Below are 72089 nucleotides of genomic sequence, written 5' to 3'. Positions count from 1 at the left end.
TACCGCAAGGAAGATTTAGGTTAGATATTAGGAAAACCTTTCTAACTATAGGCACTGGAAGAGGCTTCCCAGGGAGGTTGTGAATCCCCATTATTGGAGGGTTTTAAGAACAGGTTAGACCAACACCTATCAGGGATGATTTAGGTATACTTGGACTAGATGACCTCTCAAAGTCTCTTCCATCTCTACATTTCTCTGATTCTATGAAATCAGGAGACATTTCACTGAAATCAATAGAGTTATAGGGTTGTAGCCTAAGGTTAATGGTATAACAGAAATAAAAATCAAAAGGATCAAATCAATCAAATGTGTTTTCAGATTAACCACTACATGCAGAGTTCCTCCAGCTGAGAAAAGAACTGGGCCCAGGGTGTCTGAATCAAGACTTCAGGTTCTGTTCCTGTCACTTCCTAGTTATGTGACCTGAGGCAAGTCACTTCACTGCTCCCCGTCTCAGTTTATCTAACTGGGAAATGCATGTAGTACTTTTCATATAATTCTTCCATATTTCTGTCTATACCAGAATTCATAAAGCATCAATCACCGAACAATCTAGGTGCTGAGTGCTATATGGGTATCTGTTTCACATGAGGTGTTTGCAAAATGTTTTGAAATCTTCAGTGCTCATCTGCTGAACTTTGGTTAAATGAAGGTTGATTATACCAGGCTCTTCACCATGCTCTGGATCTCCTACCCCACAGTGTGCTGCGAAGATGTGACATTTTGTTTGGATGGATGGCTTTAAAGTCTGGAGTTGGTTTCCCCAAGCCTGGAGCACTGTTAAATAAATACCAGCTGGCTTTAAAGAAGCAACACTCCAATTAGTGGCTGTTGGCATTCTCCTTCCTGTGATCTACTCTTTGGGAATGTGGAGCGCAGCCTTTCTGTATATAAGCTAACTGGACAGCTCACATTTTCACTGCTTGGAGAACCTGGAGTTAAGTACTTTCAAAGGTTTCCAGCAGATCCTCCAATCAATCAAACTCCTTTGTCCAAAGAATGACCCCTAAGATCTCTGGAATTATACTGCTTATACATGCATATTATCAAGAACTCTATTTGTGGGTATTTCAAAGATATTGCATAAGTTCCAGAACACTCAGGCAATGATGAGCAACTGGTCAACTGGCAAACCAATTACTGACCAGCAACAGAGTGCTGCTATCAATACAGAAATCGTATTTAGAAGCAGATGCTAGCTGTTCTCTTGAGAAAGCTGAGAGGGCCGAAGTGTTGAGGAGCTTGCTTTTCCAAGGATGCATACTTCACTTGAAGATGCTAAAATTAAACCCTGTGTGTTTATCTCCAGTGCACTGAGCTGCTCTTCAATAGTGCACAGTGCTGCTGGGTTTTTGGTGTTATATATAAAATCATTTCCCCTTCTCTATTTAAAGTAACTCTTTGGAAGATTGATACTCAAATGAGGTGACCAGATGTCCTGTTTTTAAAGGGACAGTCCCATATTTAAGCCCTCCTGCAGGTGTCCTGACTTTTTCTTAAAAATGGGCAAATTGTCCTAAATTTTCTGTCTCTCCCCTCCCCCCCCCCCCCATCAGTACTGGCAGGGCCTGCTGCTGGGTGGATCCCTGCTAGCCAGCCGCCCACCAGCAGTGACTGGGGGGGTCCAGTGGCTCACAATGGGGCTCAGTAGGCTAGTGGCGGGGCAAAGCTGTAGCATGCAGGGCCGGCCACTCCCCCTGCTGGTCCATCAGTGCAGCCCCCACTGCGTGCCGGCTCTCGGCCAGCAGGGCCCATCCCATTTCTGGCCGGCACTGGCTGCGCACTGCATGCTGTGGTGGCTGGTGACTGCAAGGCAGGTGCCAGGCGGTGGCCAGTTACGTGTCACCTCTGCTGCACATTCATCAGCCCTTTACGTGCTCCTCTTTTCTCTGTCCTCTCCCTGCTTTGCCCCTTCACCCCCTGCAGCTCCTCCATATCCCCCCGGAGGGGCCACATCCCGCTCCCAGTGCTGTGCAGAGAACCAGTCCCTGGTCGGAGTGCTCAGCTCACCAACAGGCTGGCAGGCTCCTTCCTTCCCCCACTGCCTCTCGCTGGGCTGGCGCCCAAGGAAAGCCCAAGATCCTCTGGCCTGGGGCACTGGCCAGTAGCCGAGTCCTGCATGTGCGAAAACCTTGGACAGCGCTGGCATGGGGAAGCCTCTCTGCCCCTCAGCTAAGCTCTGGGGTAGCGGGGGGAGAGATGAGCTCTGCAAAGACCTGGGCCAGGTCATCCCTTCCCCCCCACCTCCCTTGCAGCTGGAAGCAGCTCCAATCCCTTCCCTCCCTCACAGTGCCAAAATGCTGCTGCTGGCCACATTCTGGTGTGAACCCTCACAGAAATCTGGGGAGGGGGGCATGTGACCCTGCAAGCCTCCCTCCCCCCCCCCACACACACGTGTTGCCTCGGGAAAACACGGCACCAGGTACCAAGAGAGGCAGGTTCATCCCAGGGGCCCAGCCAGGCATAGAGGGCGGAGATCACTGGGAAGGGAGGGTCCAGTTGGTCAGTCATCCTCCATGTGTGAGAGAGGTGTATGGGAGTGTGCGTGTGTCACCTCTCCCCATGTGAACCCTAAAGCCTTAAAGATAAGAAGGTAAATAAAAAGAATCCAACTACGCAGTATTTCTTTTTAACAGGGGCTCAGTCAACTTGACGTTAATTTGAACGTTTGTACTGCATGGTTCTGATTGATTGCCGTTGAACTTGCTTGACTACGAGTAATTTTACCAGGTGTCCCGTATTCAGCATAGGGAAATATGGTCACCCTATACTGAAATCTGTTTCCTAGCTGATTTACCCCCGCCTCCATCAACATATGATACGGGAACCCTTCACCTTTACACTAGAACTTTGCCTCCAGCCCAGATTGTTATTATGGGCTCTCCAGGGCAGGCACCATGTCTTCCTGCTTGTTTGTATCACAATGGGGAGCTCAATCCTGATGAACCAGTGTCCATCAAAAAGTAAAATATCCCCACCACAATTGACACCCTTATTGACAGTCTCAGCTGATAGGCCATGGGGCAAGAAGACAACTACCTTCTCACTGCTAACTATCCTTCCAGGTCCAGAGTCAAGGCTGTGGCTGTTGTGCTGTAGTTTTTACTACCAGGGCCTTTGTTTTTCAGAGAGGACTTCAAGAGCCCAAAGAATCAAACCCATTTCATAAGGGCTAATTCATATATATTAACAAACAGACGGACAACCGACCTCTCCCCCTCTTCCCCCCGATCCCCTCACCGGTGTTCCTTTCAATATACAATGTCAAGCTACATGGAGCTAAGACGAAAAGATTTTATTTCAGTTGATATGGTCTCTGAACATAAGATCTGGTAACAAGAAAGAAGCAGTTAGTCAATTTGATATCTGCTTTTAATTTTCAGATAAATTTGCCCTTTTCACAGATTGCACAATCTGTGTACAGCAAAGGGTAGGGGAAAAACCCTATGAAATTGTATTGAAAAACCAAGGCTGAATAGAGAGTCATTCAACAGGTAAAGCATTTCATATTGTAGCAGAAAGAGTCCTGCCAGTGAAAGAAAATTCATCTAAATTCTTGTCCAGGGTAACTAAATCCTTGAATACAGCTGTTTGTTTTGTTATCCAGGGAAGCCATCAAAGAAAGCAGGACCGGATTTATTTTGATAGCTGCAGCATTCAGAGTACAACCCAGCAAACAAATAACCATATCCGATACTGGGGTTCCGTTTAATACCCAGATGTTAAAAGCTAGAATCCTACTGGCCATTAAAATAATCTTGTGGCTACTCATAATTAAATACTATGGTGGTGACTGGACTAGAAATAAGATAGATGCATACTGTTGTTCTTCCCTGTAGATGTTTTGTTTCTCATGTGCTGTGGATGACAAGCAGTCTATGTCCTGAAGGCAAAATGCATGTTAATACCCTTTAAGCCAATCCTTTATTGGGACTATTTGCTACATTTGCACTGAGAATTCCTAACGTGAGGATTAATCCACAGTCCTACCACGTGAGGTCACTTTACTTATAGTCCTAAATTCAGGGAGACAAAAATAATTTAAATGCTGTTATTTTCTCGACAGCTACAGTAACTTCTAGTAATGAAATTACGCCTTGACTGTCTCAAACTCCGGTGTTGCTATGCACCATTAACACTAAGAAGCAGAGCGGAGCCTAGTTCCAAATACCAGTCACCAGGACCAGAATGCTGTATAATTCAAAATCACGATTAGAATTGTGAAGCGTGAAGCCATCTCTGCTAAAGATGCATATCTTTGCCACTGGGTCAGTGGGTCTTGGAGCAATCTTGTTACCAGGAAGAAAAGGAAAAAGAATATCTAGCCCTATATGTTAGCCAGAGAAGGGAAATGATTTTATATATAACGTCAAAAACCCAGCAGCACTGCACAATATTGAAGAGAAGCTCAGTGCACTCAAGATAAAGACACGAGATTTAATTTTAGCATCTTTCAGTGAAGTATGCATCCTTGGAAGAGCAAGCTCCTCAAAACCTTGACCCTCTGAGCTTTCTCGAGGGAACTGGGTGAAGCAACCCTTTGTAATTACAACCCTTCCTCATCCACCCAAATTTTGTTGTGTTTACCCATAGGAAAAAAAATCTCTTAAATTCAGTGGAATTAACCAACTCAGTACTGGGTGTTGCCGCTAGACGACTTTGCCTTTTCTCTGTTTCTGCCCCAGTTTTCCCTTCTGGGTACCAAGACACTCCAGCCTTTGTGGTTGAGAAAATTAGACACAAACCAAGAAGAAAAGAGGAGTGGGAGGCTCACCTGGATTGGGTCCAAAAGACATCAATGGACATCTTTTATAATTGCAGTATTGCTGCAGAGAGATCAGCAGAAGGCCTCAGTGCAGAGCCCAGTCAGTTTGATATCCAGGGAGCTGCTTGCAGGATGTCCTCTACCAGGGGCCCTCAAGTTTAGAATTAATTTCCTCATGGCTCAAAAGAGCCTGAATCTGTTGACCTTCAGGACAGGATCTCATCTATTTCCTTGGGTGAGGACTCAGAGGTATGTGGTGGTGGTAAGGGCTGGGGTTTTTAGGGTTGACAGAGTATCTCTTCATCCAGGCAACCCAGGAGGCCAACTTTCCCTCACCCCCTCTTCTCCCTTCTCTCAGGGCAACCTGTATAACAGCTATCAACAGCTCTAGTTGGGATGCATCCTGCTTTCTCAGGCCTGTATTATCTCCTTCCTTACTTCTCTGGTGCATGACATTTCTGAACACCATCAGAAACCCTTTTTGGATGTGACAAGCTCTTCTATCATAGCTTCCTTGAGTAGCTTTTCAATCAAGCGATTGCTTTTTCAAATAAGCTTGTGTACTGCCAAATGCTATCAAAATAATAATAGCTGTGTATGTTTATATAGCAATTCTCATCCTAAAAGGAGGCAAACCTACTTTGCAAACTGAGAGGCATAAACACAGCAGCTGTTTGACAATGATCAGCCACGGGACACAATTGTTTTGAACGGGAAGCCAAGAATACCAGGGCAGATCCTCAACTGGTGTAAATGATCATAACTCCAGGACAATTTACAGCAGCTGAGGAGCGGTCCCACCGTATCCAGCTGAAACTGCAGGGATAATTTATTCTGTTCTGTGTACTCTCCCGTGTCAGTTCTTATACCACGCTCATCACTGTCAACAGATATAATTACACCTGTTGGAACTTGTCCAGAGCACTCGTGCTAACACCTCCACTCTTGTAAAAGTGCCAGGGGATTGTTAATGGTCACAAATGATGAAGACCTCAGTTTTATCTGAAAGATGGCACATCCAGCCCCACACTGCCCCCTAGCACCATGCTATGGCATTGGTCAGTGCTGACTCAAAGGAAAGAGTAAAACTCCTCCTCTAGGTGTCCTTGTGCCTCTAGTCTTTAGATTGTAAAGTCCTTTGGGCAGGAACTGTCTGTATTTATGTGTCTTGTACAGTGTGGAGCAGCCTGTCAGCACCTAACATATAATAATAAAAGTGTCACATACCAAATACCCTACACTATATCCTGCAGCATGTAAAAGACTCTCCACCCAAATATCTGTGCTGCCAGTTCCCACGATTTTATCATGACAGCTGGTGTTTTTCTTAAAGCCCCATCTGCTGGAATCAAGAGATTGCATGAGACTCTTGTCTTTCTTGTCTTTTCTTTTTTTTCTTTTTCTTTAAGGGACATTTCTGGTTCTCCTGGTTGTGGAGAAAAGCTTGAAAACAGGAAGTGAGTGCATCTTAAAGGCTCAGAAGGCAGATAAAAAGAACCCACCATTTATTTATCTCATGATTTCTTGTGTCCTGACACATGATGCTAGAACATGTAAGGTTGGCAGTACTAAAGTATTGTCCCATTCCTTCCCTGTCTAGCTGCCAGAACTGACAAGAATCCTTGCATGAGATGACATGACTGCAGATCACTATGGCATCCACCTTCCTTCATATCTTGTACTCATTACATCACAACACTATTTAAACAGGGATGACAGCATTGCTAGAATATAAACTCAGTTACAGAGAGCATCACATACCGTTTGCAGGAAATCACTTTGCTCCACTGGTGATCCTTTGATGTCAAAAGGACAAATTCACAGCTGAAATAAGCAGACATAACTACCTTGACTTGAATGGAGTTGCATCTGCTTACATGATCAGTAAATTTGGTGTTGAGAGTCCCTGATCTCTCCTTCCTATGTTTATGATGCTCTGTACACCGTTGCCGATGATTTGTTTGTGAAAGCTATACTTCTCTTTACACTTGTTTTGGGCATTCCAGCTGTTTGGAGAGAACTGATTTCTCTGATTTAAGCTTGAAACTCCCAGACCGACTTTGTATTATTAGGGCTCTATCTTTCATCTTGTTTTCTATTCCTTCCAGCTGTGAAAATTTATTTTCATCCATTTTAAGTTTTACAGACTTGGTCCAATCTTTTCAGTGCTGTGACCTTTGGGGCACCACTGCGGGCCAGGTACAGAAATATAATTCCAGATTCTAGAATCAGATTTTTTTCCCCCCCGAGTTAGGAGGATTTAGCCAGTAAGGCATTAATGGGGTTAAGAAGTACTGTAATCAAATTGCATTAAATAAGAGAATAGCTCATCTCACAGTGAGAACCCTGAGGAAAAGGATTTTTTCGCACCAGAGTCAACATCAATATTCATAGTGATAAATTGGAGACAGCAGCCAAGGGTTTCACTCTCCAGCTCGTTGCCATATTTTGACTTCACATTTCCTTATTGAGACTGCACTGTTGCAGATGTATGTGCTTCTGAACACAGCTTCAGTGCATAGTCTTAAGTTGGGAAACCAAGCCTTAGGGACATGTTTCCATGCAATTCATTCTTCATGGAGAGAAAATAAGGATCAGTCTGCAGTTCACACAGCTCTAGCTGAAGATCTTGTGGTTGCTGCTCAACTGGTACCTCCATCGGCCATCTATTCCATCAGGAGGAGGATGCTAGACAGGGAGGCGCTCTGCGACTGTGGGGCCCATTACCATTCCTCTCTTGGTTCACATACCTGGGCAGAGTTCCTCTGGGCTGCGTCTGCTGGCTCCCTAGAGGAGGAGCAGTGGGCACTGTCTGGGTCCTCTGCTCGGTGTTCCCTTCTTGATCCCTGATTTTGAACATGTGACCCTCACTCCTGTCCCTGTTTTTCATTTGTTGTCCCCCGTCATTATTTGAGCCCTGGGTTAAGTAGCTCCTCCTCTTAGGCTGTGGGAGGGGCCTTCAGATGTGGGCAGGCAATAGGTGGTGCCTCCATCAGATTGTTCTACTACAGTTGAATGCTGGATCTCAAGCTCGCAAAATCTGCATAACTGATACTGAACTCAACTGAGCTATCTGATATAATTTCCAAGAAGCTGCAAAAGTCAGCGTCATCAATCTCAGCTGAGAATTCCTTGCATGATGGAAAATAAGTGATGTCGTTCTTCTGAAGGGATGCGTTGAAAATTCCACGTTTTCTGTGGAAGGGGTCAACATGGCCCCTAATAGCAGAAATATTCTGATCTCTATATTGTAGCCTGAGACTGAGCATATTGAGATGAGTTGTTATATCTTTTAGGAAGGAGCCAGTGAGCAAAGAAATGCTGGGTCTTTCTAGTGCTCTTAAATGGGATGGTTTTGCTTATTTTCTCTTCTTTCAGAAATGCAAGGATCTGCTTTCTAAGCTGAAAACATGTAGAAGGCACTTTCCTGCACCCAGTCACTGAACTTGAGAACAGAGAAGAAAATCATATTCTGCATTCAACTCCTGAAGGAAATGGATAAATTTTCTGTGCCTCTGTGCTGTTTCCTCGATGAACGATGTTGACAACTTAGTTTGAAATGCCCTATTCTCTGAATCAGTTTTTCTTTTCTTGCCTGCAGTCACTTGTACCCTTGCACAGGGATCAGTGTTGCATCATGTTTTAATGTGTTGTGTTTATAATTCACAGAGCACACACCACTATAAACACAATACACAGATATGCTCACAGCAGAAACTTGAAAACAGCTCCCCTCCCAACTCAGGGAGGAGACTCTGGCAGAGGCCTCACAGCCGCCTTAGGAAGCCGGGCTGCAGGCAGCTGAAAATCATTCGGGGGGCATGAGCGGAATCATCCCATGGGCTGGATCCAGCCCTCAGGTTGCTGGTTGGGCCCCCAGTTTTTGTAGTCTAGGCATGGGGGAAGGGTCCACCCGCTCTGGTAAGCAGTACTGCTGGTTGCAAGCATTCAAAAACCATGAGTCAAGCCTGAAAATATGATGAGCTTAGTTTAAAAATCATGAGATTTTTAAATGATAATTTTGTGGCTCATTTTATTTGCTTTCTAGTGTCTGAGCCTTTAGGGTGCACCTGGGTCACAGTTTCAAGCTTCATAGTGGCAGAGAGTTTTTCTCTCTCTCTCTCTCTCTCCTTTTTTTTTTTTTTTTTTTGGAAGTTGCGCTTCTTCACCAATCTCATGACTCTAGGAGCTAGAGCTTTGACAAAATCCTCAAGATCACGAGACTTGCGATAAAATTGCAAGAGTTGCATTTGCAAAAGAAGCCTTAACTTCCCCCGCTCACACACAGCTAGGAGGGTGCTTTTGTGTGTTAGCTGTTGGAGTATGTACACAGGAGGGTGGGTGGGACTATACTTGAGCTAGTGCGTCTGTCTACCCATGCTGGGAAGCACCCTTCCAGTTGCTGTGTAGACATATCCTAAGTGACTTCAGGATTTTGCTGGTTGCTCAGCAAGATGGTGGTGGTAGCAATGGGGGAATAAAAGGGTTTTAGCGGATGCTCTAAGAGGTGTGCCAGAAGATCAGGGGTATGGACAGTAGCCTTCCAACTGACCAGGGCAGAAAACAATTTCAGTCACCTCTCCACCCTCACCCTAGTGGCCATGCAACAAAACCAAAAAAAAAACCCCACTAGCCAAGCGGGGGGGGGGGAGGGGGAGGGAGGGATGGCCAATCAGCAGAGCAAAAATGGCTGGCCCATCAGAGCTGAGGGGAAAAAAAAGCCAAGTGGCACAGCAGTCCAGTGCCCCCTGGAAGCTGGTGCCCAGGGTGGCTGCCCTGCTCGCTGGCCTCTAGGACCAGCCCTGGTTAAAGGCTGGGCAAGAACCCGGCTCCTTGGGAGGGGAGAATTTAGGCCATACTCTGGGTGCTTGGAAAGGAAATAATTGCAAAACATGTGTCATAGTGTAGCATAAAAATAGACTTTTAACACTACCTTTACCGACGGCCACATAATATGCTTAACGTTATATACAATTATAATACACCTGTACATATAACACCGAATAGAGCACTGGACTCAGGACAAAAGCCATATTCCCAGTTCTGCCACTGTCCTGCTGGCTGACCTTGGGAAGTCAGGCCACCTCTCTGTGCCTCAGTTTCCCCACCTATCAAATGGGGATAATGATACTGACCTCCTTCATAAAGCGCTTTGGAAACATTGATGAGGAGCACTAGATAAAGGCTAGGCATTGTTAGGAACAGCCATAGTACAAGCTGTACTATTAAGTACTAATGTGATGGGTGCTAGAGAAACCCCTAATATAGATAAGGTATTATTTATTGAACCCTAGCAATGTGCTTGACTCTTTACAAATACACAAAACACAGACCCTGCTCCCAGGAGCTTACAGTCTAGTCTAGACACAGACAAGCCAAATCAGATTGAAATAGCACCTGGCATGCCAATATGAGAGGGAGGTAGAGTAAGACTTTGCAGAAGATTTGAGAAGGGATCGGAAGGAGGTTTGCTTGGCATACTCAAGGGAGGCGGTTCCATGCTGGGAGGAAGAAGGTCCAAAGACAAGAGAGGCAGATGAATACAAAAGGAGCAGCCCGGAGAGGGGGTCAGGCCAAGCTAAGAGAGCTAGAGGAGGAGCAGAGATGTTCTTAATAGGACCCTACCAAATTCACAGCCATGAAAAACACATCATGGACCGTGAAATCTGGTCTCCTCTCTCCCCTCCCCCAGTGAAATCTGGTCTTCTGTGTGCTTTTACCGTATACTATAGAGATTTCATGGGGGGAAACCAGCGTTTCTCAAATTGGGGGTCCTGACCCAAAAGGGAGTTGCAGGGGAGTCGGAAAGTTATTTTAGGGGATTCGCAGTATTGCCACCCTTACTTTTGTGCTGCCTTCAGAGTTAGGTGGCTGGAGAGCAGCGGCTGTTGGCCGGGTACCCAGCTCTGAAGAAGGTAACCTGCCAGCAGCAGTGCAGAAGGGTGGCAATACATACCATGCCATCCTTACTTCTGCCCTGCTGCCTTCAGAGCTGGGTGGCTGGAGAGTGGCAGCTGCTGACTGAGGGCCCAGCTCTGCAGGAAAGAGCGCAGAAGTAAGAGTGGCAACACCATACCATCCCATCCTTACTTCTGTGCTGCTGCTGGCAGCGGCTCTGCCTTCAGAGCTGGGCTCCCGGCCAGCAGCCACCTCTCTCCAGCTGCCTATTGCCACCGCAGCAGTGCAGAAATAAGGGTAGCAGTACTGCAACCTCCCCACTATAATAACCTTGCAACCCCCCCACACTCCTTTTTTGGGTCAGGATCCCTACAATTACAACATTGTGAAAAAGAAGGAGCACCCGAATGTCAGCAATCAGCCTCCACTTTCCCCTTTGTAAGCAAAACAATGGTATAGGTGGAGCTAAATTAAGCTATTTCACAGGAGGTATCAGTTTTAGACTTCTAAGGCCTTGCCTGCACTAGGAAAATTGGGAATCCCAATTCTCCAGCAAGGATTTACATATGAGACATAAGTCGATATACTCAAAAATCAAATGGTTCTGATCCACCTATTCTGGTATTTTGACTCCAGCAGTGATGCTCCAGTGAAAGGCAAAACCCCCATAATGCATCTAGCGCTGTGCAGTGCTGTATATGGGGAGACGTTGGGGGGGGGGGAGGGGAAGAAATTCTTCCAGATTCCTGCAGTGATCTTGACCAATAACAGAGACAGTAGATACGTAAGTGTAGTATGTCCCTGCAAGCAAGTTATTCCTGTTCTTCCCTGTATGGTGAAAACAAGGGGCATAAATTAAAGTTGCTTTATTTCACCTTAACCTGTGATTGATTTTTACCACAATCCCAACAACTTCTTCCCAACTTTCTGTTCACGGAGTCTCCCTTGCACATCACACACCCAGTGAGAATGTGTTAAGTAGGGTTAAAAATCCACTTTGCCTTGCTTGCACACCTAGACCTCCCAGTAACACAAGACCAAGAGGCTATTCAGTGACATCAAAATGTGGGAAATACATTGTGACAGGAAGTCGTTGAGGTCAAGAATTTAAGATTAAAAAAAGGGATTAGGCATTTATGTGGCTATCAAGAATAGCCAGAGTTGTTATAATTAATGACAACAAACATTTCAGAAGGGCTATTAAAACTTATTCTTCAGGGATCTCTATTAGAAATCAGGGGGTAGAGGGATGGGAGATTGGCCATATCTGCATACTGTGGGGTTCTTCTTAGAGTTGTGTGAATAATGTTTTTTTTCAGTTTGCTGATAATTCTGAAAAACTGGGGGATGGGGGGGGGAAATCATTTTGAGTCAATTCAGAAACAAAATTTTTCAAAGTATTTAGCTAATTGAAAAGAAAAAAAATTGTTTGGGGTTGAACAAAACATGAGTTTGACCTGGAACAAAATGTTTCATCATAACATTTCATATCAAATTTAGCCTAGATTAATGGACTTGGAATCACTTCTCCATAGACATGCTGTCACTTAACCTCTTAGTTTAGTCGTCTGTAAAATGGGTACTGTAAAACTTCCCTCCCCATCTCATTAAGCCAATCTGTAAAGTTCATTCAGATCCTTACCTGAAAGGTGCTCTGTAAATACAAAGAACAATCACACCAGTGAGCATTTTACGTGAATGACAGAAAAACCTGTGAAAAATCAGCCCTGACTTTAGCCTTGACCATATAAGGTTAAAAACTGGTGTCACAGTGAGCTTGGGGTGGCTGACAGTATGGGGCAGGGCGCTGAGGCTGGTGGGGCAGGTAACACTCACTGGGCTGGGGGGCAGGCAGTGCCGGGATGGGGCAGGGGCAGGTACCTGTCAGTCTCCAGCGCTCGGGCTGCGCCAGGGCCAGCAGCCTCTTCACCTCTGAGTCTCCACCGCTTGCCCAGGGGCCGCTCCTCCTCTCGGGCTCCCCGGCCACTGCCACCGCAGCCACCCAGGAGAATGCGGAGTGGGGGGCGCCGCCGCGGAGAAGACGCAAGGGACTGGGCTTGGCTGGGGCCACGCACCTGCCAGCCGAGAGCAGCAGGAACCGGGCGCCGCTCGGGGGGAGCCGGGTGGCCCGAGCCCAGGGTGGCGGCAGCCTCTGCGGCAGCAGGGGCAAGAGGGGAGCATAGCCCGCCATGGGGCAGGAGAGGCCCTGCTGCTGCTGCTGTTTCCCGGCTCTGTCAGGAGGCACCTACAGCTGCTGCCCCCACCACCCATGGAGCCGGAGCACAGAGCCCGGGGCCCAGCCCCACCTGCCACCCGCTGATAAGGGCCGGGCTGCGGCTTCTGGCTCATCGTCGCAACGCCAGGCCAGGAGTAAACCCAGGCCCCAGCCAGCGCCCCCTGCTGCCCCTGCCCGGCTCACCCCGGCGGCCTCCGCTCAGCCCCGCATCACTTTCATCGTAGGGTTACCATAGGTCCCTATTTTCCTGGACATTTTTACATATTTAAAAATTCCTCCCGGACGGCGATTTAACAACTAAAAAGCTGGACATGTCCGGGAAAATACGGACCTATGGTAACCCTAATGTTGGTCCAATAAAAGATATTACTTCACACACCTTGTCTCTAAAGATTTGGTTGAAAGGGGACCTGCTCTGGGGTATACCTCTCCTTAAACATGGATGCTCTTAAATACAAGCTTTGTCTCCCAAATTGCATATGCATAAAATGTTTTGTTTGGAAGAACATATAAAAGCCCTTTTCTAGCAGAGGAAGTTTCATTTGTTTAAAGGTTGCAGTAATCTGAGTTAGAAGAAAAGATTTGATCTGGCTCACTCCCTTTGACTCCCATCTTTGACACCTGGAAGTTTCACAGAGTGGGCATGTAGTGCATTTCTCTGGGGGGGGATAGAAAGATTTTGTGATCAAGTACCATGCCTTCAGGGTTTCTCTTATGATTGGGTTGCAGGGATGGTGTCCCTAGCTTGTTTGCCAGAAGCTGGGAATGGGCGACAGGGAATGGATCACTTGATGATTACCTATTCTGTTCATTCCCTCTGAAGCATCTGGCATTGGCCACTGTCGGTATCTTGGCTAGATGGACCTTTGGTCCGACCCAGTATGGTCATTCTTTTGCTTTTATGCTCTGTACAGTGCCATGGCAAGGGACTCCCCATTACCACAGATCAAATCTGAAGCACTTCCAGTGCTTACCAGCTTGATATGTTTAGTCTCCAATTCTTCTAAGTAGAGTCAGTCCCAGATAGGGTCACCCAACTGTAAAGTTTCTTGTGTAGAATATTCAGATCTCTCCAGTCCTCAACATTGTGTTATTTACTCAGACTGATTCTGGGGCTTTTGCCTTTCCGCAGGAATGCATCAAACATCCATAAAAAATGTCGTCTTATACCAAACAGGGAGAAGGGCTGACAACAGCTGAATAAAATTCAGGACTCTAAAAAGAATGTCCATCTTAATTAAATTAGCTAGATCCATCAGGTTCACTGGAAGGTCATGCCATCTGGTGAGATACACCCTTAGGTTCTGCAGAAGCAGAAGCAAATGAAGAGAAAAATGCTTAGTGACTTGGGATGACAACTGCATTCTAAAATACTCAAAGCCCCTGGCAAAGCAGTTGGCTTGCCAAACATTTGTTTTAACAATTTCCCTTCTTTTCTTAGGGCCCAAATCTGCTCCCATTAAAGTCAATTGGAGTTTTGCAGGATGAGAACAGGATTGGGCCCTGACTTTTCATTGACATTTGCTTCAGTCAGTCACGGTTGCCTGCTCTTTCACTAATTCCTCCTTCTCTTTTCCACAGCTCAGCGACAGAGTTAGAGCTTCTAGTTTCCTCCAGTTTCTAGTGAAATCTGAAAATCTAGGTTTAAAATAAAGGAGAAAGAACAGTTTTGTGATTACACCACTGGACCAAGATTCAAAAGATCTGGTTCGATGCCTGCTTTTGTCACAGACTCATTGTGTGACCATGGGCAAGTAATGTAATATCTCTGTGCCTCTGTTCCTCGTCTGCAAAATGAGGGTAGTAGTACTTGCAGGAGTGTTGAGAGAATACATTAATCAGTGTTTGTGAGATACTCAGATACTACAGATGAGAACCATATAAGTGCTAAAGGCTTGCATACACATGGAGTTATTCCTGATTAACTCCTATTCTGGAATAAGAATGTCCACACATTGAGTTAATCAGGAATAACTCCATATGTACACAAGCCCTCAAACAGGTAAAATAGGGGAGTCCTGGGCGGGATGGGAGGGAGGAAGCTTCAGTGATTACAATATATCCAGGACATTATTTTTCTTAAAAAGGAATGGGATGGGTTCTTACTACTGATTTTTATGTATCTTGGCTAATTATTAAACAACAATTGCATACTGGTAGTTATGTTTCAGGGAGGTGAAATATCTGACTAGAAGAGATCAAACAAAAATATATGGGCCTCTGATTTCTACATAGCCTAGCTATATGAAAATTAAATATTGTTTAAAATATACTTCTAAGACATAAAGATCTTGCCTGAGGTCTGTAGTTTTCAGGGTCTATATTAGCTATTACCACTCAAGAAAGAGATCTTGGAGTTATCGTGGATCGTTCTCTGAAGATTTCTGCTCAACATGCAGCGGCGGGCAGTCAAAAAAGCTAACAGAACATTAGGAACAGGATACTCTTCAAGAATACCCATGGCAGCAAACGATTGCCATATGTACACAAAGATGCAGATTGACAGGGCACACCATCCTGTGTGCACCTTATTACTGCAGCTTGCATAATGTGTGTTACCTGACGCAGCAAAAAGATGCAGATTAACCTTCCTGTGTGGACAAGCCGTAAGGGGCTGTAAATTAAAAAGAATACTTCAGCTCAGTGTTTGCCTTTAGATTCTAGAACATAAGAATGGTCAGACCAATGGTCCATCTAGCCCAGCATCCTGTCCTCTGACAGTGGCAAGTGCCAGATAATTCAGAGAGAATGAACAGAGCAGGGCAATTATGGAGTGCTCCACCCCATCATACAGTCCCAGTTTCTCACAGTCAGAAGCTTAAGGACACCCAGAACATGGGGTTGTGTCCCTGACCATCCTGGCTAACAGCCATTCATGGACCTATCCTCCATGAACTGATCTAACTCTTTTTTGAACCCAGTAACGATTTTGGCCTTCACAACAATCCCTAGCCATGAGTTCTCCGGGTGGACTAGGCATTGTGTGAAGAAATACTTCCTTATGTTTGTTTTAAACCTGCTTTCATTTTATTTGGTGACCTGTGGTTCTTGTGTTATGGGAAGGGGTAAATAACACTCCCTTACTCACTTTCTCCACACCATTCTTGATTCTACAGACCTCCATCATAGCCCCCCTTAGCCATCTCTTTTCCAACCTGAAAAAATCCCAGTCTTTTTAATCTCTTCTCATCTGGAAGTTGTTCCATCCCCTTAATCATTTTTGCCAATTCTAGTATATCTTTTTTGAGATGGGACAACCAGAACGTCACACAGTATTCAAGGTGTGGGCATACCATGGATTTATATAGTGACTTTACGATATTTTGTTTTATTATCTAGCCAGTTCCTAATGTTCTGCTGGCTTTTTAGACTGCTGCTGCACATTGACCAGAGGTTTTCACAGAGAACTATCCACGATGACTCCAAGATCTTTCTTGAGTGGTAACAGCTAACTTAGACCTCATCATTTTATATGTGTAGTTGGGATGATGTTTTCCAATGTCCATGACTTTGCACTAATCTACACTGAATTTCATCAATCATTTTGTTGCTCAGTCACCCAGTTGTGAGATCTCTTTGTAGTTAGCTTTGCACTTAACTACCTTTGAGTAATTTTGTATCGTCTGTAAACTTCTCCACCTCACTGTTTACCCCTTTTCCAGCTTATTTATAAGTATGCTGAACAGCACTGGCCCCAGTACAGTTCCCTGGGTGACCATGCTATTTACCTCGCCCCACTGTGAAAACTGACCTTTTTATTCCTACCTTTGTTTCCTAGCTTTTCACCAGTTACTGATCTCATCAATACACTGAACAGCAGCTGTGCTTGTCTCCTTGGCTAGTAAGTTCTCAGCAGCAGTATAAACATAGGGCGATTATAATTCAAGAGTTATGAAACCACAAACATGTCCTTTATTGCCGGGCATTATTCCTATTGTTTGATCTCATGGCTGTTAACGGAAGAGCAGCTCCACTCGCAGGCACTTCAATTTAAATTCTCTCTGGGTCCAATCCCGCACCACTGTTTGTAGCCAGCGCCTGGTGCTCCAGCCTCTTGCAGTGAAACCCAGCGGGAACTGGCGGCCTGGGGAGAAGGCAGCTCATTCCAGCAGCCCGCGGTCCAGTGGGAGAGGCGGGCGGATTGCTCCTTTCTTCTCCGCCCGCATTAATGAAGCTGGAAAGCGCCGTCGCCAGCCCCCTCCCCACGCTCCTCCTCGCCCTCAGCGGCGAGCCGCGCGGCGCGCAAGCCGGTGCCTAAGCCGCTACCTGCACTGAAGCTGCAAGGCGCATGCTTCAAGCGGAGGGAAGGAGGAGGGAGCTGGAGGAGTGGGGGGAGACTAGCGATGCTGTCCCGGCCGGTTTAAACCGGGATAGACTGAGCTGTTGGGCGCTGCGGAGACTAAAGTTCTCCTCCTCCTGCGGGTCCGCTCCCCTCCTCCAGCCACTCCCCCTCCCCAGCTCCTTGTGGGTTGCAGGAGTTGGCGAGTCCGCCTGTTTGAATGGCTTTGCCGAGCCCTAGTTCTCCAGGATGCCCCGAGGGGAGGCTCAGGCCAATGCACACCCCGCGTAACGTGCGGCAGGGTTGTCCCGGGCAGGGAGACCCTCACCCTGTGTGTAGCCGCCAGCGGAGCAAAACGCGCTGCCCTGGCAGTCCGAGGCGCGAGAGCGCATCATCGTGGGAGTGGGGTTCCGGAGCCTGCTGGCGGAGTGCGCCCCCTCTGCTGGCTACCGCGGGGGCCGGGGCACGTTACTCATCTTTATTGACGCCAGGCTGAAAACAATGCAGCGCCGTAGTACAAGGCACGGGATTCCAGCTGGGGGAAAAGTTCAGCGCGACCCACGCGTGTGTGTGGGGGGTTGTTTGATGACAACTGAAAACGTTTCTTTTGGTTGTTTTTTTTTTTGGAGGGGGGGAGGAGAAATCGCGCGAGCAAAGCAATCCCCTAATGTTTGTCGCACCAAAATCACTTTGAATATTGTTCACGTGGATTCCAGATCGCTGTTTACTTATGTGGAGCTGAGCGGTGTATTTTTAGAAATAGGGGCTGGGGGTGGAGAGTGCTGTTTTTATATGCACGAAGGGAGGAAAGAAAGAGTTAATCCCCGGAAACTATCCGCAGTGGTGAGTGACTCGCTCTCCCACTCCAGAAAAGCGAACTCCCCCAGCTGAATGTGGTCTCCAGCAGGAATAGAGCCAGGTGTTACGCTTTTAAGAAGTAAGCAAATGCATTTAGAAACCAGAATGTTCCCTAACGAAAATTCAAAGTTGTGATTAGTTTGTCATCCCTATCGCTTTTGATATAAGGCGTTGTTAAGACAATACATACACACCACACATCGTGTTTTATTAACGATACATACTTTGAGACATAAAATTCGAAATCACTACGATTAGGTGCCAAATCAACCTTAAGTTTTCCACTTACCTGAGACCATGAATGAGATTCCATGCTACAGAATAATGAATGTATAGGTATAGATCAGTGGATTTTTAGACAGATGTTCTAGATAACTGGCTATATATGCGCATGCATACACAAGAATCTATATAAATACACCCATTTAAATGTATGCAGCATGTGTATATATATAGCAAGATTTTAGATAGTCACTATTTCTAGAACAATCTGTGCGTGTTTTTCCTACATAGATTTTACTGAAACAAACAGGAATTGGTAGTCTTTTAAGGAGCAGGTAGTTCTCAAGAAGAATTCTAGATTATCTAAATGCCAGACATGTTATGCTGCGAACTCTGCAACGTGTCAACCTGAACCTCAGTCAGAGCCCTTGCTAAACAAAGTCAGTCATATTTTTTCCCTCTCCAAGGAGACAGGCCCACCTCTGACAGATCTGCGTCGTACCTGTATACCTCAGCAGGGCTTCGATAGTTAAAAGGAGAAGAGGAAATGAAATGCATGCTGTAGTAATGAGCAATAAAACGCAAGGCAAAGGAGGTGTTTCTCCTCCCCACCCCTGGAGATCACATGGTGACCCTTGCCAGCCAATACAAAGGACGCTAGGACCCTGAGGGACCCCCTGATTCCGAATTGCACCGGCTCTGCTGCATTATAAATACTTCTCCAAAATGCACTGGCCCTCCTTTCTCGCTTTCTACCCAGCTCCGTTTGTTTCGCACTCATAAAAAGCTGCGCCTCAGTTATTGCTTGGCGTATTTTGTTTCTTATTTAAAGCCGGGCTCCTTTTTTGTTTCTCGGCCAGTTTGCATGCATTGTTCGTCTCCCAAAATGGTTTGTGAGACTAAGATTGTGGCGGAAGATCATGAATCCATTTCAGGATCCAAAAAAGATGCGATCATTGTGTCTTCCTCCCAGATGTGGCCCTCCTTATCCGGCTCACCTTCCTCCTCTCCCCCAGCTTCTCTGAGTGGCGTGGAAGGGGATTTCAAGAAAGACAACGTTTATATACGAGAATTTCATCCTTCCGAGCAAGAGGTGGTGCGCCGTATATTTTATGAAGGAATCATGGAAAGGATTCCTAACACCGCATTTAGAGGGTTAAAACACCAGCCCCTCATTCAGTTGATCTATGGGATATTCGCTAGTAAGTATATTCACTTTTTTTTTTAGGGGCACACTTGTTCAGCAATTTTAATAAAAAGGAAGCGTGGTAATAAGATCTGTGTTGAAGGATGGAGAACCCATCCCTGCATCGATCCTATTAATATTTGGTGCAGAATTGCTGTCTCAGTGCTGCTGGTGCTGGAGGGGAAGAAAAGCCGCAGCCCTCAGCATCTTATCCTGTCATGGTGCAAAAGTCAGGCCAGTTAAAAAGTCGCAATATTGCAAACAGCGGATCTGTACCTCGGGCGATTGCGAGGAGCAGGAATGAAGCACTGGATCATGAGCCACGCTTTGGAGATCACTGCAGAGCGGAGTGTGTGCAACGCCACTAAATGCACCCAGCCTGCAGGCAACAGCCAGCCTGCGAGCAACGTGTGGGTAGGGCTCCCTGCTTGCATATGGGGTGCGCGTGGCTACTGGCTGGAGGTGGGGAGCGTTCTCTGGGGAGATAAATTGGGGGGCGGATGTTCTCTGCAGGTTCGAGAGGCTGCGTGTTCAAGGGGCTTCTCTCTGGAGGGAGAGGGGCGTGCGGGTGGCTCTGTATGTCTAGGAGAGGTATTAGTGGACTGGGTTTGGGGGCAGGGACTTGCGCGTTCTGCTTCTGCCTGTGTATGTGTGCGCGCAACGGGAGGGGAGGGTCCCTGCAGCTGGTTGGGGAAGGGGGTGCAGCCGGGGTGTGTATTGTGTGCGTCTCTCTGCTGCACTTGGGGGAAGAAGTGTGTGTATGGGGCGGTGCGGGGGCGGGTGCTCCCCGCTGCAGGCTTGTGGGGGTTTGCTGCCCGGGGCGGTGCGCATGGCGCTTTCTCGGCGCAGCCTGGCAGGAGTGGGACTGGGAGCTGCTGCCGCCTGTGCGGGAGGAGGCGGTGGGGCCCTGCCCGCAGCAGCCAGACCCGCATTTCCAGTTATTCCAGGCCGGGGTGCTGCTCTCTGTTGGGGAGGGGGGAGGTGAAGCGATGAATGGAAGCCGCGCCGCCGCCCGCACCTTTCCCCGCGCTCTCTAGACACCTGGGCGGGGCAGCGGCTGCAGCCGGGTTCCAGCGTTACCTAGAGACCGCCGGGCTCGGGCTCCAAACGCGTTCGAGCGGCCGCAGCTGCTGGGGAACGTTTGACCCGGGCGGTCTCGCGCCACCTCCTGGCTGCAGAGACTGCTGCTGGGGTCGCCCTCCTGCAGGCAGCCGCGCGGGGCCCTGACCTCAGCAGGGTCTAGGGGCGAGACGTTGTTTGTAACCAGCGCGTATTGCAAAGAGCTGCCGGTTTAGTATTAATTCAAAGCTGCGTGCCTTATTAGTTTATTAAACATTGCATCTTCTGGTTTGATGCAAGTTACAACGCTTCATAAAACGTAGACTAAGGCGGGATCCCTGCCTTGGCCAGCTGACAACCGAGAGGAAACTAGATTGTTCCGATATTCACTTGGTGCTTGATGGGGTTTAAAATGAAAAAAAAAATTACCTCTGTAAGAGAATGTCAGTTGCTATCAATGCAAAAGCCCCCCCCAAAGAAAACGCCACGTGGACCCTTTTTTCTCACGCCCTTGCCCTTTGCATGCGGCAAGACAGCTGGGCCCTTCATCTTTTGGGCCAGGGAGAGAGAAGGGAATGATAAAGAAAGTAAGGTAACTTTTTGTAATTATTGGTAAGATACTAAATGCACCTGAGAACAATGAAGTCTATGCCCGCCTCTCTATGTGCCAATGAGATCTAAAAACATCCTGGCTTAAGATTCACAGCTTTCAAAGTGATAAGTGATGATGGGGCAAGCAGCCATCTCAGTGCTGTCTGCTATATTATTTTCAGTGTCCTGCATTACGTTGCTTCCTGATACTGAAGCAGGCTAGTGTAAGGTTTTGGGACGGCTGGCCCTTAGGGACCTTCTGGAAAACCAGTATATCTCCCAGTGACCAAAATAATTAATTAATAAGCACGCAGCTACTGGGTGGAGTGTGCAAAATATCTTTCTTAGTCACAGTTGTGCTTTGTCCCCTGTAGTGCTGTGCCAATGAAAAGCCACGTGGGCATCTTGGTTTTAGTGCTTTGATTTCTCTGCAGGAACTGGTGATGCAGTCAAATCTTGTCTGAGCAGCAATCGCAGACATATCTTAATAGAGAGAGACATCTGTCTTTGATATTTGTGTGAGACAATAATATTTGCAGGATTTTTCAACTGTGGCAAGTTGGATGGGAGTTTTTACAGAAACACACTGCAAAATCCTTCATCAAATGTGATATAATTATTATAGTTGAATTTTTTTTAAAGTAACTTGTGAAGTGGGAGTGTTAAATAAAACTTTTTACAGGCTGTTCTTAAATGAAAAATGTGCTATTAATCTAAAATATGTTGTGAAAATGTAAATTGATTAGCTTTTGTTTATATTGTACAAATGTATGTTATGTCTCTGATTTTTTTTTTTTTTTTTAAATGGGTTTGTATTCCGAAATCAACACTAAATTCTCTTTTCTGACAGGTATCGTTTATTTCTCTTCCTTATCTCCATAGTAATATGCTTTGTTGTGACCAAGTCCTTGCTGCTGACCTGCTGTTTGCCCATCTTTCTGATGGGTATGAGGTACTACTTCAGTAGAAAAGTTATCCTCAGCTATCTCGAGTGCGCGCTGCATACGGACATGTCTGATATTGAGAATTATTACATGAAACCACCAGGTGAGTATTAATTCCATGGAGGGAACATTCACCAAATCCTGCTCATGGAAAAATGGCCATTTAATAGCTTTTCTCATGTCAACAGCACTGAGAAATCTTCTAAATGGCCAGAATGCAACCTGCTGGCTGCACAAAATATGAGGAACCACCCTAATCTTTAATACGGATATACAGCCCAGGGAGACTACAGGTTCCAGAATGCAGTGCTCTCTCAATTTCAGCATTCTAGCATAGTAGCTGAGATCATGGGGAAGCACTGCATGCTGGACCTATAGTTTCCTTGGGATGCAGTATTAAAGGTGGTTGCGCCAGTCTGTTCTATTTAATGCGAATTATATCCATTGGACTCTATAAGTTGCCCATGCATCCTACAACTGACGGCATCCAGCACGGGGTGGGAGAGGGAGATGGAAGGAATTTTAGCAAAACTGCTTAGAAGAACCCACATGCATACCACCACTTCAGACTTGGGAGCCATACGTTTTAGTTAGTCTGTATATTTACATGTGTCATTCAAGAAGAACTCCCCATAAACAAGTGTTTTGGAAGAGGTATGAAGCAGGTAAGTAAAGAGATACTGTCTATCTGCACATGTGACATATACATTTATATATTTATAATGTGTGTGTACTGTGTGTTATATAATTCTTACTTTTTGTTATGTAAATATGTTGTTAGGGTCTCAATGCTCATTAATAGAAGGTGGATTGTCACAGGAATCTGTCAAAGAAACAGAGGAAAGGGAAAACCTTGTATTTAAATTATATATTTTTTTGTTTTCATTTATGATAGGCACCAATATATAGGGATATTTGAGTCCCCTTGATCTCTAATATGGGTGATTAATATTTGAGGCTACAAATATTTCATTAATGACTGGTTAGGAGTGCAAAGCTAATGGCCAGTAACTTTCTGAGGCCAGGTTGTTATTGCTACTGTAGACTTTTTTTAATGTGTTTTCATTTCCCCCCTGCAACATAGCTATTCTGCAAGTGCAAGATCCTCCTACTGGCCATTTCTAGAGGATTAACATATTATAGTACAACAACCAAGTACATGTTTTCTCTTCATTTCCAACATTCAGTATTTTAAAAAATGGTTCATTCTGTAATAAAAATATTAATACGCCTTTGAACAATTTCTTTCAGATCTTGTTTCTCATCTAAATACATTAAGTCGTTCTCACTAATATTATGTCTGATTCTACAGTGTCAAATTTTAAATTGGGAAGATCTGTGTTTTATAGCAATTGACTGATTTGGGGCGGATGTATAGTGTGCATGTAATTAAAATGTCAAACTTCATTACAGGAGTTTAAAAATAAGGGTTCAAACTGAAAAATGTTTAACCTCTGCAGTGGTTATTAATGAAAGAAAGTAGTGTGGGATCTTGTGCAGCTTTTGTGAAAAGTGATCTGGAATTCTTAACAAAGGGTATAATCTGAATTTGAAAAGTGTTTTTAGACATGCATCTTTCATTAACGCTTGTGAGTTGTATGGCTAACGCTGAAGTTATGAATCTCAATGAATATATTTACAACATTAGCATGTATAGAAAATGTACTCAGATGAAGAGTGAGAAACGTCAGTAGTATTTGCTTTACGTTAGTATGGAGAACAAGTAATCAGGGCAATCACATTCTCACTATGAATGAGACACAACTGATTTTTACAGCATTACACTCTGCCTTTATTTACTGACATCATGGGTCATTCAATTTTGGAATAAACTCATGGACTTCCCTCTTGGTTTAATCTGTCAGAATTTAAACATGGGTAGGCAGGGTTCAAATGTGCCTTAAATGGCCGGCTTACACCAGTTTTATGGTATTGGTACTGCTTATTAAAGGGTTGCTCATGTCAGAAGTGTTGAACAAGTTGGCACAATTCATAGCCTCTGCTGAGGAGAGCTTCAGGGCTAGAACAGGATTGAAACTGCAGGTCAGGACTGAGGGAGGCTTAGTGGTGAAGCTATTAGGTGCAAGCTTTATTATACTGTGTGAGGAAGCTTCCAATTCACCTACCTATTCAATGTGGAACCCTATCTAATGCTAGCTGGTCTCGGTTTCATGAGCATCAAATTCATCCTTCCCTCCTATTCCCAAAACATATACAGCTTTCAGTTTCACACTCCCTCCCTTTGATTTAAGATATCAAGACGAACTGTCACTTTTCCAGCGCTGCCGTGAATCTGGTAGGCTTTTGAGATTTTAATGTTTGTTTACATCCTGGAGGTGGCTTGGAGTGTGGGTGAGTAGTCAGTTGTATGCCAAGCCAATTATATTCTATCAGTTTGTGCAACATGCAGACATTGTGATGATATACGAATTCCAATCACAAGTATTTTATTCCTCATAATCTGCTGTTCGGACACAAGCCACAAATTATTACAGTGCTCTCAAATGAAAAGTGCTGGCTCCCTATTACAATTTGTACAGTACTGACAGCAACTACATAGATAATTTGCTAACACCTTTTCTGAAACCACGGTGTGAGTGAACTCCCATAAGTTCCACAAGCTCACCAGAGTCTTCTGTGTTCTCCATTATTTTGCTTAAAACTGGATTTAAATCCCTTTATTTTTCCATGAAAATATTCCTATATCATCACCAGACTTGCAAACCTTTCTCTGCACGTATGGAGGGAATACGTGCTGTCCTCAGGACTGAGTGAAAAAACACAAATATTAGAGAATCATAATATTTGAATGGAACATAAACATCAAGACAGATAAACGTTAAGGCTGGGATTTTCAAATACTTGGTCCCCAACTCCCATTAAATTCAATGAGTTAGGTGCCTAACTCCTTTAGGCTCCTTGGATAATCACTTTGTAAGTGCTTGCTATTTTTGAATTTGAACGTGGAGGATATGGGGACAATGCTTGTTTCATACAATGGTACATCAGAAAAAGGACAGATGGCTAGTCTTGAAGCTTGCTAGAACCATAATGTCTGATCATGCTGTCATTGAAGAAGTTTTGCTATTAACTTCGATGGGATCAGGATTATTTATTTGTAGTGCACTAGCACCTGGAGGCCCTAATGAGGAGCAGAGCCCTGTTGTACTGTGAGATGTACAGACGTGGTATATATGGCAGTTATATGCCAGATATAGCAATAGCCCACAGTGAACAAATATGACAAAACGCTGTTTAAAAATGACCCAAAAGATCTGATGTATAGAGGACTCAGTAGGCAGTGTATGGGCTCACTTTTACAGACACTAACCAGAAAGGCAACAAGGAGTCCGGTGGCACCTTCAAGACTAACAGATTTATTTGGGCATAAGCTTTTGTGGGTAAAAAACCCACTTCTTCAGATGCATGGAGAAACCAGAAAGGATACAGCTTCCAATGGGCGTTGGGTTCCTAACTCCCTTAGGCTGTTTTGAAATCCCAGCCAGAGTAATTACTAAAGGAAGCTTTGAAAGGAATTGCCTGTGCTGCTATTTCATGACCTTTGGTATAGATGCATTACTTACTTACTCACCAGTAAGTATTTAAAGACCCAATGTTCAGCAATTCTTTGCATTATTGGCATGATGGGTTATTTTTTCTTTCCACGTGTTTTGTAGAGTAGCTGTTTCTCTCTGATCCACTGGTCCCAAATGTATTTTAGTTATTGCTTGTTTTTAAGTTTTCTCTAGTGATCAGATACTTGGAGATGGGTTCTGTATATACAGATAAATACATAATGCTGATCGGAGTTTTGCAGAATTAGATTTAACAAAACTCAGTTTTTCAGTTTTCTCTCCTACTTGCCCCATTATTAAGGACCTGATCCAGCAAAGCACTTATGCACACACTTAACTGTAAGCACACGAGCACTGCAACTGACTTTAATAGGATACTTATATGTTTAGTACTCTCCTGGGTTGGGGATTTAGTGCATAAGAGCAGATTGTTAAAACACCTTGATGCTGTAAGTAATCTTGTCTCTCTAATTTAAAAAATGTGAAAAGAATAACATTTCATGTTTGAAATGGTAGCATTGTCATTCTCTTCTCAGATACTAAGAAAGAGTAGTGGGGAAAACGTTACAGATGACAGAGCATCATTGTTAATTGTGAGTGACCTGGGTTTTAGTGTAAAGAAATTAATCTTTATTGCCTGTCAGGGAAATTGATGAGCTGAATTTTGGAAAGTGACTAGCCTTACATTTAATGATAGATTCATTTGTCTGTCTTTAGAAAATTTCTGAGTCTAATGTTGTCATGTGTGGGCTCTATGATGTAATTAAGTTTTTAAATCCGTAGTTGCAACAGTGAGAAGTTAATTTGAAATTGAACCCTGCCTTGAGTAGTTCTTAACATAAATGAGATGTGCACAGCTGGGTTTTTGTGTACAGTACTTTTGTGGTATGACAGTTTTGTTGCCTAATCAATTTCACAGTGTCTCCTTAAGTTTTAACTGTAACATTCTTTCACAGTTTTGTTTTGTATATTTTTGCAGTGGCTCAGAATTCTTCAAAGATTGGGATCTTGACTGGAAAACCAATGGAAAATTAAATAGTTGCCACTAAAAAGGATGATCACTTTTAATCCAAGTAAATCTAGCCTTTCTATCATTTGAATTCTGGTTAAATGTGTTAAAATCTGACATTAGCCTGGCTACTTAGGATTTTTCTGTATTCTGAGTTGCTGCAATTTATAAACTGATGCAAAAGAATATGAACACACTCCTATTTCAGTTTAGTTTAAGTTGACCAGGAATAGGTTTAATCTAAAGTGAAGTAAACTACTCTTAGATTGAAATGACAGGAGTTTATATTGGTTTATCTAAACCATTTGAACTGAATTTATTTAACTAAATTGGTGCAGGCTTTCAGAGTTACCAGCTAAGTCAGTGGGCTAGATTGTGATCTTGTCTTACATGCTCAGGCAGGAGAGTAAGGGGACATAAGACCCCGCCCTCCTGAATCCAGGTCAGCCCCCGCATTCCCCGTCCCCTCCACCCTTTTCCCCTACAAGGAAATGGGCAGAGCATGTACCACTGTCCTAAATGCACCAGTGGGCAGAGTTAGGCTGGCACAAGGGGGAATGTAAGATGCACCCTGTATGCAAGAAAAAGGAGCAAGGGAGAAGTGGTGACTCAAGTACAATTTCTTCCAGGGCTCTTCCTTGAGTGGCACAGCTAGACAGGGCAGAGACCCAGAGAGGTATGCCCCGTCCTACTTCAGTGAATTTGATAGAAGTTTTGCCAGTATTGTGACTTTATTCTAGTCCTAGCTGAGATCAGAAATTTGTCCAGTGAGTTTATTTGTCAGTTAACTAAGTACTGGGTCAGTTACACAGAGGAGTATTGGTAACTTATTTTATCTCGGAATTTTCTTTTTGGTGGCCTCTTGTCTAGCTAGAGATCAGAGAATTCTGTGTTTTATGCTGTCGTTCTTGGGCCTGCTTCCTCTCATTTTACAATGGGTTTATGCCACTGGAACACCATTTATCTCCTTACCAGTTTAGAGAGTTCAGAACCTGACCCCTTGATTTTAAATGAAGGGCCCCAGCCTGAAAAAATTTCATGGGCAGGTAGCTGTATTGCATACAGTAGAGTTGTGCTGGGTATGTCTACACGGCAAAGAAAAACCCACAACTGGCCTGTGCCAGCTGACTTGGGTTGTGGGGCTGTTTTAATACTGTATAGACTTATGGGTGTGGGCTGCAGACTGGGCGTACGGACCCTCCCACCCCACCGGGTCCTAGAGGACCCTAGAGGTTCTTTTATGTTGAGAAGTGAGATCCGTAACACTATTTTGAAACCCTCACACAATTGCTTTATTAAAGAGGATGAAGGTAGTAACACCTGTAGTTAAAATTGCCTGATATTTTCCATTATAAGGCTCTGTTTTGCCCAATTTAAACTGTTTGGGCTGAAATTTTCCATGCTAAGTGGGTGTCTGCCTCAGGTTGATAGGATTTATTTATTTTATTTTTCTTTGAAAAAAAATTAACAAAAACAGGTCAGCTGTTTCCAAGAGCGAGATTAGAGAAAAATGTTTTGCCATGTTAACAAATTGGTTGTAAGATTCCCTCTCTTCCCTCCCCCCCCCGATTGTTGTATAACTTCATTGGTGTGTTAGATACAGAAACTCTCATGGCTACCACAATTAAAGTGTTATCTCCTTTGAAGTGCCATTTTTTTTAATTGCCCACCTGAGCTTGAAAAAATAAAGTCCCCAAAGTAAAGGTTGAAATGCTGCAAAGTTTGATGTCATCTGTTCGTTTTGCCTAACTAGGGTGTTGGGTTTCTTCAAGAGCATGATTGCATATGTGCAAAATGGGACAGAAGTGCATTATCAAGCTGCATCTCTCAGCTTTGTCTGTCTGTTCCATTTTTGCTAAATGGTACATTTTGCAATATGCAATAACAAATTATTTTTGTGTTATTAGAAAACCTGGATTAAAATATAGCCCATAATTTGTACACCCTGTTTCTTTTCTTTTCTTCTTTGTAACTGTGTGTGTGTGTGTATATGTATGTGTGTGTGTGTGTGTGTGTGTGTGTGTGTGTATAATATAAATAAATAAATAAATAAAATAGGTACTTATCTAAATTAGTAATGGGATTGGTGGGTTGTGATTTTTTTGAATCCAATAACAAGCCATGTGTTACAAGGCTTTTAATAGCCCCCATTTATAAAAGTGCCATTAATTAAACTGTAATGCTGTAAGTTTCAACTGGAGTAAAGTAGACATCAGCAGTTACTCAGAGGTAATTATTTTTTCAAGACTTTCAAACAAAAGCAACTCAAGGACATTTTAAAAGTAAAATTACAGTAGCATCATTCATTTCTATTTGCTGTACATCTTAGTAGCTTTTAAAAACACTTTGATTTCTCATAACATTTTCTGACTCCATTCTACTAGCCAGCTTCTCTTGTGTGTATTAATATATGTCCTAAGGGGCTGTGTGGAAATATAATACCCAGTTTGAAAGTGAAGCATTGGCATCAATGGCTGCAACGAGTGGCTGGCTGGCTGATTAACGGCTTTTTTTTTTCTCCAGTTGCATGTTTATGTCCTCTTCTCCTTCCTCTCATCCCCTTGCCTAGGAATAATTGTCAAAATGGGTGCCTAAAAGTTGGGTTCCTAGCCTAAGATTTTCAAAGATGGTCTTAAAATTAGGCGCTGTGCTTAGGTACCTAAATAAGTGGCAAAATTTTCAGAAGTGCTGACACCTTTTGAGACACAACTTTGGATTTAGGAGTCTGATTTTTAGTGCCTGTTTTTAAAATCTGTACCCTTAAGAGCCAGATAGGCAAAATCAAAGAGTGTTAGGCATCTCCGTGCTTTTGAAAGTCCCAGTGGGTGCCTATCTGCATCTTTAGGCGCCTTAATACCTTTGAAAATCTGGCCCTACATCCTTATTTGGTACTTAAATAAAAGTTCTGATTTTCAAAAGTGCCAAAAACTATTTGTTCCTGTTGACTTCAATGAGAGGTAGTGCGTGGGTACTCAGTGCCATTTACATATAAGATGCCTATGTAGATTTAGGAACCTAAGTTTAGACACTTATTTTTTTGAAAATTTTGGCTGTACTGTTACCCTAGCTGTACTGTCCATGGCTGTCTCTAACACAGGATTTCTTTTTGTATTGCAGTATTACTGAAGATTTTTTAACAATCACAACAAAGCTGTGTACTGCTACATCATCAGATGTAATCCCAGACTACTGCAGGGCAGAGCAAAATAGCCAAACATTTTGTCAGTACCTGGTTCTGTAGCTAGGAGAGCAGTGTAAAGCCTTTGGTTGTGCTCCCCCCCCCCCCCCCCCCCCTTTTTTTTTTTTTTTAAAGACCTAAGGAATAAAGTGGAAAGTTCACCAGTGGTTCATAGCATAGTTTTAGTTTATTCTTGTAAAAAGCAAGGAATTACTCCGGAATCTTATTCTGACAAGTGCTTAGTGAGATCATTCTTTAATCTTCTGATCTAAAACCAGCAAAAAAAAAAGTCTCCCCCCCTCCCCCCCACATCTGTTATTCCTTTTCAGTGCCAATCATGATACAACTTTTGATAATAGCAAAATGAAATCACTAAAAAGCTTCAGTTGTGCTTTATTATAATAATTTAACATTTATAAAACAGTTTATAATGCTCTAATGTATGATACAGATATGAGTGGTACGTGTTGTAGATGGTAATAAACATGTGATTCTTAGGCTTAGGGCATATCTATACTACAGGCACTGCAGTGGTACAGCTGCCACGGGGCCTCTGTAGTGTAGACTCTTCCTAGGGGTTTTTGTGTCAGGATAGGGAACCTGCATTGACCATTGACGTAGCTGCGTCTACACTGGGGGTAAGGTCGGTTTAACTATGGTGCTCTGAGGTGTGGATTTTTTTACACCCCAAAGCGACATAGCTAGATTGATCTAAATTTTAAAGTGTAGACCAGGGCTATAAGGGTATGTCTAAACAGCAAAAGCTGTGTGCAGGCTAGCCTACTTGAGCTCCCTTGCATCCAGCTAGTTTGGGTAACAGTAGCACAACATGGGTTTCAGAACGTGCTAGCAAGCAGAGTACCTGTCCAGGATGTGTGCCAGGCATGTACTGCCTTGTGCTGAAGACTGCGCTGCACTGTCTTCGCTGCTGCTGTTACCTGCACTAGCTGGATTTGAGTTCGCTCGGGCAGGCTAGTCCATGCATAGCCTTTGCTGTGTAGACATACTCTGGTGTTAGATGATCATAAGACAAGTTTATAAGCAGCCTGTTGACCTGTTGGACTCTCACAATCAGTTGATTAACCATTTATTAAAACATCTGCTAATCATTTAATCTTTTTATAAGCAATTTTTCAATGTATCCTCAATATAAAATTTGACCAAAGTCTCTCTTAAGAAGGGAAAGTGTAGAATTATGTGGTAGGAAATGACAATTCTGACTTCTTACAGGTGTGAGAGCTCCTACAACTTAACAGCAAGTTAGGGTTTGATATTTTTTTAAACCTAATTCTGCAAGTAGAAAAATATGAATTCTTAAAAATGGATCACAGAAAAGATTCGTTTGGCTTTGTGTATTTTAAAAAAAATCAACTGAACAGGACTTTACTATTGGAAAATATGGATTAAAACACTATAGAATCATAGAATATCAGGGTTGGAAGGGACCTCAGGAGGTCATCTAGTCCAACCCCCTGCTCAAAACAGGACCAATCCCCAGACAGATTTTTGCCACACATCCCTCAAGGATTGAACTCACAATCCTGGGTTTAGCAGGCCAATGGTCAAACCACTGAGCTATAAGAGTTACAGAAATATAAAGCAAACAACCAGCAGGTAGTTTTCTTTTCTTTTCTTTTCTTTTCTTTTCTTTTCTTTTCTTTTCTTTTCTTTTCTTTTCTTTTCTTTTTTAAAGTGACTATGTGGCTTGTGTGAGATACCTAACTGTTATGAGTGGAAACGGAGTTTTCTCTCTCTGAGAGAGACAGAGAGAGATCCAGAATCACAAGTGGCAAGTATGGAAGCTTCTCCAGCTCTGTCCCATCAATGTACTTGAACCTGACTTGGAAGCCACCCCCATGGATGCGAGTACTTACCTTTCTGCATATGCAGTTGTAGGTCTCACTGCTAGTTGCGTTTTGTGATGGAACAGCTGTCCACCAGAAAGTGACCACCACCACATCTCTCATACAATAGAGATCTGAACAGCTCTTATGTAATTCAATAGTAGTGTTGAATGATTGGTGACTGCTTACTAAGTCTCTGGGTTATCTTCTATCTGTCCTTCTTCTTCTTCCCTCCCCATCCCCCAGTGCTTTCAGTGTATGATCAGCAAGTTATGTCCCGCTAGTCAGCTAAAATAGACTGCATCTCTAATTTCTATAATTCTGTTAGGCTATCTTGTCCATCCCCATGTCATATTCTCCAGTGAATTTGGACTTGTTTTGAAGTTTTTGTAACCATGGAGGTTTCCCACATTTTGTTAGGGTGACGGTTCCACAGCCCAGGAAATTTCTCCCTTCTTTCCTTCTCTTTCTCTCTCCCCCTCTCCCCCCCCCCCCCCCGCCAAGGTCTTTCTTTCCTTGGAGTTTACAATGTTCAGATACTTGTGGATGCTTATCATAGTGCCTCTTCATTTATATGGAAAATGAGAACATCCAGAGTTATAATAAATATTTTTAAAAAACCCAACAATACACAACCAAGAGGTCTAGAAGGGATATAAATCCTCATGATTCAGAGCATAAAGCAGCCTCTTAACACATGGAGGGTAGGAGGACACTTTCCTTGGAGCCAGTTTAACTGCAGACAGCTAGGGTTTCTTGCCCCTTCCTCTAAAGTGCCCAGTGCTAGTCACTGTCAGATAGAGAAACTGAACTAGACTGACCACTGGTCCAATACAGCGTGGCAGTCCTATGGAGAAGGATAAGTACAATCAGAACTATAGGAAGTGGTTCTATAGGACATGTAAAATAACCACTGAAATCAAGAGTGCAAAAGAGACCTGTTTCATGGAATGGTTGTTGGTTTTAGGAGGTTTCCAGGTACTTACAAATCTTGCTTAGCTTACAAAATGTAGAAAAATCACAGTCAATTGCAATATAGCTGTAGGCTATTGGTTATTTTGTTCTTTTCATTGATTCCCCCCAGAGAACAAGATAACCGCATCAGAAACACTGCATAACACTACTAGTGGAACACTGGAGAAGGCCTTGACTATATAGTCTTCCAAAATAAAATAAAATAAATAATAAAATAATCCTGAGCAGCTTTTGATACCATCGAGACAAAAACCAAATGTAGAGCACCTGCCATTTCCAGGCACTAATCCGTCCAAGCACTCACCAGGCTTAAACAGGTTTAGCTAAAGAGTAAGCCATTGTGGCACTATCTGTGTTTATAAAGCTAGTGGTATAACAGTTTTATAAAACTCTGTAAGGCTGAAAACCAGGGAATGTTAGTGATGTAAAAAAAGGGCGATTAACAGTGGTCAGGTGGAATTAAAAAGTCCAAACTGTTTAAAAGATGTATTCTTTAAAGTGTCATTTCAAACTTCTCCTGCCTCTGAAGTCAACTAGATTCACTTAATGGGTCTGGAAAAAATAATCTGGTTTTGTTTCAGAACCTGCAGGTGTTCCAAGGGTCACATCAAGCTGTGTCTTTCAGCATCTCAAAGGCCGTGGTTTTCATTCAGGAGAAAGGCTCTGAAAATGTTTATCCAAAAAGTTCACTTGTGGGCTGAGATTGAAGTAGGAGAAAGTTCAGATTAAAGGCCTAATTCAGCAAAGTGCTTAAGTACAAGCCTAACTTCAGTCGCATGCTTAAATCCAGTTGTTGTCAGTGAGAGTCAAGCTCATGCTTTGTGCTTCTCTGACTAGAGATGGGATTACTTGTTTACTTTGGGGTAAGGCATTGCTGAATCAGGGCCAACATTTTGTGGAGGTTTTCCTCTTTTGTTCTTTTCATATTTTTGTGGCCATGTCTACACTACAGAGTTAAGTCGACTTCATGTAAATCTACATCAAGCCTCCGATTTAAGCAAGTCGATCTTGCGTGTCCACACTAGGCTCATTGTGTCAGCGGAGTGCATCCTCGCTAGCGGGGTTTTCATTGATGCATGGAGCACTGCACTGTGGGTAGCTATCCCACAGTGCACATAGCCAAGTGGAATTCTGGGTTGGGCTTGCAATGCCTTATGGAACCAAAACATTGGCACGGGTGGTTATGAGAACATGGTGTTAGCTTCCCATGATGCACTTACCTCCACCCTCCTTCCTTCCCTCCCTCCTTGAAATCAGTGGCAAACTAAGCCTTTTTCGTGCCTTTTTTTGCAAGCTAGGGTTACCCGCGCAGATGTGATAGCACGATAAGCATGGACCCTGCTCAGCTGTACACTGTGTTGTGAGCATTACAAATACCTTGCGCCTTATCCTGCAGCATTTACACAGCCGATATAGGAGCTGCTGCATGGAACAATGTGATGCCATGCCAGGAGCCCTCCTGGAAGACCTAGAGCAGAGCAATTCGTAGTTGCTGGCGACAGTCGCACATCACCTTGACACGGTTGAGCGCCATTTCTGGGTCTGGGAAACAAGCACTGACTGGTGGGAACGCATCGTTATGCAGTCACGGGATGATGAGCAGTGGCTGCAAAACTTTTGAATGCATAAGGACGCTTTCCAGGAACTGTGTGAAGAGCTTTCCCCAGCCCTGAAGCGCAGCAATAGTAAAATAAGAGCTGTTCTGACAGCGGAGAAGCGAGTGGCGATAGCTCTGTGGAAGCTTGCAATGCCAGACTGCTACCAGTCAGTGGGGTATCAGTTTGGAGTGGGTAAATCTACCATGGGATCTGTTGTGATCCAAGTTTGCAGGGCCATCAACAGACTTCTGCTAAGAAGGGTAGTGACTCTGGGCAACGTGCAGGACATAGTGGATGGTTTTGCCGTGATGGGGTTCCCTAACTGCGGTGGGGTGATAGATGGAATGCATATCCCTATCTTGGCACCAGATCACCTTGCCAAAGAGTACATAAACCGAAAGGGGCACTCCTTTCCCCTAGCAACCTGGATGGTGTTTGAGGATAGATACCAGTGTAAAGCCCCCAAATAGTTTGTTACAGAAGCGACACTGGGTTGGGGGCGGGGGGGGAAGGGAGACAAACAGGAAGCCGCCACCCCTGCGCCCCCCCCCCCTTTTAATGCTGCTTGCAATATATGGTGATCGCTTCTAACCACAACCATGGCATGTTTGGGAAAGCGTAGTTGTGTGACCCAGATTTCACCAAACAGGTGACAAATTACTTGTTGAATTGTTTGTGGTTTAAGGGCTAGCATTCAAAACTTCCCGTTTCCCCTAGGTGACCCTATGCGATATCACTTTCCTGAGGGTAACAGAGGCGGCAAGAGAGCAGATGCTGCAAGCGTCTGGATACAGACCTGGTCCTTATGCTGCAATGCTTTGTGCTGCAATGATGCCAGCAGAGTTAATACTGGAGTGGCGCAGGAAAGTGTCCTACCGTGGTGGATGAAATAAGGCAGCTCTTCCCAAAAACTTTCTGCAAAGGATTGCAGGGTGCCTCCATGAAAGCTTCCTAGAGATCTCCATGGAGGATCCCCCATGCACATGAATAGTCTTTTTTCGGAGAGCACCATCTGGGTAGCTGAGTGGCCTCTACTACACTTATTTTTTGTTGTTGTTTAGATTAAACAAAAAAAACAATAGCATGTAACCCCTACAGTTTGATTGGAAATGTGTACTCACCAGAGGCATCTTCCCCGGCATCACGCTCCACTGCCAACTGGTCCTGCCAAGGGATGGGCTCCAGGGTTAAAAACCGTTCTTGGCGGTCGGGGAGAATGGATCCTCCGCTTGCCTGCCTCACATTCTCCTCCTCTTCCTTGTCAACAATGTCCTCATTGTTACTCGAGGTTGCCCAGGGCTCCTGGGAGGTATCCACAGAGCATTTTGGGGTAGTGGTGGGGTCGCTGCCGAGAATCGCATGCAGCTCCTCATAAAAGCAGCATTTCTGTGAGGCAGAACCAGAACAACTGTTCGCCTCCCTTGTCTTCTGGTACACTTGCCAAAGCTCCTTTACTTTCATGTTGCACTGCTGCATGTCCCTGATGTAGCCCTTCTCCCCCATACCCTGTGTGATCTTGGCATAGATGTCAGTGTTTCTTGTGCTGGATCGGAGCTCTGTCTACACAGACTTCTCCCCACACAGCAATAAGATCGACCACCTCCTGTGTACTCCATGCTGGAGCGCGTTTGTGGCCTTGAGTCTCCATGATCAGCTGTGCTGGCGAGCTCCCCACGCTGATCAAACAGGAAATGAAAATTCAAAAGTTCCTGGGGCTTTAACAGGGGAGCAGCTGCTTCCTGTGTACCTGGCTGATGTGCAGTGGAGTTGAAAGCGCTCTCCAGAGCAGTCACAGTGGAGCACTGTGGGACACCTCCTGGAGGCTAATTCATTCGAATTGCACAATGTGGTGTTTACACTATCCCTATGTCGACCCATGGATGTTGAATCAAGCGCTACACCTCTCACGGAGATGGAGTACAGAAGTCGACTTTACAGGCCACTTAGGTAGGTGGAAGGGACTAGGTAGTGTAGACACATACATTATTAGATTAACTTAACACGGCTTATGTCGACCTAAGTTTGTAGTGTAGACCAGGCCTGTAAGTGACAGATGGGGGTTTATATAGAAATCTTGTCTCAACATTACCATACAGGATTTTTAATGCAATGCTGGAATAAACATAACTTCAGGGGACTGCTTTGGATTCTTATCAGTGCCCCTGCAATGAGTTTATTATCTCCTCCGGGAGCACCCAGGTCCTGGCACACAAGAAGAGACAGTTGGTCCAACTAATTCAGTATCCTATCTTTGACAGTGACTGAGAGTGAATGTTCATTCTACCATGTCTAAGCATGAGACACCATAATGTCTAAGCCTAATGTTTTAGAGGAAGGTAAAACTCCCTCATAGTGCATGGGACTGGGGACTTCTTCCTGATCCTAAATGCTGTTAAGTTTATGCTCTGATTCATTAAGATTGTTATTTCTCATAAACTTAGCTAGTGCAACAGCAGATGTTAATCTCATTCATGAGTCTGATCCTCTTTCAACTCTTACTCAGCTGCCAGCCTCAAATATCCCAGGGACGGGCATTCCACGGATTGATTATACTCTGCATAAAAAAGTGTTTCCTTTCAGTAGCCCTAAAGTTGCTGCCTCTAATTGCATTCTGTGTTCCCCTCACTCACATAATTCGGTATAGTGGGGAGGCGTGGAGACACTGAGGATTTATACCACATTGACTTGTTTTACATACCTCTCTCAAGTCCTCACATCTCTTGATTGATCTTTAATCTGACGCTACAGCTAATGGAATCCTGTCAACGTGTAACTTGATTGTAATGTTAATATAGCAACATTTACAAAGTTGTGAATAATTGGACTAGATTTATAGAGTGACCTTTTGATCATAATGGTGTGGTCTGAGCATATAACAAAAGGGCTGATCTCACTTTTGATCAGGGATTTCCATGTGCAATTGTTATTAGGGCTGTCAAGCGACTAATCGCGCGGTTAGTTTTTTTTTTTTTTTTTTTTAATCGCACTGTTAAACAATAATAGAATACCACTAAAATATTTTGGATGGTTTCTACATTTTCAAATATATTGATTTCAATTATAACACAGAACACAAAAGAGTACAGTGCTCACTTTATATTTATTTTTTATTACAAATATTTGTGCTGTAAAAAACGAGATAGTATTTTTCAATTCACCTCATGCAAGTACTGTAATGCAATCTCTTTATCATGAAAGTTGAACTTACAAATGTAGAATTATGTACAAAAAAATAACTGTATTCAAAAATAAAACCATGTAACACTTTAGATCCTATAAGTTCACTCAGTCCTTCTTCTTGTTCAGCCAGTCACTCAGACAAACAAGTTTGTTTATATTTGCAGAAGATAATGCTGCCCACTTCTTGTTTACAGTGTCACCTGAAAGTGAGAATAGGTGTTCGCATGGCATGGTTGTAGTTGGCGTTGCAAGATATTTATGTGCAAGATGTGCTAAAGATTACGTCCCTTCATGCTTCAACCACCATTCCAGAGGACATGCGTCCATGCTGAAGATGGGTTCTGCTTGATAACTATCCAAAGCAGTGCGGACCGATGCATGTTCCCTTTCATCCTCTGAGTCAGATGCCACCAACAGAAGGTTGATTTTCTTTTTTGGTGGTTCAGGTTCTGTAGTTTCTGCATTGGAGTGTTGCTCTTTTAAGACTTCTGGAAGCATGCTCCACACCTCATCCCTCTCAGATTTTGGAAGGCACTTCAGATTCTTAAACCTTAGATCGAGTAGCTATCTTTAGAAATCTCACATTGGTACCTTCTTTGCATTTTGTCAAATCTGCAGTGAAGTGTTCTTAAAACAAACAACATGTGTTGGGTCATCATCTGAGACTGCTATAACATGAAATATATGGCAGAATGCGGGTAAAACAGACATACTATTCTCCCCCAAGGAGTTCAGTCAAAATTTAATTAAAACACCTTTTTTAAATGAGTGTCATCAGCATGGAAGCATGTCCTCTGGAATGTTGGCTGAAGCATGAAGGGGCATATGAATGTTTAGCATATCTGGCATGTAAATACTTTGAAATGACGGTTACAAAAGTGCCATGCGAATGCCTGTTCTCACTTTCAGGTGACATTGTAAATAAGAAGCCAGATCTCCCATAAATGTAAACAAACTTGTTTGTCTGAGCGATTGGCTGAAGAAATAGAACTGAGTGGACTTTGTAGGCTCTAAAATTTTACATTGATTTGTTTTTGAGTGCAGTTATGTAACAACAACAAAAAATCTACATTTGTAAGTTGCACTTTCACATAAAGAGATTGCATTATGGCACTTGTATGAGTTCAGTTGAAAAATACTAGTTCTTTTATTTATCATGTTTACAGTGTAAATATTTGTAATAAAAATAACATAAGCACTGTATACTTTGTATTCTGTGTTGTAATTGAAATCAATATATTTGAAAATGTAGAAAAACATCCAAAAATATTTAATATATTTCAATTGGTATTCTATTGTTTAACAGTGTGATTAAAACTGTGATTAATCCATTAAGTTTTTGAGATAATCACGTGAGTTAACTGCCATTAATCAACAACCCTAATTTTTACTTAATGTTAATGCATCATACAGAGCAGATCTGTAGCCTGTGCCCAGCCTGAGAGAGGTTCATGTATTTATGGATGCAGAATTCTCTCCTGAATGACATCACGCTTAAAATAAATGAGCTAGTTTCATCCCTGGTGTAAGAGGGGTCAGTGGAGTTACAGCTGGGATGAGTTCGGCGTGATCTGCCCAAAGAAGAGTGGCACATCATTCTCAAAAACAGCCAGTAGTAATATGCACACAGGCCTGATTCACTTTTGCATTACTCCAGATTTACACTGGTGTAACTCCATTGGTTTCATGGGAGTTAGATTGGAGTATTGCAGGGATAAATAGGGCCTATGCTTTCCAGAGAAACTGCTCAATGGGTTCTTTACTTTTTGTGGCGCTATTTCAGATAGGCAGAGACAGAAGATATTTGGGAGTGCAGGAAGCTTTGTATTCATGAGTCATATAATTCACAAACTTCAGAACAAGGTGAACCCTTGAGTGATTTGCTGCATTGTTAAATCATACCACTGTTGTAATGCTCCTATCAGCAAGTTGTTGAATAAATGGGCTAAATTCAGCCCTACCATAAGCAGATGCAATTCCATCAAAATAATCTTACACCATAGATGGAATTGGCTGTATGGGGTCGGTATGAATATAAAAATCCCCAAGGGACTCTGTTTACAATGGATCCAGGAAAGCAGGCAGACTGCAGTCAAGAAGGTGTTAGATTACAGCATGGAGTGAGAGAACCAAGGAAGGATGCTACAGTTGAATTGAATTCATAGGGTGTTTTCATCTTTAATGGAAGAGACCTTGGTTTATTCTCCATAAGAGACTAGTGTTACTGTTTCCTGCAATGTTGCTGGGCTTATTAATGGACATTAGTGGCCTGATTTTCAGAAGTGCTGAGCACTCCCAGGTACCACTGAAGTCAACAGGAACTGCAGGTGCTCAACACCTTTAAAAGTCAGGCCAGAAGAAAGAATTGTACTGACATGCTCAGGGCTTGTTGGCAGCATTGCCTTATGCTATCCATCTTCTTGATCATCATGATAACTTAGCACCATGTGCTGTTACTAAGAATTGCAGCCTTATCTTGGTAGGTTGTTCCACTGGGAAGCACCTCTAATGTACGAAGCTGTGTATTGGGCTGAATGCTTCATTGTCAGCTCCATTGTTCTGGAAGAGTATTTGTGCACTGGTGGGTTGAGACTGGAGAGTTACTGATGTAGGCAGTGTTCAAGTATTTGAGGACCTTAAAGTCCAGGGCCTTGAAAAGGCACAGGGAGCAAATTGGGAGCCATTGGAAGGTGCAGTGGATTGTCTTGCTCAGGAAGTGGGCAAAATTGCATAAACTGGGGTTTCTGCAGTGCTTCTACCTCCCAGATGCAGAGGTGACTAGCATGGCACATTCTGGCTAGCTCCTCCACCCCAAAGGGGAAGGGCATGTTTTCCTTGCAAGCTGTATGCAGAATACTGCAGTTCTCATCACTGTTCCTACCTGGGTGACCAGGATTAGTAATGAGCCTGATTAGCCTCAAGACCGTGTAGTACTTTTGTGTACAGAAGTTGGGTGCTTCAAAGGAGGGAGGGGCTATTGTCTTGGTTAGCTCATCCAAGTGCTTTCCCCTTTCCGACAGCATCATTTCAGTCTTTCCAGGGCTTACTTTGAGCCATCTACTCTTTATCCAGATGTTCTTGTGATAATGTCTTTGTCTGCAGAGGTGGAGATATGGAGCTGGGTGTAAATAGTAGCCAATGAAGCCGGTAGCCCTGTCTGTGTCTCCAAAGGAGGTTCATCTCGATATCGAAGCAGAGGTGGGACAGTACTGATCTGTGCAATAACCGCACAAATGAGGGCCCTCAAGCATGAGAAGCAGCTGTCCATTGCATCTCTTGGGGATGTGTCTGAGAGGAATGCAGCAAAGCATCATAGTGCTGCACTTTCTACGGTATATTGTGGCAGACTCCATATTTTGATATGCGATGTTGCACATATTGGTATAACTCCATGGTATGAAATGTGTGATCTGAGTGTTTGGGTGTGGTTGATTTTTAACTGTCAGCCTATTTAATACTTGCTTGTATTCCAGGGAGGGTGTATGTATGTGTTCGCACACACAGGTTGCAGTTCTGAGCTACAGTGCCAGAAATGGAGGGGAGGGGAATCATTGCCTGAGACTGGTTCTAGGAAACCAGCTGTGTACTTTTAGTTTGTACTGAATTTGTGGCTTGAGCCTTTTCTTTTCTCATTGTGTTATCACAAGAACAGCCCTCCTGGGTGAGACCAAAGGTCCATCTAGCCCAGAATCCTGTCTTCTGACAGTGGCCAATGCCCGATGCTTCAGAGGGAATGAACAGAACAGGGCAATTATCTAGTGATCTATTCCTTGTCTTGCACTCCCAGCTTCTGGCAGTTAGAGGCATTTGAGTAACACATCCTTCAAGGTGGTTTTAAAGAAGCTATAACTTCTTTACTGATGGTTGTTCAGTCCAATGGATTATTAATAGAGGCTGGAGGCAGTCTTATGTTTTGTATTAGCTGAAAGATGTCATCCTCTTTTAATTTGGTTTAACCGCAGGAAGAAACGCAAGCTGGCATACAATGCAGTATGAGCTTTTCATTTTTAGATTAAAGAAAATGCAACAGTAGGTTCTCCCTCTGCAGTGAAGCACCCAAAAAACTTCATCACACTCAAGAAAGTAAAGCAGATAAACTAATAAAGATAAATGTTGATGTCAAAGATTTTTCAGGCCAGTGGTGTTTGCTATATACCATTAAAGTGTCATTTATTTATTAGCTAGCACCTGTTCCTGTAGTAACTAGGGTCCTGATCTGAAACCAGTTGAAGTCAATGGGTGTTTTTCCAGTTACCACATTGGAAGGGGGGAAAAAATAAACGTGTCCAGGTCATTCAAACACTTTACAATTAAATACGTGATTCTTTCGGTTAGTGGTATGTCTCCTGCCTGTGGAGCACAAGCAAATCCTGGCCATGCCTCCTTATTTCATTTCATTTGAATTAAAAATAACTTGTTTGCACATATTTGTTTGCAGTGCTGATTAGTGAATGCAATAAAATGTATACGAGTCTAGTCAAGGTTGAGAGAATTTACACCCAATAAAAATGAGACCATTTAATTAACCAAAAAATAGAGGGGCCCCTCCCTGCATTCACTGAAGTTAATGGCAGAACTCTTACTGACGCTGGTGGGAACAGGAGTAAGGCCCACAATGAACAACAGCAAAAATGTTAAAGTTCTAACTTATTTTAATATGCAAAATATTTAGTTTGTTTCTAACTGGCTGGAATTAGTGATTGGTTATTCTATCCTAAAGCATCATTTATGCCTCATATTAGATGTGTGTAATTTAGACTGTGCCTCTAAAGTATATTGGGCCATGTCCTGCTCGTTGGGTGTCAACCAGAGCTGGTCGGGAATTTTTCAATGGAACTTTTGTTTGCAGAAATGTATTAGTTTTGATGAAACTTTTGTCAGGAGGGTTTCTTGGGTCCAGGATAGGATTTTGGGAGGGAGAGAAAAAGTAGCCTAGTTGTTAAGGCATTCATCAGTGATGTGGGAGACCCAGGTTCAAGTCCTACTGGGCTTTCAAGTCATTTTCTCTCTGTGTCTCATGTTAGAGCTGTTCCACTTCATATAAATAAATATTAATTGGGGTAGAGTGAGGCTGACCACGTAGTTAGAGCACTGACTTGGGATATGAGAAACCCAGGTTCATGTCCCTTCTCTGCCTGACATTGAGAGCAGAGACTTGAACATGGGTCTCCCACATCCAAGGTGAGTTCCTAAAGCACTGGGAGCTGGGTCTCTTGTATGGTTTTTGTCTTTCTCTACGCAAAAAAAAGAAAAAGAAAAAAGAAAAAGGTTTTGGTTTCACCCTGATGTGGAATGGAGACAAATTCCGAAACTCCAGCTTTTCACGAACTGGAATTCTTGCTTTCTGGCCAGTGCTAGTGTTAACAGAACAAGTTATGTGAATAAGGTGAACAGGATTTGGACCAATATATTTTGTCCAAGGTTTTTCTTAATCGATGATTAAGCCATCTTCTGAACTAAGACTAAGTCATTTGACTATTGTTTATTGTCTTTATAACAGTAAAAGTACACATTGTAATATAAACCAGGGAGTTTACAAATAAATCTAGATCTTCTCTAATTCTCTCCTAGTTCTTTCAATCTGTGGAAATTGAATGATGCTCATCTATGTTTAATACTTATCCAGAAAGCAATAAAGTCACAGTAGTAGATTTATACAGGATGGTAGAAACCAGGCATTAACAATGTTCATTTTATATAGTTCACTTAAAAAACCCAAAACGGCAACATAAAATTTATTTTGTAAACTAATAGCATAAGAATCCAATTTTTAGCAGCTGCCTTTCAGAATTGGCACTGGGAAGATACAGTCCAGATGTAAAGCTAACATATGAAGTGTGGCTAGATTTAGATTTTTTTTTTAAGCACCTTTTTTTTAAGCACCTAAATTATTAATTTACAAAGGGTCTGACCCTGCATTTCATTAGCATCACTGAGAATTTTGGATGCGTAAGGAATACAGAATCAGATCCCTAATATGTCAAATCTTTTCTGCATAACTAAATTATAATAAATCAGGTGTCTACCTTATTTGATCCTTCTATTGATACCTTTCATTATCAAAATCTTGAATTTTCCCCTCTCCTTTTTGGTTGACTTTTGGATACGAAGGCTGCCTTCCCTCCTCTTGTGCAGCCCTGTTGATTTCGTTGAGGTTATATAGTTGGTACTGATGACAGCATTTGGCCAAAATTGTACATCTTGGTATTCCATGCTTTATCAAATGCTTCAGCAGGCTTTCATGCCTACATTTAAAGCAACTTCAGTTTATTGGTTAACGGTAACAATTGCTTATTGAAGGGGTGGGGGGAAGCATGCTCTGCCAATCGATGGCTCCCAAACTTTATGGTTCACGTGCCATCATCTTAAATTGTGGATGGGTAGAACATCAAGCTCCACTATGTACCATAGTTTGGGAAGCCCTGCTTTCCCTCCTGTAACTGTCAGAATGAGGGATTGTCTTTACATACAGCGCTAAAGTGGCACAGCTACACCAGTTAGGGTGACCAGATGTCTCGATTTTATAGGGACAGTCCCGATATTTGGAGCTTTGTCTTATATAGGCGCCTATTACCCCCCCACCCCATCCCGATTTTTCACCCTTCATAGATTCATAGATTCTAGGACTGGAAGGGACCTCGAGAGGTCATCGAGTCCAGTCCCCTGCCCGCATGGCAGGACCAAATACTGTCTAGACCATCCCCGATAGACATTCGTGTCTGGTCACCCTAACACCAGTGCAGCTGCGAAGCTGCAGCACTTTAGTGAAGACACTACTACACCAACGGGAGAGCTTCTCCTGTTGGTGTAGTTAATCTACTTCCCTGAGAGGCAGTAGCTATGTCAATGGGAGAAGGCCTCCCGTTCACATGGTGCTGTCTACATGGGACGGGGAGGTGGGGGAGGGGGTACGTTAACCCCTGAGTGACACAGTTATATCAACATAGGTCTGTAGTGTTACCCTAGCCCCTGAGTGTTTTCTAATCCTTTCTCAGCAGACAGGCTGCAGTTATTTGTTTCTGGCTGGCTGATAGATGGTACTTTTTTTTTGGTGGACTACATTGCTAATTTCTTCTGGTTTTCCATTAAATTCTTTCAGCATCACTGCACAGTGCAGAATTTGCGCAGAATTAATGTTCTGCACAGAATTTCCTTTTTCTCTGCAGAATTGATGCTGAAGAGCTGCTGACTGCCACTAGGGGCTGCTGGACCTGGCAGAGCCCAGCTTACAAATACAGGTCACTGTATGGGGGAGGAAGGAGAGGGCGAGTTGGAGGGCTCCAGGCAGCTGCAGTTCCCGGGTCATCCTGAAGGAAGGAGGTGGCGTACAGGAAAGTACATATAAGCCCAGGACCCAGCATCAGGCTTTCTCCCTCTGGATCCCTGGACTTTGGGGATTGGAGGTGTGGGTGTCTGGGTTACACCGTGGCTGGCCTCTGGGGAGGAGGGTGTCTGGGTTGGGGGGGCGCGCCGTGGCCGGGCTCTGGAAGGGAGGGGATGAGGGTGTCTGGGCTGGTGGGTGCCCTGTGGCTGTGGTCTGGAGGGGAGGGGATGAGAGTGTCTGGGCTGCTTGGCTCCCCGTGACTGGGACCTGGGGGGAGGGGATGAGGGTTTCTGGGCTGGGGGGTGTCCCATGGCTGTGGTCTTGGGGGGGAGGGGCTGAGGGTGTCTGGGCTTGTCGGTGCCCCATGGCTGGGCTATGTGGGGGGAGGGAGTATGGGTGTGTGGGCTGGAGGAGGTCCCACGGCTAGGCTCTCTGGGAAGGGTGTGGTGGGTGGGCTGGAGGGGGCCCCATGGCTGGGCTCTGGAGCGGGAGGGGGCAGTGAAACGGGAACTAGGTAGGGTTTTTTTAACTCTACTCTTGGGGGAATCTATTTTGTTGTCTATGTTGTTACAGTCACAGTAGCTGACAGGTATTCCGAAATAAATTGCCAAAATGAAACTCGCGTGATTATATAGTGTTATTTTGACACACAAAATATGCAGAATTTTGCGGCATTTTAACATATTGTTCGGAGAATTCCCCAGGAGTATCTTATGTGCATGCCATGGTGTGGAGAGTATGCTGTATCTTTTAACAGTGTGTTGTAGAATACGCTGTCCTCTACAGAAAGGTACCTGGGCCATTTGGCTGCCTCTTGGTGCTTCCCTTGAGATGGTGTGGCTTTGCACTCCCTTTCCGACAGCCCATCCCTTTAAAGGCATACCATGACCAACAAAAAGGCCAAAATGCACATTTTAAAATTCCTGCTATTTGCAGTTCTAGATTTCACATAATCAGTGCTTCATCAGAGCCTTCTCTCCACTCTCCTGGCTACATCTTTTCAATTGAAAAATGTTTCCAGCTGTCTCGTTAGGGGCCTGATCCTGGTATGTGCTGAGCAGTTCCTGAAAGTTGCTGAGCACCATTCCCTCCCATTGTTATCAGTGCAAGATCAGGACACTCAGCATCGTGCGGGGCTGGGCCCTCATCAAACAACTAAACAGTAAGATGCAGAAATGATGTGCCAGCACTGGGCTGATTGTATTAATTCAAGGGTCTAGTCTAAGTAATGTCTTTGGGCCCACTTTTCCTTTCACTTACTACAATAACTTCGCTGTAGTCAGTGGACATATAGGAGTGTGAAGCTTACAGGAGAATTGTGTCCAGCATTTCCATTATTTTAGGGCCTAACCTAGTGGTTAGTGTCTTCTGCTATAAATCCCCCAATTCTGCCTTCTTCCCATTGTCTTCAGCTGGAAGATGTTTGTGGGTAGGATTTGGCCTTTACGGCTTCAAAGAGTTATAGACTGAGCCTTGATATGCGTAGCTTCAGCTGTGATGTGTGTGTGTGTGTGTGGGGGGGGGTTTCTGGGCAAATAAGTATTTAATAACTATTTATAATTTAGAGATTAACACACAGTCTGAAATCTTGAGAAATTAGCTCTCTGTGTGTGAGAGTGAGACTGACTTCTGGGACAAAACAAATTAGATAAAATGGCAAAATGTTCTTGAAGTCCGCTAATTACTTTGGGGGCAGTTTGAGAAGAGGAGCAAGTATTGTTAGGTTGATTCTCTGACCACTGCAATAAATCAAACCCACCCTCACCACTTGCATCTTTCTGCTCAACCGCACTGACAATAAATCCTCTCCCAAATACCAAGCCAAATCAAAATCCAGGTTAAATAATTGTATCATCACTGTACGAAAAAATATGTAGCATTCATAAGGATGACCCAGGTGCAACAGTTCCAAGTTCCGTAGGGGTCTCTGAAGGATAACATTCCTCACCCCCCCCTCTGTCTCTCTTAAAAAAGAAACAAAGTCATTCACTTAATATTTTCTCAATGCTTAGTTGAAGATTAAATATGAATGATAAATATGTATTTCTGACTATTTTTTATTCCATTTCTTAAAGACTTAGATCAGAGTGGTTGTCTTGCAATGCCTGGGCACCTCTGCTGTTAATCTCCTTTCTCATATTTAAAATGCTTGTGAATGAACTTCTAGGTGAAAAAAGTGATTGACTTAGCGTGACTGGCTGAAGCCATAAATAGCACAGCCAGGTACTGTGCAAGCTATTCGCACCTGAGTCTGGATCTGCAACAAACTCTATCACACTATGTGGTGAGTTTTCACAGGAGGCCTGGGCTCAGATGCTGACATGGAAAAGAAAGGTTCAGACAAAGTATAATCATGAGAGCAGCGTTAGTGTTCTGCCTCTGGATTGGCCTCTCTTGGGGCAGTTTTCTGATATGCAGGGAGATGATTGAATCTTGCAATGCACTGGCTGTAATACTTGTAGGGGGATTGTGCGTATGACTGAGGTGAGTGATGGTGAACAATGGCGACTGTCCCACAGAGGATATGAGACCAGAGCATGTTAACCGTTTTCCTTTTGCTCAAGTGACAGAGGCCTGTATTTGGGGAGCAAGGACAAGAGTTCAGTCCCAACTCCCTGGCTATGTGTAATGTATAGTAAATCTGTTTTCAGTGTAGGAGTTTTTTATGAAATCTCACTGATTGCATTAAAATTCTGATCTCTGTTTTAAACATGCACATGAAGTGACCTGTCCAGGACTGATCTGAAGTGGAATGTATAGGAGCAGAGATTATGGGGGAAGATCATTGGGGAATGAAGTGTTAGATGGCTGTCTTTTTCTAGATGAGAAGGGAGTTCTTACAGGAGTTCTGTGTGCTCTGAGCATTGCTTTTCTTGATGGTACAATTTCAGGCGTTTTGCCTGATAGCGGGGAGACAAATGAGCATGTGATCTTTTTACAGTTTAATTAAATTAGTAAAAACTGTTTACCACCAGACAATTCATCCTGAGATGAAGACAGACAAAGAGAAAGGAAACAAAAAGAGAGAAGGAACAAGGATAGCTAGCTGAGCTCCATCTCTGGCTGGAGGCTGATCCTTTTGTTCTACATCTATCTCCTTCTGGGGTTTCATCTAGACAGCAGCTCTCCCAGGCATGTCTTTCAAATGTTGCCTGTTTCAAGGGATGACAGATTTAGTGCCCTTCATTCTTACTGCTGAGCGTTATTTATATCAGAAATAAGGAATCTTGAAAGTGAGGTTATACGGAGTTATTAACATAAAGGAAGGGATCCCGCAGCATTCTTAATTTAATGTTGAATAATTTTTGTGTCCCCTTCAGTTTAGGTATTTGTATATCCCCATTTAGGCCTGGTCAGATTGAGAGGGATGCTAACAGGTGTTAGAACTAGCAGGTCCCATTGGGTATCCAGGATCTCTGAAATGTAGCACTTCTTGAGCAACGATGCTAGGCAGCTACAAACTATTGTAAAGTGCATTAGTTGTCAGAAAGTTCTACAATGTCTTTCATCCTAGGTCCAATATAGACTTGTGACTAGGAGTGAAAGAAATGCTGGCCCCACTGAAATCAAGAGGAAAAATACAAGGACAGGCCCAGAGAATGGAGAGAAACTTAAATGTCAGAAAGAAAGAGAGAAAGGAAGAGATGCCCTGTAAAAATGTATGTCTGCCTTTGTGCTGATTAGTTACACAATTGCAATCATCTACAACTGGTACAAATGCCATCGAGCCTTGGTAGCTCTCTTCATACGAGAGCATCTAGATTTTGTGATCAGACAGAAGGTAGATTTCGTGTATATATGCCTGAAACTTGTAAAATCAGCAGCATTCATTTATTTTGCAACAGACAATGTTTTCCCCACAAGTCTCTTCTTTCTTGTTTGACATACGTTTAATCTGGCTGGCATGTCCCTTTCATCACAGAGAAATGGAGAAATTTGCCTGGGCTGGCAAGTTGCTCTATTCTCTCTTAAGCATACCCGCAAGATAAAAGGTCAAAATGATTTAAATAGCACCACAAACGTCCATGGCTCTGCACAGAACGCTTTGGCCTAGGGATCTCCTCTGTGCCCACTTCCTGCCATGATATCTGTCTCTTTCTCACCTTAACGCTGTCTATAAAGGATCTAGTGGAAAGGTGAGATACAGACCCTCGTTTGCCACCTGGTCATTTCTAAATATTGACCAACTCCCAGGCTGTGAAGGACAATTTGTGATTGTCAATAACAGGTACGTGAGAAACAAGAAAATTATACTCACCATAGCACTTTTATATAGTGCCTTATGAACTTTATCTATCTAATCCTCAAATACCGCTGTGTGGTAGGTGATTGTTACTAAACCTGCTTTGCAGATAGGGCAGCTGAGAGGCCAGGTGACTTGCCCAAAATCTCATGGGGAGATGGAATTGGAATTCAAGAATTCTAAGTTAGTGTTTGCCCAAGGGGATATAATTAAGGCTCCATCATGTTGCAACTTGTTGCACTGAAATGTCACGACACAGCAATGCAACATCATTGCATTGGATCAGTATGTCCTCATGCCATCACCTTTTGTGGGCTTTTGGAGAAGGGGTTTTGAGACATGCCAATTCATCTTGCTAATTAGGGACCAGATTGTGATAGGCCTTTGGGTGGGCGTGCAGGAGAGTAGGGGTGCTGAGAGAGACCACTCCCTTCCCCCCCACACACACACGCACTGCACAAGGGCTTGTCACCATTGCAGGCCCTGTCCTTTGGGGAGCCCAGAGGGTGATATTTTCCCTCTACAAAGTGCAGGAGGAAGATTACTGGGTGGGGATTGCTCTATGGAAAAGATTGTTCTAGAACTCCTGGCTGTGTTATCTCTTGCCGTGAATCTGCAGAGCTAGAGGGCAGGAATGGCATGCATTTCCCTAGGCCCTAGCCACTCCCCACTGCTTCCCTTAGTTCAAACCCACAGGTCACCTTTGACAGAAGACAGGAAGGGGGATAATGCCATACAGGAGCCGGAGACCCCCTTTCTGCATGGAGTTATGTGCCTGGATGGGACCTTCCCTGAGTGGAATGTGGGAGAAGGGGGAGGCAGGGGACCTTCTAGGCTGCCGTTAACTTCCATTTCGAACGCCAACAGATGCCGTTTCCCAGTCATTGTGTGCTCTCCCTGGTTCCAATGAACACACAGTGTTCGCTTTGCTTTCCATGTTTCCCTCGCTGCAATTCCCCTGCAGCCCTCCCCATTGGCTGTCTCAGGTAAACTATATTTGTAGTATATCATTGTACAGAGTGCTGCAGTAGCTTAGCCAACTGGTTTTGAGTTGTAGGTGTACATCTGCTGATTGTTTATGCTACTGAGATCTGCTAAAACAGAATGGAACATAATGGTTCATTTACAGGCATCCTTAAAGGGACGTTGTCCACTTAAGTCATATTTCTGTCTGAAAATACTTTATGTACTACAAGTAGTAGCTAAGGTTATCAAACTGAAAGAGACTTACGTTTGGCAGCATTTATTCCCTGTATAATCAATTTCTCCTGTCCCTGTGGAGCTTTCACAGAACAGCAGGGAAAAGAAAAGCATTTGGGGTCAGGTTGTGAACATCCTACTTGCATTGGGGAGCAGTTTACTTACGCAAGTCGTGATACTTCAGTCGTCAGGTCTGGTTGTGTGAGAAACTGATCAGCAGTGTCAGTCAGGGGTTGGCAGTCTGGCCCTTAAGAAAAATCTGGTTTTAGGGTGGGGTTTTCAGAAGTGCTCAGTTTTAGTCTGTCTGTTCCATTGATGTTGATGGCAGCTTTACCCGTAAGAGCAAGATTAGGCCAGTAGTGAGTATTTTAGAAAATTCCATTCTTGAATGGGCAAAACTTAGCAGCAGCGGTCAGGCTCAGGTACAGCATCTGAAAGTATTCGTCAGTCTGTTGTCTTTTTTTTTTTTTTTTTGTACATGACTTGACTTCCAAGCTGACAATATTTCACAGAGAGCTGCTGTTGGTTCCCCTGTTTAAAATTAATAAGGTTTCCTCACAGGTTAGATTATACCAGTGCCTCAGCAGCTACTTCGGTAGGAATCAATGGGGTTTCCAGAAAGAGAATAAGTGAAATACAAAGGAGAAATTTTGTAACATATCCGCTTGATTCCTTTAAATAAAATGGGAGTATGAAATACTAACATTACCTCCAAGGTGGGGAGCAGAGGCTGTCTTAATGCATTTATAGACTTTCAGAGCTTAATTTGTCCATTTCTGGGAACGAAGGATTTCCAACCTCTGAGAATTTCTCATGTTCCCACTGGACCATTTCCCACCAAAAATACTACAGAAGGGTCTCCCTGCCCTTATTTAAAACAGATATACACACACCCTTAGGTAAAATATAAAAAAAAATAACTTTCCTATCGTTTTTTTTTTTTTTTCAATCATCCTATAGAGGAAAGACCTAATTTGTTATTAAATTTTACTAGTTTTTAGGGTAATTTCTGTAGACTCCTATTAAATGTCTCAAGAAACCTTCAGAATTTAATAAACTTAAAATCAATTTCTTTAGTACTTTTCCTGTGTGGTGTCTCACTTTTCTGTCCTCTGACACTTCTCTGCTTTCACTTCTCTTCTTTGCTTCCACTGCTGGCTCCAATCTTCCCACCCATCCACCCATTGCTCTTTCATTCGCCTAAAGAGGCAGAAGAAATTGCAATAAAAATAAATCATTTTAGTTTCACCCACCGCTCCCGATGGCTTGTGGGAGAGAGCTGTCGCTGTGCGGCACACGGTGGGTGGATTTGTGCAGCCAGGGAGAGGAGTAGAAATGGACGGTGTTTCACAAACTACACTATGTTGTGGAAGGGAGAACTGGAGTAATCTGAGATGGGAATCAGCAATGAGGGATGGGGGTCAAGGGAGGGTTAGATGAACCACAATCTGTTGGGAAAGTAAGAAATTCCCAGAAGCAGAACATCACTCTTAAATCTAGGCAGGTAGACTAGAAAGACTGCCATGTGTGCTTTTCATGTCTTAGTGTAATACTAGCCTTTCAAAAGCTAAGAAACCAAATATAAAATGTTTAGAACATTAGTCTTTCTATCATTTTGTTGGTGTGGTTTCTACACCGCTGAAATTGCCCTTGTGCATGCTATGGTTTTATGACTGCCTCGTTCCACTCCTTCTAGTACAACCTGTTTCGTGACCATCCAGAGAACCAGCAAAAGTTCAGATGCTTAGTAGAACTGGGACTTGATTCAGTTGATGTAGATGTTTGTTACACGCTAGCAGGATGGTGTAACTTATTGCCAAGGATACAGTAAGATGTGGTTGTAGAAAGGAAAAACAACCCACAAGAGTGTAAAAAGTTCAGATAAAACAATTGGTCTCTAGCACACCAAGATGGTGCAAATAATTGTAAGAAGGCATAAGATAAAAGGAGCCAGCTTCTCTGCTTTATCTTGCAATGCATTGATCTTTCCTTATCCTGTTATGACCCCTGTCTTGGCCTGTTGAGCAACACCAACTTCCTGATGTATAACGTATGTCAACATTTACATGCTCTCTAAATTGACTTGTGACCCATGGACTTAAATACAGCTCAAGCAAAAGTGTACTGTGGTGGACCTTGGAGATACCTTAATGTGGCCTTTTAAGAGAGGGGGCGGCTGCTTTTTGGAGAATGTCCTGACAGCTCAATACACTGCCAGCATTACATGATTAAAACTGCCTCTTGACCTACCACTGGTATGCACTGTCATTCCAGTGACCTCTTTGGCTGACCATCGACCTCAAAAGATGACTGAATGGAGGAAGATGTATAAACGTGTTTGCAATAAATACCTGAAACAGGACTGTCCAAGATCATCTTTTTAAGGATGCTGTGTAACCTTAACTCCTCCCCTTTTTTTTTTTTGATTGTGAGATAAATCACCATCCATATGTGCTTTTAATGTAGCTTTGAGCTGTTCGTTTCTGCTGAATTCAAACCTGTTTGATTTGAATGAAGAGGCCTCTGAATAGCAGTACAAAATAGCTAGTGACACATTGTTATACTGCTGTAACTTGTGCATCCTCAGTGGCGGTACAGCAGTCTACCTACTGATAGCGAATGTTCATTTGCTTTATCATAGTCATAGAGGTGCTTTATCCAGAGGTCATCTAATCCATCCACCTGTGCTGAGGCAGGACCAAATATACCTAGACTGTCCCTGACAGATGTTTGTCTAACCTGTTCTTAGAAACCTCCAATGACCAGTTACCAAGGGAGGTTGTGGAATACCCATTCACCCTTGCTTAACTATTCTTAGTCTTAGAAAGTTTTTTGTTTCTTAATATCTAACCTAAATCTCTCTTGCCTCGAACTAAGACAAATACTTCTTGTCCTTCCCTGGGTGGACATGGAGAACACTTGATCATGTCCTCTTTATAACGGACCTTAACTTAGTTGAAGACTGTTATCAGGTCCCCTCTCAGGCTTCCTTTCTTAAGACTGAACATGGGTTTTTAACCTTTCCTCATAGGTCAGGTTTTCTAAACCTTTTATCACTTTTGTTGCCCTCATCTCAACTCTCTCCAATTTGATCATATCTTTTTTAAAGTGTGGTGCCCATACATGGAGACACTACTTCAGCTGAGACCTCACCAGTGCCAAACAGAGCAGGACAATTACCTTCCATGTTTTATGCACAACACTCATGCTAATACATCCCAGAATAACATTTTGGTTTTGTGCCACAGCATCACACTATTGATTTATTTTCAATTTTTGATCCCCTATAACACCAGCTCTTTTTCTGCAACATTGCTAGACAGTTATTCCCCATTTGATTTTTTTTCTTCCTAAGTGAAGGCAACATGAACCCTCATGCAGTCCTGAGAATCATGACAGAATACCCAAGCTGGGGATCAATGACGACTTGGGGTTGGATAGGTGATTGTGTTTTTGAGTATGAATGAGAAGGTGAGCTAGTACATTTTTAGAGAGGCTGAATATTTGGACATGAGAAGCCTGGGAGTTGAAGTAAAGACAAAAGAGGGTGAAGATCTAAGTAACCCCTTTTTTGGCAAAGTTCACATGTGGGGATGTTTTGGGTGTGACTGTAATAGGATTTACAGAAATGTGACCATCCAGAAAATGAGAGCAGAAACGAACCTCTGTATTCCTTATGGGAGGATAGTGAAGTTGGGTGTCATGAGTGAGATGGGAAGTTGAGCTCAATGATGCCCCTATGTGACAATTAGGGTCCAGACACACCAGGGGGAGAACAGAAGGCTGAAACCCCCCAGATAAGCAGTAAAACCAACTGATTGCATACTATGTTAATCAATAGGTTTTTATAGTACAATAAGGTCTCTTATGAAAGCTTGTAATGTTCTAAATGGACTAATTGTTATGAGATATGTATACAGGCTTGATTATGAGCGTATGTATTTGTGTGTAGAAAACTGGTGCGGCATCAGTTCCATGTCAAACAGGGAAGGGCACCCCCTAAACTTGTTGTCTACGTGAAACTGTCTTTGAGTAACTATCCATTGCCTAGCCCAGGAGAAGGCACTGGTGGACCATTAGAGATAGTGAAATGACATTGAGACAACTCAAAATGGAAAAGAACGTCAAGTCAGGAAGCCATTTCCCCTCTCTGATTAACCAAGAGTCACTGTGGACAAAGGGGAGGGGAGGAAAAAAGCTTTTTAAAAGCTGGCTTGGAACTGAGCGGTGTCTTTCTTTGTTTTTATCTGGAACTTGGGGGACTGCTCGAGGTGGGATGCTGTCTGTGAACACGGGAGCCCTCCCATAGCTAGGGGGTATGCTTGGAAACTGTTCTAAGACAATAGGTAACTTATTAGAAAAGGGATTTTATCTAATATGAAAGTGTAAAGACTGAAGTTGTCTCTTGGTTTTGTTTTCTGTGTAACTTGTGTTTGCTTTCTGTTACTATTTCATCTTGGAATATGTGGTTTTTCTTTTAAATAAACTTTGTTTTTATCCCAAGCAGATCTCTGTGCAAACCATATGGAGTGTGTGTGCCAAAGTGATGTGATAACTGTGGGGCTGGTATCACACCTTCGGGGGTGACAAACCAGAGGGGATCAATCAGAGTGTCTGGTAATTAAGAACGTGGGAAAGATGTGTATGGGGAAACCCAGGACTGGAAGAGCTGTTGATGTCACCCTAAGATGTAACTAGGCTGGTGAGACGGGGTGAAACCTTATGCTTGTGGGCAGGTTGTTGATGTCAGGGAATTGAACCAAAGCTGCCCAGCATAAAGACCCCTGAAGTTAAAGGGTGGGAAGAGACAGAACCCTATAGTGGTCTGGGTGGACCCCAAAACATCACACCTTAACAATCAGGGAGTTGCCTATTTTGGATCTACTGAATGAAGGATATTATGATGAAGTAAATAACTCTTAGGGTGGGGTAAGCCGAAAAGGGGCTGTGTTACGGTTAATTCACTTATATGTTGGGTATCATGGTAGGGTTTTTTTCCCCTTGGGGTGGAGAGAGATTAAAATTAAATGTGTTGCATTTTAGAATAAACAGGAGCAGATATATTCAAATAGCTTAGTGGCAGAGTGATAGAGGAGGGTGTATTGTGGGCTACAGAACGGTTGTTTGTAGTGGCTGGAGTTGAAACCAGGAGGGTGAGAAGGTTAGCATTTCAGGGAATTGTGCTGGGCTGGAGGTGGTGATCGTTTGATCTCAATTCCACGTTGGATACAAGGAAGCTAAGGCAGGAAAGCCACGTCTGAGGAGAAATAATCATGAATCAGTAGTGACAGGAGCGTGAACCATGCTGAGAATATTGAAGAAGGCTGTGCGGGGAGACTGCTCAAAGGAGTCTGAAGGGACTTTTGAGAGAGGTGTGACGCATTGAAGCCATTTGGGAATGTACAAGTGGGCAGGTGGTTAATTATCCTGGGATACGGGAGGTGAGGTTTGAAGGAGAATAGGATGAAGGCGTGAGGTGCTTTTGTTGTCTGACAGGACCTCGTGGCAGAGAGATATTGGAAGGACAGAAAGATTGTGGGTAGTAGTCACCTGAAGTGATGTAGCTGACAACGGAAGAAATAAGGGGTTAGATTCACCAGTATACTCTGGGCCTGCTTTGTGCTTCTCTGGCAGCCGAAAGCAGCCATAAACCTGGATTAAGTGGCCAGTTAAATTAGCGATGCGAAGCAGCAGTAAACCCAGAGTGGCGCAAAGCAGCTGGAGCACATCAGTGATTCTGGTCCATTGAGTTCTTTGATCACAGGAGTAGAGGACGAAGCTTATTGTATTAGAGGCACCAAATTTCTTGGAGCCCTTGGAATTGTAGTCAGATAAGGCCAAATACTCTGCTGGTGTAAATTGGCTCTGCTCCAGTGAAGCCAAAGGAACTGGACCAGCTTACCCCAATAAAAATTTGGCCCATGGTAGTTAGCATTCACTAGAACAGCAGTTCTCAAATTGTGGGTTGGGACCCCAAAGTGGGTTGCAACGCCATTTTAATGGGGTTGCCAGGGCTGGCTTAGACTTGCTGGGGCCCAGGGCCGAAGCACAAGCCTCAAGGCTTTAGCCCTGGGCAGCAGGGCTCAGGTTATAGGCCCCTGCCTGGGGTCGTGTAGTAAAGGCGGCAGAGCTTGAGTGGACTCAGGCTTCAGTTTCCCCTCCCCTTCAGTGTAGTAATTTTTGTTCTCAGAGGGGTTGCAGTGCAATCAAGTTTGAGAACTGCTGCTCTAGAAGGGTCTTACCTAAAACCTGAGCTTTTTTATCTACCTTAGGTACTTATCTGGCCCCCAGTATGAGTGTCTTACTGTCTTTTTAATGTAGTTATCCACACAACGCCCCTGTGAGACAGGGTAGCGTCATTACCCCCATGTTATAGAGAAGATCCTAAGTGACTTGCCCAGGGTCACACTGGAAGGCTTGTGGCAGAAGAAGGAATTGAACCCAGATCTCGCAAGTCCTACATGAGCTCCCTCAACCACTGGACCATCCATCCTCCTCCTTGACATATGTCTGTACTGGCATCATGGGATGTGTTTGCAGTTCCAGTAGCTATACCAGAAATAGCTTTAATCTAGCTCACTTGGGTCCTTGAGCAGCAAACCTGGGGCACTGTGGGCTTCAGCCTGGGCTAGCCCTACAAGTAATTACTCAGGGTTCTAGGCTGGCTTGTACCGCCCGTGCTGAAGCATGCATTGCCACGGCTTCACTGCTCCAAGATCCGAGCTAGCTAGATTGCAGCTTGAGAAGACGTACTCAAACTAGCTTGAATCGCACCTTGTGATTGCACTCTAGACATACCCTTTGTTGTGTAACGGACACCTGGGAAGCCCTGCTGTTTTTCAAGGCACTGACCATATGATGGCCCGAGAATGGTCATTATACCAGGGAAACAGTGAAGAGAAGAAGAAAGCAATGGTATTTATAGAGACAAGGTGGTTAAAGAGCACAAATATCAGAGGGGTAGCCGTGTTAGTCTGAATCTGTAAAAAGCAACAGAGGGTCCTGTGGCACCTTTAAGACTAACAGAAGTGTTAGTCTAACTTCTGTTAGTCTTAAAGGTGCCACAGGACCCTCTGTTCTTTTTTAAAGAACACAGTTATAGATGTTTGTAAAGAAGGGCTCGTTTAAGGAGATTTTCATGCAATAACTGGCCAAGGTCAAGAATTTTGAGGGTATTTTAAGCTGGGTGGAAGTGGTGGATGATGGAAAGGAGCTAAGCCTGCGGATGTTTGTTTCTGTAGTTGTGTTGGTCCCAGCATATTAGAGAGACAAGGTGGGTGAGTTAGTATCTTTTAAAGGACAAAGTTCTGTTGTCCCTTTCACCAACAGAAGTGGATCCAATAAAAGATCACCTCACCCCCCTTGTCTCTCTAAGTCTATGAAGGTAGATGAGGGTGAAGTTGAGGAAAACTAAAAAGGAACAGGTATCGCAGTGGAGGCTCGTCGCTGACCAGATGTTTATTCATCTCTCTAGTGATGATTATTTTCAAACAACAAAAGCCAATTTATGCGAGAATAAAATGTGAACCCCTCGTATTAATAGCACCCTATTCATTCTGTTACCTACTTCTGCCAAGAAAGATCTGTTAGCTATTTTATTTCAGTCCAGACAAAAATGTATGAAAAGCAGAAAGGCTGCAGGCCTATGACTCAAACCTGTAATTTCAGAATAGATGGGGGAAGGAGATACACATTCTCCATCCCACGGACGAAAAAAGTCAACAGGGAAAGAATAGGAGGCTTTCCCCCCTGAATGCCTTTGCCATGTCCTCATTCAGGATGTGTAGAACTGAACTTTTGAGGGTAGTGATTCTTTTTAGTGCTTCTAGAACTAATTCAGCAAGACGGAAGGACCAGTCACCAGGAAGAATTAGTGATAGACCTGTGAATCAGCACAGGTTATACTGACCGTTAAGAGACAGGTTGAAAAGGCAGAGTTTTCCTGTTCCGAAATGTGGTGGTTCACTCTCCGAGCCAGTGTCTTATTTGGCGGGTGGATCTCAGGTCAGCAGTTTACCACCAGTTTGCTCCCCTTCAAATAATGCTCAGCAACAGATGTGCACTGGATGGTTCCCAAGAAGGATTCTTCAAACCTGGCGCCAGCAAAAATGAAATCTTGTTCGAGGCTGACCGTTTTTCTTGCCTTTAGGTGGGATAAAATACATCTACAGTAGCAACAGTCCACCTAGAAGGGACAGACCTGTTAAAAGTCATTGGGATAGCTGTGCTGGAAATGGGAGCAGAATATGGCTTGTATTGTTTAAGCAGATGTATCCTCGCTGCTTTGTTGGCTGGGAACACAAACTGGTAATGTGCCACATACCTCTTTTTTTTAAATTTTAAACTCAAGATCATTATAATTAGGTTTTAAAGTCTTAGAAAGGAGGTGGTCATATCACCTTTCCCCGAGCCTGGGCCAGCTGCACAAACAAAGGTCTGAAAGCACTGAACAAAATGCATCCTAATTCAGTCTGGAGCCTGGAAGCCATGGTGATGGGCTGGGTGCATCAGAAATGTATCGGGCTTGAAATGTATAGAAATGTGGAGTTTGAAAACAAACTAAAGCCAAAATTTAAAAACTTCTTTTTAAAATATGGAATGGATTTAAAAACCTGAAACTAACTATTTGTTAAGTCTTGGAAATGATTTGCTTGGTAAGCCTTAATGGCCTGCCCCGCTTGCTGGTTGTGCAGGACCATGCAGAAGGCCAGTTATGATTTAAAAAGAAAAAGTAATGGGAAGCAATTTCTTAACACAGGTTTAAAAATAGATTTTTTTTTCCTGTTTAAAATTGTTGCAGTAATTTGCTTAAAAAAAAAAAAAAAGGCAAGAATCCCAGAGGATACTCGATTTACGGCACCATCCCTCATCCTAGTCTTTCTCTAAACCTAACTGTGCCACATGTCATTGTGTTGAGAGTAGAGCTAGTCGGAAATTTTTCAACCAAATATTTTTTGTTGGAAAATGCTGATTTGTCAAAATTGATACTTAATGGGAATGGGTGCATGTTTCAGTGGAGAATAACTTCTCAGGTCTAGGATGGAATTCCTGAATTTGGCAGAGTAGGGCCTTGAACCAGGGTTTCCTACATCTCAGGTGACTTCCCTAAGGGTTATTGGCTAATCTGAACACTTTTTTTGCACCCCACCCATCTCTTGATCTGAAATAGGAAACTTTAAAAAAATATCTGAACACTTTAGCAGGATGGAAAACCATTTCCCACCCAGTTTCCATTCCGAGTTTAGGAGTGGAAATGGTATAACTGGAGTAGAGAGAAAGGGGGTGCGTTGTGTTGCTAGAACAACAAACCACATCTGATCTGGAACTAGCCCTGTAGTCTGATTTGGTGGTACCATTATTTACTGCCATGCTGATGGGTCAGGTTCCAGGGCTGGCAGGGGTCAGAATGCTGGACAGGCAGCAATCTGAATTGCTGGGGGAGCAGAGAACACCTTATTACTTCCCAGTGAATCATTTTGCTCGTGTCGCCTCCCAGAATTGACCTGATGCATTGCCAAGATTCAGGGGAGTCAACCTGGGGCCTAGTCTCTCACCTCCCCCCTCCCCCCTTTTGTGAATTGTCCTTACTTGCTTGTTTAGCCTTATTCAAGCCACTGGGTTTGCTCATATGGATAAGGATGTTTTGCAGGATTAGGCCCTAAATGTGGAACTGGATGGCGGGAGGGAAGAGATCCTGTAGTTCCTTCCAGTTCTTCTCATCCCTCCAAAGAGCGCTCTCCCCCCCGCCCCGATCCTATCCCATCTAATTGAGTCATCTGAATTAACTATTTCATTAGGAGTATTTTAATGGACCACACTTATACAGATGAGTGCATGATGGATGGGCTGATCACAGTAACTACAGGACTTGTTGTTTAAAACTTCTGCAGTGCAAAAAGCAGTTTCCTGCTGCAGCCCCACCATTTGTGTACAGAGGGAATGTGCTTTCCATTTTTCAGCACTTGTAAGTCACAGAAAATCAGCAGAAAGTGCAGCGTTGTCAATATGACAACATAAAAGGAGAATTGTATCCGCTCACAATAAATGAGTGAAGATTGGTCCCTGTGTTAAAAATTTTGTTGTTAGCCTAGAAAGCAACGGTGTAATGACTGTTTGTTTATAATAGGATCAGAGATGAATGTCTTTGGAGCTAATGTCTTCATCTGAATATGCTGACAAGTCCTAAGGGCTTGCTTCCTAGATTTAGTTTTGTAACTGATTTGATTGATTTTGTCCAAGGAAGCTGAGCGCAGCATCTGGTTTATCAGGGAAGTCCTGACATTAGCAATCTTTTTCAGATTTGGCTAACTGAGTCATCAGAAGGTTCAGTGACATGGCCCATGTTGTAAAACCACATCAGTGAATTGTACAATGCAAAGCGGATTCGGCATGTTTTGGTGGAAACATTTACTTAGGGGGACAATGCTTATGGAAGGCTTAGACCTTGCCCAGGGGTCTTCTGTGGGCATGCTCAGAGCAAGTGTCCACAATCGTCGTTCCAGTAATCCAGTTTAGCAGCTTCTCTACATTTCTGGCAGTGTGTTGATGTACCGCAGCAGGTAGTGTTCTTACCGTAAGAGCAGCACCCAAGGATGATCGCTGTAGACATGCTTTGCTTGCTGTTTCTAGGAAAGCAATTACTAGGTGAAGAAGGATATTCCCTGCTTGCTTATTAGGTCATCATTTCCTTTTTATGATGATTTGCCCTTACACAGCATATTTCATCCACATAGATGCTACCGTTTACTGTTCTTAGGGATTATTTCACTCACCATTCATGTGAAGTCACCTGTAGGGTAAAACACAGGGCAGCAGTGCACAAATTAGAGCAGGAGTGAGAAATAACATTCTTCTTCTAGTGCTTGCTCATGTCTATTCCATTCTAGGTGTGTGCGCGCCCATGTGCACAGTTGGGATTTTTGCCTTAGCGGTATCCGGAGGGTCGGCTGTGGTGCCCCTTGAGTGCTGCGCTCATGCACTGGTATATTAGGTGCCGCCGACCCTACACCCTCCCAGTTCCTTCTTACTGCCCCTGAGGCTTGGTCTGAGCGCCTTGTCTTGCATCGCAAGAGCATTAGCAGTTCCTACAGTCCATTGTTCTGTCTCCTTTGTTTTTAGTTGTTAGGTACTTAGACCATTACATTAAAAACTTTTGTCCTCAAATTCAAAAGGAGCAGGATATTTGCTTAAGGGCCCTCCTCATGGAGGCTGTGCTTTGTCCTGCCTCGGAGCCCTCTCGATCAGACTCCACACCTGGCACTTCGGCATCTGCGCGCAGTGCACCACCGGCACCGTAATCCTCCCGGCACCGTTCCCCCTCACTGGTGCCTAAGAAGCGGTCAAAGTCGACAGGCGTACCGGCACTGCAGAAAAAGGGGGCTTCGGGCAAAGACCTGTTAGGCCACGTGCCCGCCCCGGAACTACTATGCAACTTGAAGTCCCCAAATCATGATTTGGGGACTTCAACAGCTGAGTCAAGGGAGAGAATTATTCCAGGAGTGGGTGGGTCAGCTTTTGTGGCCTGCATCATGCGGGAGGTCAGACTAGATGATCATATTGGTCCCTTCTGACCTTAAAGTCTATGAGTCTATAAGTCTATGAGTCTACTTGAGGACACCGCTGCGGTTGGACCCCGTAGCCCAGCCAGAGACCCACCTCTGACTCCCGGGACCAGCAGGGGGTTCCAGCCCCTGATAAGGCCATCTGTGCCCAAAGCAGGCCTGTCTGCCAAAGAGCAAATAGGCCAGCCAGCACTGTGTACGCCAAGCCAGGCGATGGACCTGGCTAAGGCCACAGCATCTATGGGCAAGCCAGTTATGGGACCACCTCCTAAAGCAGCGGAGCATCCCCGGATCTCAGGCGTCGATTACCATCACTGCAGCCTAGGACCCTGGCACTGCAGCCTGGGTCCCTGGTCAGAAGACCCAGGTCCCTGATGCCAAGATCTCCACCTACAAGGCACGGGGCACGTGAGTCATGACGCCGATCCTCGTACACACGGTACCATCAGGCCTCCCACCAGAGATTGCCACGTCGCAGATCACCATCACCTAGGCAGTCTCCCAGGCGTCGACCCCTCCCCCAAGTGCGGGATCATTCTCGGATGCAGCACCGTTCTTCAGCTCCCCGGTACCGCTCTTCAGGCAGGAACTGTTCCTTGCCCTCTCCTTGCCGGGGTCAGTCGAGGGTCAGACCCAGGCATCTGCAGCTCCGCCCTGATCACTGGAAGGGCAATGGTCCAAGTCTAAAGGACAGTTCAGCCCCTCACCAAAAAAGGCGAATCACTACCGGGGCGCGAGACTGGCTTGGCTCCTGTGGTGGTGGCAGGGGCAGTGGCCCACTCAGTGGCAGTACTGGAACCCGTGGCGTGTACCTTTTTATACCGTTCCCATACTCCCACCGTTCCTCCCAGACCGCTTCGGACAAGCTGCCCTTGGCACAGCCGGCACTGGAGTCTGAGCACGGTGCTGAAGCCGATGCAGGGGTGACACAGCGGGCCCCGCTGCCCAAGGAGCCGTCCCCAGACGAGCAATGGAAAGCTGCCCGTCCCCCTGCGGTGCAATTGTCTTTGTCGTCTCCAGATGAAGCAGTGGCAGGCCCCTCGCAAACAAGCAGCCCCCCCGATGACTTCAAGGATCACCAAGCCCCCCTCAAAAGGGTGGCTGCTAACCTAAACTCGGAGGTCAAAGAGCTTGGAGGAGTCCAACCTCTTTAATGTCATACCCTCCTCCACCTTGGCCTGGGTTACGTTACCCGTCCACCCAGAGGTCCTAAAAATTGCTAAGTGTGTGTGGCAAACCCTCTATTCCATTCTGCCTACTTCCAAGAAGGCAGAAAAGAAGTACTATGTCCCAGCAAAGGGATTTGAGTACCTGTACACCCACCCTCCAGAGGGGTCCGTGGTCATGTCTGCCATCAACAAAAGGTACAGGCAGGGACAGGCGAGTGGCACACCAAAAAATAAAGATGCCAAGAGGCTGGACTTATTTGGCAGGAAAATTTATTCAACAGCCATCCTGCAATTTTGGGTGTCTAACCATCAGGCCCTATTAGGCACGTACCACCTCAACCTGTTGGACTCCATCAGCAAGTTCAAGGAGGGCCTCCCAGAGGACCGAGTCCAGGAGTTTGCCGCCTTGGTGGAAGATGGCAAAAGCGGTGGTGAGGGGTGCCCTCCAGATGGTGTAGGACACTATGGACTCAGCGGCCAGGGTAATCGCCTTTGCGGTGGTCATGACACGCAGCTCCTGGTTACAGTCCTCTGGGTTGTCCCAGGAGATACAGACTATCCTTTAGGACCTCTCGTTAGAGGGAGCAGGGCTCTTTTTGGAGCTGACTGATGCACGGCTCCATGGCCTTAAAGACTCCCATGCCACCCTCCGTTCCTCAGGCCTACACACCCCTCAGCAGGCTAGAAAGCCATTCCGTCCCCCTCCACCTCCGTCAAGGTCATGAGGTGTTCCTCGGTCCAGCTCCTACAGAAAGAAGGACAGAGACAAAGGATTTAAACGTCATCACCCTTTCTCTTCCCGTTCCTCTGCCCAGCCTGGTTCTTCCAGAGGCCAAGGAAGCCAGAAGCAGGCATTTTGAGGATGCGCCCAAGGATGGCACCCCAGTCACTTCCCAGGATCCACCTCCCTGCTCTTTCCTCAACCGCCTGCGCCCCTTCCAATCGGCCTGGTCGCAGCTGACCTCAGACCGTTGGGTCCTCAACATAATATCTTCGGGTTACACCCTGCAGTTCATGGTTGACCCTCCCTCCAACCCCCCTTCCCTGTCCCTCTTCAGGGACCCTTCTCACGAGCAGCTACTCGTTCAAGAGGTCGAGAACCTCCTACGCTTGGGGGCAGTAGAGGAGGTCCCTCCAGACTTGAAAGGGAAAGGGTTCTACTCCCACTATTTCCTTATCCCCAAAGCAAAAGGGGTCTCCGACCCATTCTGGACCTGTGCCGCCTCAGCAAGTCTGTCAAGAAGTTGAAGTTTCGTATGGTCTCTCTGGCCTCCATTATTCTCTCCCTGGATCCGGGAGACTGGTACACTGCCCTCGAGTTAAAGGACGCATATTTCCATTTTCCTGGAGCACAGACGTTTTCTCCATTTTTGTGTTGGGCAACCGCCATTTTCAATTCATGGCGCTGCCCTTCAGTCTCTCGTCAGCACTGATAGTGTTTACGAAGCGCATAGCACCAGTGGCCACTTACCTGAGGTGCTGAGGGATGCAAATTTATCCGTACCTCGATAACTGGTTAATAAAGGGCCTTTCCTGGGATGAGGTGCGGCATCATCTCGACTTGGTTTGCTCCACCTGTTGCGATCTGGGGCTGTTAATAAATGAGAAAAAGTCAACTTTAATTCCAGTGCAACGCGTAGAGTTCATTGGAGGGGTCCTCGCCTCGCCTCAGGCCAGAGCCTTCCTCCCCGAGGCTCGGTTCCAAGCGATGGCAGACCTGATCTTATGCATGCAAGCCCACCACTCACACGTGTCTGCAATTGTTAGGCCACATGGTGGCCTGCGCTTATGTGGTCTGGCACACGCGGCTCTGCCTCAGGCCCATGCAGGCATGGCTGGCATTGGTCTACATCCCCAACAGACACAGCATGGGCTGTGTGGTCAGGGTCCTGGACCATGTACTGTCATCACTCACGTGGTGGCAGAATCCTGCTTCTGTTTTGGAGGGAGTTCCCTTCGCAGCTCCTCCACCAGGACGACCTACCTGGCTAAATGGAAGCGGTTCGCTTGTTGGATTTCAGATAAAGGCATTCAGCCCGAGCAAGCTGCACTGCAATTAATCCTGGACTACCTTCTGCATCTCAAGCTCCAAGGCCTATCCCTTTCATCTATCAAGGTTCACTTGGCCGCCATCTCAGCCTTCCATCTGCTGCTTGAGGGTAGGTCGGTTTTCGCTCAGGATATGACTGCCAGGTTCCTCAAAGGGCCTTGAGTGCCATTACCCGCACGTCAGGGACCACATTGCTCCATGGGACCTGAATCTTGTGCTGTCACAGCTCATGGGACACTCCTCCCCCCCCCCCCCCCTTTGAACCTCTGACTTCCTGCTTTTCTCCTTCTCCTTTCCTGGTTGCAATAACATGCATCTGCTGGGTCTCTCTGAGATTAGGGTGCTCACCTCAGAACCGCCCTATATGGTCTTTTACAAAAACAACGTCCAGCTGCGGCTGCACCCAGCTTTCCTGCCCAAGGTGGTCTCACAGTTTCATATGGGCCAGGACGTTTACTTAACCTGTCTTTTTTCCAAAGCCGCATAAGTCGGAGGCAGAGCATAGATTGCATTCCCTAGACATCCGGAGGGCACTAATGTTCTACATTGAAAGGTCCAAGCCATTCCGCAAGTCAACACAATTGTTCGTTGCGGTGGCCGGCAGGATGAAAGGTCATCCGGTGTCCACTCAAAGAATTTCTTCTTGGATCACTGCCTGCATTCGCTGCTGCTACGATCAGGCAAAGGTGTCCCTTCCGGCGATTGTCACCGCCCATTCAACCAGGGCGCAAACCTCTTCAGCAGCTTTCTAGTCCAGGTACCTATCCAGGACATCTATAGGGAGGCCATCTGGTCGTCCATCCACACGTTTATGTCCCATTACGCACTTACCCACCAGGCCCGGGACAAAGTTGGCTTCAGTAGAGTAGTGCTGCAAGCCCTAGACTGAACTCCAAGCCCACCTCCAAGTATACTGTTTGTGGGTCACCTAGAATGGAATCAACATGACCAAGCACTCTAAGAAAAAGCGGTTACCTACCTTTTCTTAGCTGTTGTCCTTCGAGATGCATTGCTCATGTCCATTCCATTACCCCCTCTCCTATCCCGCTGTCAGAGTTGCTGGCAAGAAGGAACTGAGAGGACATAGAGTTGTTGGCGCCTAATATACCAGCGCATGAGCGCAGCACTCAAGGGGGTGCCACAGCCAACCCTACAGATACCGCTAGGGCAAAAATCTCCAACTGTGCACGTGGGCGCGCACACACCTAGAATGGAATGGACATGAGCAACACATCTCGAAGAACAGTTATGGAAAGGTAGGTTGTTTTTTTTTCCAGTTGACAATGCCATGGAAGTTTTAAGTAGACAGACTGCAAGTACTCAATGGGAATTCTGACATCCGCTTAGGATCAACATCCCATACTCTGGGAGGAAAGCACTGTAGGACACTAAATGACATGACTGGTTTTACGTTTCACCTGAAAGGCAACAATATCCCCAGTAACTCCTTAACACTGTGACGGGCTCTGGTTCATTATTGACTCAGAGAGGAAGAATGCTGCCTACTAAATCATTAACATAACTTCCTCCAGCTACTGGGTTTTTCTTGTTGATCTCTTGTCCAAGTACTCCGTGCACTTAGTCCTACTTAGCTTTGAGACCATAGCTGAAGGCGGCTGGCTGCAGGGCTACTCACTTTATCCTAATTTATACTGTACACAGGCTATTCACATGTCCCATGGAACTAGTCCTTTGACAATGCTGGTATATCAAATAAGGAATTTTGCAATAAAACCTACAATAAAGAAGCTCATTTTGCAGCTGCTTTTGACACAGAGCACCCTCTAACTAAGGCCGTTCCAAGAAACCAAAGATATGTAATGTTGATGGGTTAGGGAGAGTTAATAAATTCCCTTTGTGTGCTTTATTGGAATAAGTGCAACACCTTTATACCAGATAACCTTCTAATAGGGTAGGGTGGCATATGGGATGGTTCCACTTCACCATTCCCATATGATTTAGGAAAAGTGAGACCCTGAGTTTGACACCTTTTCAGGCTTTCACTTGAGAATTAAATCTTGGAGCAGGTTGAGGACAAATTCCCTTGGTCACCTTACACAGGTGTATTGTCTAATGTCCTTTACAATTTTGGTCTCAAACAGGAAGTCTGATATTTCAAATTGGAGGAGATCTCCCTCTTGGGCAATAACAATCTCTTATCAGTCTTAAGAAAGCAATTTTGGGCCAGATGCAGAAAGCTATTTAAGCACCTAAATATGCAGATAGGTGCCCAGTAGGATTTTCAATAGCACTTAAGTAGGTTGGGTGCCCAACTCGCATTGATTTCAGTACTTTTGTAATCTGGCTCTGTCGGCATAAGGTGATGTATTAAGCCCAGGTAGGCTTATGCAGAAGGGCAGTTGCATTCTTCAGCTTCAGACTCTGCTTTGTCTTCTCTAGGCTCCTGCTTCTGGGTAGCTGTGTTGGACGGAAATGTGGTGGGAATCGTGGCTGCGAGAGGCAATGAGGAAGACAACACCATGGAGCTGCGCCGCATGTCCGTAGATTCCAACTTCCGGGGTAAAGGGATTGCCAAGGCCCTGGGCCGCAAAGTGCTGGAGTTTGCCATGCTCAACAACTATTCCTCCATTATACTGGGAACCACGGCTGTCAAGGTGGCAGCCCACAAGCTGTATGAATCCTTAGGGTTCAAACATGTGGGCATCATTGAACACTACACCCTCCCTGGGATGACACATTCCATACTAGAGAGAATGTTTTTCCAGCTTCGCTACCACCGCTACCGCCTGCAGCTGCGTGAAGAATAGAAACAAAAGCAAAACAAAGTGTTTTCTCCTATCCCCCCAAAATTGCCCTTTTTTTCCCATTGTTTTTGTTTTCAATTGTGTTTTGTTTCGTTCCCTCATTTCATTTTTAATTTGCTTTGTACAGCTTGATTGTACAAAATAAGGATCCTTTCTCGCATGCTGTAGGTGGTGGTGCTGAGGCTGGAAGTACTGCTCTCCTAATGCATACAGTGTTAATGACCTGGTAGGTCAGAGTGGACCTACAGCCTGTTGTTCCAATCTTACCCAGGTACCTACATAAAGCACAGAAACTTACAAACATAATAGTACCACTGGTCTGGTGTACATAGTATTTTTTTTCAAATGTAAGATAATGTAGTGATGACATTCATAATACAGTAAGTGCAGAAATATTACTTGAATGCATTTCTCAGTATTTCATGCACCAGTAACTAGAATATGCATTCATCTTACTATAAATTACTGGTTAATAGTTTTCAAAGAAAATGTGAAAAAAACGCTTGCTACAATGCATGAAGAGGAAGTGTGTGCACGCACTCAAACACACAGCACTGCCATCCAGGCACTGGTGTTGCACTTTTTTTGGATGTGCCTCATTCTGCCAAATATCTGAAAGAACCTTGGTGCATCCAGTAACCATGACTTTTTCTCCATTCTCATTTTCCTTCCTAAGCCAGCAAACAGACTTGAACCATTTGAACTCTGAGCCCCATTGTAACATATTGTAAAGTAAGATCAAACTTAAATATCTCCTGCGCTGTTCTATATCCATGCATATCCTGCAGTCCTGGGCCAGACTTCCGCATGTGCATTGGAGTTTCTCTTTGCTGCCTTCTGGGTTTGTTTGTTTGGGGTTTTTTTTTTTTTTTTTTTTCAATTTTATATTTGTTTTGGCTTTTGCTGAATGGTGTCATTGAAGCATAATGGAGGCTGCAGTTTCTATGGCAACACATTTGCACATTAATGTGAGCAACAAATCTAAACACTTCAGACAAGCAATGTGTGACAGATAATTGCATTTTGGGAGTGTGGGGGGGGAAGCATACATATTATCTTAACCAGCTGCTGTTTAATAATTGTAGATGGCCTCACTGCAGCCTTCCATAAAAGGTAATAACTGCTTTAATGTCAGATTTGTGAATTGTACAATGCAAAAAGCAATGCAAAGCAGATTCGGCATGTGTCTGTACCTAATATGTATGTACAGTGCCTGCCAACAAAAGAATAACCAAGACTACAGCTTCTTCTAGCTATACCAATTTTATAACTTATTTAAACAAATAACAACTTTGCATGAATTATGTCGGGGAAAAATCAGTAGGTTTTAATTTTTAAAATGTGGTATCAGAAATATTAAAAACATTTCTGGTTGCACTTAATTTGGTGTGGGTGGTGGGATTCAGCTATCTTATTACATTTAAAGGGAAACCCCCTTTAACTTAAGTTCCTGGGAAAAAAAGTTACTATTCTATGAAGTATTATGTGTGTGAGGTGGGGGAAAGAAAACCATAAGACAATTGATAAGGGACTGAACATATGTTCCTAACACTTATAACTATAGTAGAAGCAACTAGGTAGGAGAGTTTCAGAGAGGAGGGAACAAATTTATCCTTGTCAAATCAAATAGTGGAGACAAGTAAGAAGGTTACTGGAAAGAATGAAAGGAAGACCAGACAGAGAAGGCTTAACTAGTAAGAAGTGGGACAGAGAACACACATGTGAATTCTATTGTGAAGTGGAAACTAAAACGCTAGCCTTTCACTTCCAGTCCAGGGTCTTTCCTGCACTGAGATTCATCAATGTAAAGGTAGGAATTGGGTCCAGAGTTCATTAGTTCCTAACTAGCTGGTAGCCCATGGTACTGGCCTGTTAGACAGGAGAGCCAAACTCAGGAGTGTCTGTGCAATTCCTGCTTACCAAGGGCGGGAGCATCTCCATGGGTGTTTCTTTCAATAGGGAGGAAGCCTGCACATGCTTAGCAAGTGTTAAGGAGAAAGGCAGCTTTCACAGTAGAGAAATTGGAGCCTAATGAGGGCGTGAGGTTAGTCTCCTGAGCCCAGCACTTTCTTTCATTGTCTGCTCTTGCTTCTAGCTGGCAGGGAGGGAGAACAGCTTCCAGCTTCCATACACAATACCAGATCCAGGAGTGAGCAGGGTGAGAGGTACCAGGGAGTAGGTGTAGGCACATCCAAGTCAGAAGATTTTTGTCCTATTACTCTGTTAAGCAATTCACACTCTCAGCCCTGGATTTCTGCCTGCCTCAATCTATACCATACATAAAATGGCAGTGCCCTATGGTATATTGTCCCAGTAATAAAGGGAAAAAGTAGATAATGGAGGGCACTATTTCAAGAGACCAAGAGCTTAATTAACACAATTTCTTTGCGGGCTACTATCTATTTTTTAAAAGTCTTTCTATGCTGTACATTTCTCCTGAAGTGGAGGGTAGGGGTTTTTGTATAGTGTACAGAAATTGGCATAATATTTTCTTGCTGCTTTCAGTGATTTATTAACCTGAGTAAAAATAGACCATTATAAAGTGTTAGCAAAAGTGAAAGGAAAAAAAAGTTTGTGCCTTTTTTAGTTTATTTTTTTTCTGTTGCTGTAGAATCACTGCACTAAAACCTTTCCAGACAATGAAAATAACTAGTCTCTTAATGAAGGGGAAAATCATTAATTTAATTTTTTTTATTGAGGTGTCTAATTAAAAGAATGTTCTTGGTTTTATTTGATACCTGTGCCTTTGTAATATGCCTCATTCATATCTATGTGATAAGCCAAAACTGGTTCAAATACCCTAATCTCCCACAGAGACAGAAACACAGTTAAGTCACCAACTTCCTTTAATAATAAAAAAAAAGGTTAAAATGTAACATTATTATTGTATCTCTGACTGTAACACCTTTGATTTGCATAAGCGAGATACGCTTTTAAAATATGCAACTTGGAAGGTGTTATGGGAACTCTGTACTTCTAAACATGTGGGCAGGGCCCTGAAGTTGTAATGACAGGAATCAAGATGCTGCCTCTCAGAGATTTATTGTTGTGCAAATTTATTTCTCTTAATGCCTGTGTGAAGTCACCCCTGCTTTGTCAGAAAGGCATTTTGGAATATTTAGTTTGGTGGGAACACCAGGAGCCATTGTTGTCTGTCCTGTTCGCTAGCTTTATCTCCAAAAGGAAGTAGTTCTTGCTGAATGTCTTGCTATCGTTTTGCCAAACCATGACACCAGAGTGATTGGTAGAACTCCTACTAATCTAAGCCCTGTCTGTGCTGGCATTCACTGGGAACTCTCCAGCTGCTACAGTAGCTCCACCTCTGGTAGCAGGAGTGAGAGTGCTAGTGTAGACAAGGCTCAGGTATCTTTATTGCTGTTTGCTAGATCTCCTTTGAGTACGGTTAGACAACTCAGAGGTTAAAAACGCCGGATCCGCCAGTGCAGTCTTAGTTGTTGGACCTGCACTTTTGGGGAAACTTTCCCCAAGCATGTTAATCTGGACCCAGCCTTGGAGCCAGATAATCTCCTCTATTTCCTGTAGAATCTCTGTGGACTTCAAGCTACAGACTACTAATGCTTATCCCTTCCCATCAGAGGGCCCACTCCTGCAGTCCCTACCCAGACAAGTCTCCCAGTCTGCATAGAGACAGCAAGATCAAAGACTTGTTTTTGTTTTTATCCACCCAGAGTCTCAGATTTTATATATTTAAATGGCATCATAAAAGATGGTTACATCCATTTTTCTCATCCATTGCAAGAACCCCAGAGCACATGTGATGTGACACTTCTCACCACAAAAACTCCCAGCTTTGCATTGCGTATTAAAATGCAGCTTGCTCTGAACCTACTGCTGCTGGAAGCCATATTGCTGGACAGACATCTTGTGACAATACCAGTCCTCCTTCATTCTGCTTGAAGATTTCTTCGAGTGATGGTCCCTATTGTATTCCACTGTGGGTTATGAATGTGCACCATGCGTCCAGAGCTGGAGAATTTGAAAGTAGTGTCCATTGGTCTGCAGATGTGCCCTGGCTGACCACCTGCCTCCAACCGAGGGGATAAATGGCAGGGCAGACCAACCGCCTCTCCAGTTCCTTCTTGTCACCTCATCGTCCGGATCAGAATCTCTCTGTCTGTAGCTTCAGCTTTGGCCCTTAAAATAGGATTTAGTGTTGTAAATAGTTTTAGCATTTTTGTACAGATTTCTCCCAAGGTTCTTGCAGAGTTTCACTTGAACTAGTCGATCTGCTTATCTCTGTTTTTTTTCCCTAAACTGCACGCTTCCTCAGAGGAACAGAGACTCCATGCCCTTGATGTGCAGTGAGCCTTGACCTTTTACCTACACAGAACAAAACCAGTCAGGAAATCCCCAGGACTA

The 72089-nt window shown here is 44.3% G+C and overlaps 1 protein-coding gene across 1 annotated transcript; it reads left to right on the top strand.

Moving 5' to 3' along the window:
• The first annotated feature begins 19019 nt into the window (after positions 1-19019).
• NAT8L (N-acetyltransferase 8 like) lies at positions 19020-71628 on the top strand. The gene is made up of 3 exons (XM_024205076.3): positions 19020-19460; positions 21977-22141; positions 67345-71628. Exons 1-3 carry the CDS (start codon positions 19124-19126, stop codon positions 67710-67712), a joined length of 870 nt encoding a protein of 289 aa, XP_024060844.1. The 5' UTR covers positions 19020-19123; the 3' UTR covers positions 67713-71628.
• Positions 71629-72089: the final 461 nt, after the last annotated feature.

The sequence above is a fragment of the Terrapene carolina genome, unplaced genomic scaffold, assembly GCF_002925995.2.
Source record: "Terrapene carolina triunguis isolate 2854851 unplaced genomic scaffold, T_m_triunguis-2.0 Scaffold66, whole genome shotgun sequence".
NCBI lineage: Eukaryota > Metazoa > Chordata > Testudines > Emydidae > Terrapene > Terrapene triunguis.
The sequence above is the reverse complement of the archived record's forward strand: the minus strand, read 5'-3'. Positions and strand labels throughout refer to the sequence as shown.

Bases quoted from the DNA above. Each gene is read 5' to 3' on its own strand.
- NAT8L (XM_024205076.3), top strand. From the start codon at position 19,124: ATGCATTGTTCGTCTCCCAAAATGGTTTGTGAGACTAAGATTGTGGCG. The intron at 19,461-21,976 runs GTAAGTATATTC...TTATCTCCATAG, and splicing joins GATCTATGGGATATTCGCTA to TAATATGCTTTGTTGTGACC. The intron at 22,142-67,344 runs GTGAGTATTAAT...TGTCTTCTCTAG, and splicing joins TTATTACATGAAACCACCAG to GCTCCTGCTTCTGGGTAGCT.